General features: G+C 48.2%; 2 protein-coding genes across 2 annotated transcripts in view; one reads left to right on the top strand and one right to left on the bottom strand.

Annotated features, from left to right (window-relative positions):
* The first annotated feature begins 16,894 nt into the window (after window positions 1-16,894).
* Window positions 16,895-56,097, top strand: ALX4 (ALX homeobox 4). The gene is made up of 4 exons (XM_027642565.1): window positions 16,895-17,291; window positions 44,281-44,591; window positions 52,400-52,528; window positions 54,589-56,097. The coding sequence occupies exons 1-4, from the start codon at window positions 16,895-16,897 to the stop codon at window positions 54,910-54,912; spliced, it is 1,161 nt and encodes a 386-aa protein (XP_027498366.1). The 3' UTR covers window positions 54,913-56,097.
* A 9,066-nt stretch (window positions 56,098-65,163) lies between these two features.
* Window positions 65,164-71,166, bottom strand: part of EXT2 (exostosin glycosyltransferase 2) — a 75,262-nt gene continuing 69,259 nt past the window's right edge. Inside the window, exon 14 of the mRNA XM_027642219.1 lies at window positions 65,164-67,752. Coding sequence (XP_027498020.1) covers window positions 67,614-67,752 — 139 coding nt within the window. The 3' untranslated portion in view covers window positions 65,164-67,613. The remainder of the gene's footprint in view (window positions 67,753-71,166) is intronic.

The following is a 71,166-nucleotide window of genomic DNA, read 5'->3' on the forward strand; positions in this document are numbered from 1 at the left end:
CAGAACCATCTCATCTGCATGTCCACCCCAGCCCCAGGTCCTCTCCCCAAGTGCCTGGTAACAGAAAGGCACACCTACACTCCTGTGGGCCACAGATTTTTGCTGGCTCTCATTTCAGTGCCTCAGCCTCACTGGACAGATGCAGAGAGGAAAAGGGTGTTCCAAGGGTTCTCCTCATGCTGCCACAGGCTATTCAGGAAGACAGAGAGGGCTGAGCCTAGCAAAGTGTTTTTGCCCCTGGAGAGTGTGCAGGGGTGACCTGAGCAGAGCGCTCTGAGTCCACAGGGCAAAGCATCCCATCATCCTTGCACACGGAGTGAGTTGAAGAGAGGGGGAAGCAAGGTGATGACTGTGTCTGAGTGAATAGATTGTTATTTTAACCCCCAAATGGGTTTAATTACTACGGTTTGGGTTTTCTTCCTATTCCAAGGGGCAGGTAACGGTTTCTTAGTTTTTTTAGAATAGGCTTTCCTGATCATGTCACCAATAAATGAAATTAAGAGTCTCTCTCTCCCCACTCCCAACCCCCACATCTTCCTGCCAGATCCCTTTGGTGGGGAAGGGGAGTTAGCAATATTCATAGATCCCAGTCATTAGGCCTTTCCTGAGTAATTTCTAAAATGCACTAAGGGAAAAGCAGGGGGGGGCAGGGGGGACAAAGAAAAACTTCTTTATTGTGCTGAGGCTCATAAATTCTCTGCAGGATGATTTATAGCAGCAGAGCGTAGCACCTAGCTCGAGTCAATGCAAGAGGTTAATATGAAAGGTTAAGAAACTCGGTTCTGGCTGATTTATGGTTGGGCTGTCGGCTTTTATCCTGACCACAGCTCTGCAACTGTAGCTTGGGACTCTACAAAGCACAAGAGGGGGTGATGGTGTTAAAAAAATATGTGTATTTAGACATTATCCCTGCCTATAAAATAAAGACCCCAAAATACCTAAATGACCAAGGAACTTTTATCACAAAATGCCACTGCAAAAGCAAAGCACCTCCACCCTTCTATTCCCAGACCAGAGGGAATTGCTGTGATCATCTTGTTTGCTTCCTGTATTACACATGCAATAGGTGTTTCCCAGAAGCTGGGTTAAAGCATGTCTTTCTGAAAGCTGCCCAAGCTTAAAACTCTAAAGCACCAAGAAACTACTCTGTCCCCAGGACAGGCAGAAATGCCTTTGGTGACAATGAAATTATACTTTGCTCCAAGGCTGAACTTGTTTGACTCCAGCATCCAGCCATTGCATCTTATAAAGCATTTTTTTTGGTGAATGGAAAGGTCCCATGTATGTGGATATTTCTATTTGCAAGTGTGCACAGTCAGTGATATCCCAGCCTTTTCTCCCCAATAACATGACTGAATCATGCTCTACACAGCCTCCTGCTATATAATTTATTTGATTTTCTTGCCAAAAATCTTTTCAAATTCCTCCACCACTTGTCCATCCAGAGGAGAGCAGAACTGGGTGCAACATTTGAGTAGCAGTCTTACAAAGTGTCTTACAATGTTTGCTCCCAGAAATATGCAGTGTTACTGCTGGTGTCACATGGGTACTATTTTCGTTAAAATCCATAAACAAATTTGCTTTCGCTTTATAAATTTCCATCTTAATTCCACATCCTAGAATATTTTAATCTGGTAGTATTAAGACAGGCATCCTCCAGAAATATGAGTAGGTAGATTTAATGTGAGTTGACTTTACCAAGCAGGCTGTATTCCTATTTGAAAAGGACAAACAGTTTCTCTCACAAGACTCATTCCTGTGAAGCAGTATATTGGCAGAATACTTCTGTCCTTGCTGTTTACCTTAACCATTGCACTTTTAGTCCATGACTGACATCAGACTACTCTGTCTATACCTCCCTGAATCATCTTTTGGTCCCAGACTTTGCATTGTTCATTCTCAAAGTCTTGTGGATTTGCCCTAGGTTTATTTACCTGGGTGTAAATGAGAGCCCAGTCTGGGCAACTGGGAGCAGTTCCGTTCAACCATCCATGCTCGTAAAGGGACATAGTGAGGATACTTTCACAGTAATATTTTGCAGCAATGATCCAAACTCACAAGAAATTCCTGTGCCTGTAAGTTTGTTACTTTGTTAGAGAAAATTGCATTTTTCCTTTGACTTTTTTATATAAGAGTATATGTCTTTCAAATATTCGGGAAGCTGGGCTGCGTTAAGGCTCCAGCCTAGAACTGGCCATGAAGTTTTCCTGCTCAGGAGGAAGGAGGGAAGGACCAGGAGCCAGAGGCAACCCTCAGGCACTCGGTCTTCCTTTTTTTGCTGCACAGGGCAGGATGTTACTCAGCTGCCCCAATCAGGACACAGTGTCCTTCAGTGTCTGCCAGAGCTCTTGGCCATCCTGGTCTTTGACCATAATATGCAAAAATCCCAGCCCCACAATCACCCCTCCCAAGATGCTTTTCCAGCAGCTACCTCCCAGCATGGCACAGAAAAAATGTTCATGTACCAGCTGGGCAGCAGCATAGAGGGGACAGTGTCACTGTCTGTTTGCAAATGCTCCCTGCACCAAGGATACACTCCTGGTCAAAAATAGCCTTTGAGTTTACATGTATTGGCTAAACAAATCACAAAGCTTTTAACTCCACTTGAAACCTGAATCTCCTGAGGATTTCTAATCAGTGAGACAGAAATGTACCCTTATGTGTTCAGGAAAGATATTATTTGTTTCTTATCTGTGTAACTAAGCTTTTTGTTCTCACTTCATTTTCTTTTCAGTCAATTATGGTTGAATGAGCTCAAATTTTAATATTCGCATGTTCGTACTACTAGTCACTGTTACTGCTGCTTCTAGAAAATAGAGGATATTGGTTTATGGCCCATATGAGGCAAAGAGAGAGACAGAGAGAGAGGATAAAGAAGTTAACTTTAACTTTAGACTCCTCTTTACCCAGTTTTTGAAAAACCACTCATGGGTCTTCCTGCTCTTGGCTCTTAAATGATTTGCATAATACTCAAAGTGCTTAAGATGTACAAGTACCTTTAAGAATTATTTTGCAAAGGTGAAGTACAGAATAACTTTGCTGAGTCATTGTAATCTGGGAAGGTAGACATTTGCATAAAGAACCATACACAACTGGTAAGATGCTTATATGGTATTTCAAGTAAAAAAAAATCATCTCTCCCACTCCTCTTGCTTTTCTTATCATCAGTTGACATCAATAGTTAAAAGCCTTGGCAGAAAATCTAAATCACAGATAAAGAAGTAATACAAACAGAAAGCCTAATTCTGCTGCCAACAAGTTGAACAGCAAAAATTTTATTGACGTTAGCACAAGCCAGATTGGGCCCAGGCACAGAGAAATTGGGACAAGTTGCTATCTAGATCGTATGAGCCAACATATTGCAGTCTCAGGAGGTTAGGGAGATTTCCCTTTGAAAACTCCTCCACCCAAATGCTTGAAATGCTGGAGTTTCATATGACGAAGAGAAGGAGACAGTTCCCGAAACTCAACTTCCCTCACAGACCCAGATATATGCTTCCTGGACAGCTCCAAAAAATATGTATATTTCTCTTTTTAGCAGATAGGAAAACAAAGTTTAAGTGCCTCTACTAGTTGAACATATGTGTATGGGTACTTTTTCTGGAATGATGGGCTGCAGAAATTAGGATTTTTAACACTTTTTAGAACTGTTGCATATCCCTTCACCCTTCAAGCTCAGACATCTCTTTACAGGTCACTGTGAGTAGTCACACCTCTAGGGAGGCCACTCAACTCTATGTGGTCCTTCATATTCTTACCAGAGAAATCTCTCTAGAGATTGAAATATCGGTACAATGACCCTGAGTTGTTCTCTGCTTCTGTAAGGAGACTATGCAAGAGGTGTATCATCAGCAGACCTGAACAGCAACATCACTGCACTGAGCTTTACTGGAGGTTTTTTCCTCCAGTGGATTAATTTAATTTCCAAATAAATTCAGTTCCCCATGACCATATTTGCAGCTCAAAGGACAAGGACATAATCTCTCAGACCTAGTCTTAACCACACCACTTTTCCTGCTATAGTTATTTAGGGATTTCAAAGGAGGGCAGTCCAGAAGGATCAGCTTGGCAAACTCAAACTAGTTTCTAATAGCAAACCAAGACAGTGCTTGGCAGTTTGTCACATGCTGGTATGAAACAGAGGTCAGGGTCAAGCATCCAAGAGGACACCACCAGATCCTCCCCACTGTCTCTTGCAACAGGTTTCCTGGGCAGTTGCCAAAGCCAGGGCTTGCACCCAGGGTAACATAGAAATTATGCCCTGGGGAGGAGAAACTGGACACAAGGCAATGGATGGAGTTCCATTTCATCCTCAGCCATGCAAGTAACCAGACTCTTGTTTCTGTGGTATCTGTGAGGTCTCTCTTCATCTGCACAGTTCAGTGATCTCATCCTTGCTGCCTGTCCCAAGGCAAAATAAATTTCTGGATTTAAGGTGACTGAAGGTTTTTAAAACAAATCTCTTCTTGTCCCCCAAGGAACCTAAAAAAAAAAATCATATTTCAGCTTTCCGTTTTGTTTAAATGGCATCACACAACTCCATTGCCCTCCCAGAAATATCACCAAAGAACTGCCTCAAATTTGACCTGCGAGAGTGCTGATGCAGTTGAAGCAAATTGTGCCGGTCATCCAGAGTGAACTGTTATTCCCATTTTCCTTATAAAAAGAATATTAACCTAAAAAAAAAAGCTGAGTTTCTTGGAACTAGCTATTAGTCCACTGGGTCAATTTAAGGTTTTTTTAGTGCATATATTGCGTATATTTCCTTCATGGTGCTTGAGGTCTTGAAGAGGAACTACTATACTTCTTCCAAAATTTTCTAGTGTCATGTGTTGTATAAACAAAAAGATGTCAGACAGACACATCCCTGGACTCTCTCCTCCTGTCCAGGTTGGCTGAAAGTTTTGCTGATTCTGACTGTTGGAACACAATCAACTCAAACCCAAGCAGCCCTCCTTTTGAACAGCATTATTCTTTTTAAGCATCGTTAGATTTCTCCTTTTTTTTTTAATTGACAAAAGTATTGAGGAGTCAAATGCCTTGTGTGAATCACCGTGATGTCATCAGAGCCATGCCAATTTCTGTGAGGTGAAAAACCAGCCTGGGTATTCAATACACTAAGGCTGCTGCAGACAATTCTGCTGGGAAGGAAGATGGGAAAATATAACAGGTAAAAAGATGTGTCTTAACCCCTTTAGTAACAGCAGGTTCATATTTCAGACCCGTGGGGTCACAGTCTGATGTGTTTCTTAAAAAGAGTCAAAGAGTCACAAATACTGTTCACTAAGCAGATGTTCTCCAGGTAATAGCAAGGACAGGTTTGGTTGATACTGTTTTGCCAGCATATTTAACAGCCTTGCCCTACAGAGCTGTAAGTTGCTCAATTAAATTTCTGTTCAAAAGAAGAGTGAAAAGGAAGCAAAGGACCAGCTCCTAGGTGTAAAACCAGTGCTATCCTCATTGAAACCATTCATCAGCACTGAAGCCAATAGAAAAAATAACTTTAAGTAAGGAAAAATCTGGCATTTTCTAGCTATGTTCTGGCTGCAAATATGGTTTTGACAATCATTGGTAAGGAGCTGAGAGCTGTTCCCATTCCTGTCAGCAGAGAGTTTGGTGGTGGGCAACTTATCATTGCCATAAGCCTATTGTTTCCAGTAGACTTGAGTTCACACATGCCTTGCACACATGAAACATGTGTAACTAGGAATAATTCAAATAGAAATAATCATATTAGCTCGAAAATGGAGATCAGAAAGCCTTATTGACTTTACAGGCAGTGACACCTTCACTCCGATCAGTGTGCTCAGGACCAAGTCTTGATGCTCGTTTCATACCACTGAAAAAAACAGAGGCCCATTGCAAGACACCACAGGCCTGAGTAATAAATTTTGGCCCTCTGTGATCTGGGGGTTTTTTTGCCTTTGATGGTTTGATATGACAGAATTCAGTGCAGAGGTTCACTCAGATGGTATGGAAATTTCAGAATCACAGATAGTATGGAGTTCCTTTTAGGAGAAGCTGGGTATTGTGAACACTTACAAATCTATCATTTATGTCAAAATATATCAATTAATGTGAGATGATAGGTCCCTCCTCATATGTAAGTCATGACCATAATATTTAATTTATTAAATACCATTTGCCCAATAAACCTAATGTCTTAAATCAAACAATAGAGAGTTATATTTTGTGCGTAGGAACATCAGTGTTGGATGAGAACTCAAGAGTGAGGTTGGCCTGATTTCAAGAAGGGATTGAAATCATTCCTGTGCCACCATAGCAGAATTGTTTGGTGCATTCAGTGCCCTTGACCTGGGGCAGTGAATATTTCTGATTTCACTACTGAAAAGTGGGGAGAAGTGAATACCGTATAAAAGTATTCAGAGACTAGAGAAACCCCATGGAAAAGGGAGTTGCTTGTGCCTTCATGAACCAAAGAAATTTGTCCTAAAAGAGTGTGTGATTCAGTGAAACATCATGGTAGCAATATGGTCAGCCTCTGAATCTACTTGGGGTCTAGAGTGATCTGAGGAGAGAAGGAGATCTGGAAAATTCAGGTCTGGACACAACTGGATTAATACACACCAAGACAGAGACACAGCCACACCAGCATGTGCCTGGGCTACTGGACAGGGAATGCAAGGTGAACTGTGCCTTGGAGAATGGGCAACCCAAAAGATTTTGCAACGTTTAAATCTAGTAATTCCTTAAATCCACTGGTTTTTCCTAATCTGATGCAGAAAGATGGGTTTCACGTGCTCTGTATGTGCAGTTCTCCACATGCGTACTTCACACACACATGTTCACTGTGGCCTTGAGCAACATCCCTCATTAGTTAGCAACCCAGTTATGTAGTTCTGCTGCTCTCAGCACGTTTTTGTCAACCACATCTGAATCAGGTTGAATTGAAGGGTTACTACTTCTGGGTAAGTAATCAGAAGTTTAAACTGCATCTGGGTAAATATTCACCACTGTATGAGAGTTTAAGCTCAACAGTCAGGGATCATCAAGGAAATGCCCATGGCTTGTCTGGGTGTACTGCCATCTGTCTGCAAGGTTTTGTCCTTTTTCAGTGGCAAATGTGGGCTTAGTGCCGGTGCACGTGAAGGACTGGTGGCTTCACAGAGAAGCAGGTGTTTTGAAAGCTTTAAATAGCTCTGTCACATACTTCAAACATGACTGGCAGTGCTCCTAGTATTCTGCCCTGCATTACTTGGCCAAGAAGCCTCCGTCTTTAACTTCCAGACTTGGCCATTTCAACCTCGAGCCTCCATATGTCTCAGTCCTTCAGAGCATCCCACCATTGAGTCTTGCTTAACATAAGGTACAGCTTCCTGGGGTGCTGTTCAAGCATGCCAGTGGAGGAGGACATAATGAGAACCCATGGCAGGGCATCTGTAATTTAAGCCAGGATTTGAACCCAGGCCTTGGCAGATGTCTAGGAGAATTTTGCCCAAGTGTGCTTGTTTTCCTCCTTTCTTTTTCCAAGTGTTTGTATCCCACTTTGCACTAAGTTTTATTGAAAACATCAGGCTAATAGCAATGGGGAGAGTGGTTGAGTAGGTTTTGCCTCTTTTTTCCCTTTTCTTTCTGGAATGCAGCCATCAAAATAAACATTAAATGCAAAATGCTGGGGCTTGAGTTATTACTTGTGAGGGTGCTGGGAGGGAAATTTATAGCAACATTACTGTGTTTTGCTAGAAATCTCTTAATGCACCAAAGTGGAGAGGTGTGTGTGTTTTTTATTAAAATGTTACACTCTATAAATCTGAGCAGCAGGGAGGACACAGGTGGCCCTGGTGCTCAGCTGACTGGACTGTCATTTTAAACTTGGGGAAGGTTTGTCTGACTGTCCTCTCGCCCCATCCCAGCATCAGCACAGCCACAGGCTGTGTGCCTCACAGACTGCAATAGCTGTGGAGGCTCTGCATTTGTTTCATTATAGGAGCTCCAGTACCTAAAGGGGACCTACAAGAAAGATGGAGAGGGACTTTTTACAAGAACACATAGTGATAGGACAAGGGAGAGTTGCTTTAAACTGAAAGAAGGCAGGTTTAGATTAGACATTAGGAAGAAATTCTTCACTATGAGCATGGTGAGGCACTGGAACAGGTTGTCCAGAGAAGCTGTGAGTGCCCAGTTCCTGGAAGTGTTCAAGACAGACTGGATGGGACTTTGAGCAACCTCTCTAGTGGAAAGTGTCTCTGCCTATGGCAGAGGGGTTGGAACATGGTGATCTTTAAGGTCTTTTCCAATTCAAACAAGTCTGTGATTCTATGATTCATTGTTGTTATCATTGTTGCTGTTCAGTTTACTCCCTCTTTTTGTCCTGACCTTTAAGCCACCAAAGATGACAAGTCACACTGCTCCTACTTTGATAGTGAACTTCCTAATGACTTCTTTTCGGGCTTTCTCGGTGACTTTCTCTTGTGCCCTGGCTGTAGTGTGTCCTTACGAGAAGGTTTTGAGAGTGGATGACCCCTAAAAGCTGAGGGTGGCTACTGGGCAGAGGTCTGTTGCTGTGTCTGAGCAAGATTGTTGGCCGTGAAATTTGGAGACTTGGGTGCACTTCACCAAGATTGATCAGTAGTCTAAATCACAGTGGCCTCATTTCTGTGCGACCTGCTGCAGCTCTCTCAGGCTCCAGGGAGAGCTGAGGAAGCTCAGGACGCAGAGAAATCCCACTCACTGGTGTCCCTGTGTCTGTCAGTATATAAGGTACCTTCTTCTGAAACTTGGGGGCTGGCTGAGCTGCTCACTGGAGGGAAGTGTGGAGACCTGAAGGACTCCTAGACTCTTTCCCAGCTCCCAGTAGAGAGCAGATATTGTGGCTTAGTGTGAGTTAGGGCAATCACTTTGTTTGAGACTCATTTTCTCTACCTTAAAACAAGGCTGCTTCCCTCAGTGTGAGACTTTACAGTAAGTATGTGGCATCCTCATGGAACGTACATCCAGGCATCCCCTCAGCCCATTTCACTGCTTGCAGAATTTCTTGGATCCTTTTTATAAAATCAACCCCTGAGCCATCCTGTGGAGGGAATCTGTGAACCCTGTGAAGTGATTCTCCCTTAATTAGGCATGGCTCTGACACAATAAGCCTTGATAGGATTTTTTTGCGAGAGTTTAAAAAAAAAGTAAGGAATAGCAGCGTTCCTGGAAGGCTTAAAAAAATAAACAAGCAAACGAATAACAGCAAAGAAAAGGTCACAGATATGGTCCAGGAGACTCGAAGAGCAGCATTAAGCCCCTGCTAGGAATCACATCTGCTCGGAGATCCCGTCGCTGCGGCTGTGAGACCCGGCCGCAGTGGAAAGTAGAGCTCACGGGGAGCCGCGGTGGAGCCGGGCAGCCCTCGGGCCGGGGGGTGTGTGCCCGCGGCCGCCGAGGGCGGCAGGTCAGCAGGCGGGCAGCGGAGTGTGCCGAGAGAACATGCTGTACGAAGAAGCCGATCACGTTATTTGCAAATCTCCCTTGTCCTGCTGCCCTCTCTTTTCGGGACAGGACTTTTCCACGGCTTGCCTGAGCTCCCCACAGAGTACGTTCCCCTTCCTGAACCTCTCCCCGAATGAACCTGCTGAAGAAAGGGGAGTTTTCCTCTGGATCCAGTGCCTTAAACACCGGCTCTCCGAGCAGCGGGATGGGGGAAAGCCGCTGCCTTGGCCTCGGAGCACGAGATGGGTTTGCAGGGCGGACACTCCCCGCCCGGGCCAGGAACTCCGTGGCGCACTGCAGCCATAGCCCGGAGCGCCTAAATCTTGCTGGTGCAGCAGATTTTGGCGCAAATCACACGGAAGAAATTTGTGCGGGGTGCACTGACCGCCTAACATTACTCTGTGATATCTGTAATTGGGACGCGATTATAAACAGAAAAAAAAAAAACCATCACGGTTATAATTCTAGCAGTGAGTCTGGAGTTGCTTTGTTTGGGGAGATCTGTTCTTGTTTGGTTTAAAGATGGGTTGAGAAAGCTGCCTGGAAATTGCAATGAGAAAGGTGGATTTTTTTACAAACCACCCGGGGTGGAAATATCTGTCAGAGTGTAAGATAAGTAGAGGAATAAGCGAAATTCAAGGGTCGGGCGGTACCGAGGATGGGGCTAAGCCGGCCTCCCCATCGAGGCAGCCTGAGAGCTCGGAGGTGCCGAGCAGAGCACGGCGGAGCGCGGGAAAAGACGCAGGTCTGCCGCCCCTCTACAGACCTGAGGTCACCTGGCCCTGAGTGCTTCATATTTGTAATTAAAAGTATCCACGCTTCCCTAGGAGAGCTTTTCATCTTCACTCGGCAGCAGGCACCAGCTGCTCTTCGCCGGGGGATGGTGGAGGTGGGTCGCCGGGCTGGGCCAGAGGCGTCCCCAGGACCCGAGCGGCTGGGCCGGGTCTCAGCACCAGGCGTGACAGTCCCGGGAAGAGCTCAGTTTCGCTCGGCCTCCCCGTCTGCCTCAGAGTGCCTCCGTCCCGTCTCCCTCGTCTCCGCCGCTGCGGGCTGGCTCAGCTCTGCCCTGCTCATAAAGGTCAGGGAGAGCCGCTCTCGCCGCGCTGACAGGTGCACCAACTGCCTGCGGCTCGGAGCCCCCTTGTCCCCAACTATTTCGTTTCTAGCTCAGGGCAAGCAGGACATTCCCAGGTCGGCACACCCCACGGGGAAAAGCCTATCCCGCGGCGCATCGCGGCCGTGGCCCCGAAAGGTCACCAGAGCCGGGTGCTGGGCACTTGAGGCGGTGGCTCCTCCCGATCCCGTAGCACAGTTCCAGGACAGCCGGGTGGTACCCAGAGCGCGGCGCCGCATCCCCAGGGTTCCGCTGCTTCGCCAAGTGGCCCGGCCGGACCCCTCCCTCTGCTCCCACGGGCTCTGCCGTGCACCGTCCCGGGGAGCCCTCGGCAGAAGGGCTGCCAGCCAGCCGTACCGCCCGGAGGGCCCCCGCCTTCCCTGAAGCTGCTCTACACCCGGACTTCTGACTCAATCGAAAAATAGCGCCTGACTTTAGAGCCAGTGCTGGCAAGGTCACACGCAAAAGGAAAATATCGAGCAAACTAATAGCAAGTGTATTTTCCCCTCATGAAGGAAATTACAGACAGTCACTAAAAATTTCAGGCCTGGGATGGCATATTAGATACAGACACTCCCGCATCCCAGATCGCGTTCGGGAGTGCTTGGAAGCGAGGTGAAGTGCGCAGAACGGCTTTAACTCAGCCCGGCATTACTGCCTAAGTCCGGGCTGGGGTCCGAGGGAGGCCGCCGGCCAGAGCCTCCCCCGCCTGGCTCAGCCCGGCCCGGGACGCTGTGCCGGCGGGGTGCGCTCCGAGATGGAGCGGGGCGCGGAGCGAGGCGCGGGGGTCGTGGGGGCCGCCCCTGCTCCTTCTTCCCATTGGTTCTCACGCAGTGGCGTCACCCGGGGCCCCGCGAGCGCGATGCCAAAAGCAGTGATTTTCCATATTTTTCTGGGACGGTGGGGGAGGACGAGACCGAGGGGTTTGTGCTGCTCCGGAGCCCCCGGGCTCCACTGCCCACCCGGACTCCAGTGCAGGGCACAGCCTTCGGCCACTGGAGAGGGCCCAGCCGCCCTTCTCCGGCCGCGGCAGCCTCGGGGTCTGCGTGCAGGACCGGGTGCATAAATGCCCTTCCCTGCCACATCTTGACGCGAGCACGGCATTGCCTGAAAAAGAAAACAAACAAACAAAAAATTAAAAACAAACAACAACAACAAAAAAGAACCACCAGAAATAAGAGAACAAAAAAGCTCTGCTGGAAAGCCCTTCCGGCCCGGAGCAGTGCCCTGCGGCACCTTACGAAGCCCGAGGCCGTGAGAGAGGAGTAGGCCTTGGTCGCTCTGGCCTCCTCCTGCCTCCGTCCCTTGTGCCCCGCACGGAATGGGCGGGAGACCTCCGTCTGGTTCCCTCCACCCAGAGTGGGCACTGGGGCCCCACCATGAGCCGCTCAGTCCGATGACCGGCAACGGAGGGCATCCTGGGTCCCTCGGGTCCCGCACCCACCGTCCCTCGGTGACCGCTTTGGTGACACCATCCAGGTACAGGGGCAGGTGGCCATGCACACCTGTGGATCCGCACGGAACACACCGTCCCCGGAGCAGTAAGGCGGGCCAGGCTGCGGAGCGAGGCCGGGGGGAGCCACGGGCAGCGCGGTTGCGGGTCCACAGCCGAAAGCCACAAGGGCTGAGGGATGAGAGCCTGCGGGAAGCGGAGCAGGCACTGCCGCCTTACTGAGGTGGCGGTAAGAGGCAGCAGGGGGCAGTTCGGAGGAGGTGGATAGAAAAGCTTTGCCCGCACAAGCCCGGGGAGGTAGGGGCCAACCTGTCCCGTCCCGGAGCCTGCTCCTTCGCTTTCCCCGGGAAGAGAAGAGCTGGTCAGCTCCAGTTCTCTGCAAGCACCTTCTTGACACGAGGAACGTATTTTGGTAACAACAAACATTTATCGACATTTATCCCTGAAGAAAGGCTCAAAAGGCAGGACAGCAAAGCCCCCACCAAGCGCTGCTCAGGCCCCAGACGGTGCCCGGCGGGAGGCAGGAGCCAAGAGCGCAAGGCGGCAGGTACTGTCGGGATGGTCGCTAGCCAAACTCCACGCCCGAAATAAAGATGCAGTCTTCGTCCCGCTGGAAAAAAAAAAAAAAGTTAGGGGAGATTAGCGCGAATACTTTTTGAATACTTTTCCCCTCTCTCCCCCCTTGCAGAGGTGTTATAAATAGGTCGCCTTCAGATCTCGGTTCAGTACAAAAGGAGTTCGCAGCTCTGAAGTGACCACACAAACCAACCCTTTGGGGAAACAAACTCGAGGCAGTTTCCAAGAGCAGGGCTCTACCAAAGTGCCGAGAGAAAACGGTGTGAAAGATCCCCCCTCTCTCCATTCCCCTCTCCGGTGAAATGACCTCGCTCCCTTAACCGAGGCATTTACTCTCCCACCTCTCTGAGGGAGAGAGCAGGACCGGGGGTTCTGGAGCCCGCGCCCCAGAGTCCTGCCGGGACTCTCCTCAGCCATCCTGTCTCTGCTCCGGCTGCAGCCACCGGGAGTGTCGGGAGGACGGTGGAGGCTTGAGGGGGCACGGCGGGTTTCCCTCGGCCGTGGCTGGGAAAGCGGGGAAGAGCATTCCTGCCTCCTCCCCTCGGCCTCCTGCGAGAGCGGGGCTCGTCCCAGAAGCCCTCCCGGCTCCCGCTTCCCGCAGCCCTGCGCTGTCGCACCCAGTGTGCAGAAACCTCTGCCTTTCCCCTGGTCTTGACACAAGCCTGACTGTTTAAATCGCACGGGAATAAAGATTTGTTTTTCTTTCAGAGATCAAGATGTAGGATCCGCCTGCTATCGTCTGCGCCTCGCACCGGGTTCTCACCCGGGAGCGACGCCCACCCTTGCCTCTGCAGAAAGGAAACGGCTCCTCGAAAACAAGCCAGGCAGGGCTGTCCTGAGTTGTCCCTGTTCCCTGGGGTGTCGCCGGCAGGCGACACCTGGATAGCCCGGCGCTGGAGATTTCCGACAATTCCCCCAGCTATTACTCGCTCGGTGTGAGCTGCCGTCCATACATTAGGGACCGGTTGGCTCTCGTATGGGCTCCCGCAGCTCTGTGTGAGAAGGGACCCTCGGGAGTGACCCCTTCCAAAACTAAAAGCAACCATACCTGAAAACGGTCTCAATATAAAGCATACATACACACGGAATTGGCAACGGGTTTCTGCGGAGCGCAGACCTTTCGACTGCCCTTTCGCCCTTCCCTTTTGGACGCATTTGATGCAGGGACAGGGCAGGTTTGAGATCACTCTGAAAAAAATGGTGATATCGTGCCTCAAGTGTTGCTCGTCCCTTTGTGTCCCTGCTCTGCGGATCCTCGGTCCCGCAGGCGGGAATGCGGCGGGCTGGCAGAGCCCCGCGGCCGGAGGGACACGGCCGTGCCGGCAGCGCCTCGACAAGGAGCCCCATCGCCTCGTTTAACGGGAGGGGGCTACAGGCTCCCTGTTTGCTTCTGTATTCTCAAGGCTCCGCTCCCGGCTAACGGGGGCTGCTGGAATCCCCCATCACACTCGCTGAGAGAACAGCACGCAAAACCCAATCCATCTAAACGAAAACCGTCAAGAAAAGTGATTACCCCGTTTTTCCCTCCCACCCCCGCTAGATCGCCAGGTATTTGCGCGCACCCTTTCTCCCGGTAACGATTCCCAAATTAACCTCCCGCTTCCAGGGACGGAAAATTGGCCATTAGAGAGAGGGTTTTATTGCAGTCCTTTCCAAGGGCTGCGGATTAGCTGTGATATGAAATTAATGGACTTTTCGTTATAGTCTAATGCAAGGAGGGGCTGGCAGACTGCTCTGACCGAAGGGAACCTGGGCAGCCCTCCTTCGGTTCGGCCACGCCGCACTGCCTCTGCGAGCCACTGCATCGCAACACTTCCGAATAAAAATTTTTTATATATATATATGTGTGTGTATTTATATATTTGTATATATATATATATATATATATATAAAATCTCCTTCCCGATCCCCAAATCTCTGCCTTTAGATTTTGCTCTTGCTGTTATTTAACTTTGCCAAAGAGAAATCCCGAGGCCGAGTATAAAGCCGTAGCATCGAGAATTGCCCTCACAGAATTTCTTTCGTTCCCCGAAATAATCGTGGGGGAAAGAACTGGAAAACAAGTATTTAACGTGCCCCTCCTCCGTGAGAGAGGCTGCGAGTCCGATGTGCCGGAGCCGAGTATGCGGGAGCTGGAGTGCTGCCGGTACCCAGAGCAGCTGCCCTTCGGCGGAGCCGCTCGAAGGCTGCCGGTACCGACAATGCCCCGGCCCCCTTGGCCGCCCCGAAGTGGTTTTTAGAAAGACTCTTATGCGTTGAGTTGGTTTGCTTTTCATTATGTGGCGGACAAGGGAAGGAGAGGGGGCTGCAGTGGGTTGGGGGAGTTTGGGAAGGGAGAGAGAAAATACGAGAAAAGAATTAAGTAAGGTAATAAAGAGAATAAGGAAGGCAAATCCGCTGAAAGCTTTCTTGGACAAGAAAACTGAGCGAGCCCAGCGCTGCTCTGAGGGAGACTTGCAAAATGGTTTGAAATCTCGTAAATGAAACCATCTCTGGCTGTTTTTAACGACGACGTCGCTAGAAATCTCTTCTGCATACTGGTGCGAGGGGTGGGCGCCTAGTGTCACATCTGAGATAATGAAAACGGCGGTGCTGGCCTTGCTCTTGGAGCAAAGGCCTGGAGGCTGGCGGTGTCCACGGGCCCCTCCCGAGCAGTCGTCTTGGGGGTCGCATCCCCATTCTGCCACCCCGCTTTCCCCCGAGCCGTAGCCTGCTCCCCCCCACTCACACAGATACACACACACAGATGAAAGCCACGAGTCCCCCCGACTCTGCACGGGGTGGAGGAAGCTGCGCGGGAGAAGGGAGGACACATGGGCCGGACCCCGCGGGGAGCCCGCTGGGAGCCCAGAGCAGCCGACGGTGCCCCAGCTCCCCGCCCGCAGCCGGCTTCGTCACGGCCCGCGCTCCCGAAGGGGTTAAGGGTCTTCTTTTCTTCCCTTTCCGTTTCTATTTTCTGTTTTATTTACTTAATTTTCTCTTCTTTTATTTCACTTTTTCTTTTCTTTTTTTTTCTTCTTGACCGAAGAACTGCGCATTTAGTTTGCGTAATATCTTTATTACTGAAAACTTCAAGGTAAGTGAGCAATAGAAACCAGATGTGGGGATGGGAGGAAGGCAGGGTACGAGTAAGTGGAAGGGGTAGTAGGAGTTAATTGAGGGAGGAGGGGAATCAGGTTGAATGGCGGGGGGGCGGGGGGAGATGGACGACGAAAGGTGAGTATTGATTTATTTTAAGCCCTTTTTGGTTTGCAATTGACCCCTCAAACCAAAAAGGGTCCCCGTCCTTTTACAAGTCACCTCTGGCAATCCCAGAAGCCTGGTGCAATTCTGTATGCTTGGTGACACTGTTAAAATCCCTCCCTGCTGCCCTCCCGTTTGGATGCAGTTGTTTTACACCTGAAGAGAGCACGTTTTTAGAGGTAAATAAATCACGACCATCATAAACGTGCGCCGAGGCGCGATGGAGAGCTCGTCCGGCGATGTGCGGGGCGACTGTGGCACCGCCTCACTGCAGCGGTGGGAGATCTGTCGTCCCTGAAGGGGTTAATGCGATGAGGGGTGGGGGTGAGGCTTAAAGACATATAGCTGCGAGGGAAATCCGTATTGGCTTTAATACAGAGGAGGGGGTCGCGGCGGCGAGGGTCCCCGCAGCTGGGGCAGTGAGCAGGGGAGAGGGCCGGAGCAAACAGAGCGTGTCACGACCATTAAATCGTCCCTGGCGCTTCCGCCGGCGCGGATCCCGCACCCATTCCTTCGTGGCGTTCATGTCATCCGCTTGATTTTCTGTTTTTTAATCATAAAAACTTTTGGGGCTGGTTTTGTTTTGTTTAGTTGGCTTATTTTTTAAACTTTTTTTAACGCAAAAGATATGACCTCCACCCCCCCTCTGCTTCCACACACCCCCATAAACACACACACTCACACACACCCCTTCCTGGGCCCCCTCCCCTCCACTGTCATCATCTACATACTAATTGGGGGAGAGGTCTCTCTCTTTTTTTTTTTTTTTCCTTTCCTATTGTGGGGGGAAAGTGCGGAGAAGAGCCTCTTTAAAGTGTAGTTTAGAGGGAGAGACGGAGGGCAAGCGTGTGTGTGTGAGAGAGAGAGGGAGGGAGGGAAAGAAAAAGACCCCTTTTACTGTGCGAGATCTTAAGGGGGTTTGGAGTTCTGGTCAGCTTTCACCAACATCTGAATTCTCTTAGAGCTCCCCAGCCCAGCTGTGAGTGTGTGTCTATGCGAGAGGGAGAGAGAAAGAGTGGTTCCTGGTGCCCCTCCAAGCGCATTAAGGACACTCGGGCCTTTTAATTTTAGGAATGAATGCTGATACTTGTGTTTCTTATTGTGATCCGGCTGCCATGGATTCCTACTACAACGCAGCCTCCCAGGACACAGAAGGCTCCTCGCCTTTTAGGGCATTTCAAGCAAGTGACAAGTTCAGCCCTACTTTCCTGGCCAGCAAAGGACAAGGCTTTGGTGACAGCAGCACTAAGTGCCGGAGCCGCTACAGCCAGCAGGAATGTCAGTCCCTGGATGGCAGTGTGCAGGCTGCCGGCTCTGCCGGGGCTCCAGCCTCCTTTAACAAATACCCTCCGCAGCAACAGCCGCCGCACCTCTACATGCAGCGAGGCCCCTGCAAAACCCCCCCGGACAGCAACATCAAGCTGCAAGAAAGCAGCAGCCACAACGGAACTCTGCAGGTCTCCTGTTACGGTGAGTCCCTGGCGTGCCGCGGGGGAAACACTGGAGGCGAAAACGGAGAGATACTCCCGGGCCTGGAAAGGGCCTCCCGGGGATGTGGGGGGTGGTTGCCCGGCAGAACAAACCCTACCAGGGTCAAGGAGACCTTGCCCGGCTCCGGCGCGTAGCCCCCTCCCGCCGCAGCGGGTGCCGCCGTGCCCCACGAGTATCTTCATTCTCAGACGGGTCTGGAGCCTCCGACGCCCGCGGGAAGCCGCCTTTCCCGCAGTGTCCAGCTTTGCGGTGATCATAATCGTAATTTCGGAACGGGGCCGCTGCGCTCCCGCAAAGCGCTAGTTCTTGAGCAGTGCGGGGAGGTCCGCAGAAACCGGGAGAGAAAGAAAGAGCGGAGCGCCGGGCTGCACAGTGTACTCTCAGCGGGGACACTTTTCCACACGAAGAATTTCTGGAAAACTTCACCGAAATCTTCACTTTTCACTGTAACGGTCTCTCCTGTCTCTCACTTTCTCTCCTAATTGCCACTTCTCTAATTGATTTCTGCCCGGCTGCAGATAACTCCCTCGCATCCTCTCTGCGGGTCATTAGCGGCAATTAAGACACTCCCTCGCGCTGGCGCTCACAGGACAGCCGGGAACGGGGGCGCTCCTCGTGTCGTTTCCGAGCGTGGCTTTAAAAGGCTTCTTCGGGAGGTCTCCGCTGTAGCTGGGGGGTTAGGAAAAAAGGAAAACAAACAAACAACACCCCCTAAAAACAAACAAAAATTCAACAACGAAACAAATAAATTCCCCTAATCAGTTTTCCCATAAAGAGAAAGTGGAAATGAAATCCCTCTTCCTCACCGCGATTTCTGTGTGGGTGAAGAGAGACTGCCCCGGCCTAGATTGAGCGCGTCGCCTCTGAGGTGGTCCCTATCCTGGGATGAGTCAGTCCACCGTTTCCCCAACGGGCAGGGACAGCGATAGGACCGTGTCTCCAGGGAGACCCTAAAACGGACGGTGCCTACGGAATGAGGGCGCAGGGTAGCCAGAAGAGGTCCGGATCAGGCCGGCAATCCCACTTCTATACTCTCGTCGTCATTTGAGCACTCTTTTCCCTCTTTACTTACCTTTTTCCCCCCATCTCTAGACTTAAAAGGGGGCAGAGGCGCCATGCCTCTATCCATCTCCGCTGCGTGCCGGCTCGCGTTCAGGCTCCGTCCATCGCCCCCTACTTCCATCTGAGGTGTCCCCGGATCCAGGTCCACAGCCCCAGTTCCTCCCCGCACAGGTGACTTCCCTTCACTGGGAAAGAGCAGTAAGTCCTCGCCATACAGGCGTGCTCGGGAGCGCAGGCACAGCCTGGCTACGGTGCGCCCGGACGGACAGGGGTCGATCCCGTCCGCCCTCCCCCGGCTGCGCTCTGCTCCTTGCCCTGGCCCTCACAGGTCCTTGCCCGAAACCCTCCTCCCACGGGTATCTCCCCACTAAACCGCGCAGTGGCATGAGGGCTCTGTTTAAGGGCTGCTTTCACGTTTGTTCTGGCCATGATTGGAGCTTTTTCCTTCTTCCACGTTCCCTCTCTTCCACTGTCCTTTCCCTGTTGGCGGACAACTCTCACCGGCGCCAAGGCCTCATCCGCGAAGGCCTTCTTGGGCCAGGTGGGGCTTCACGGGGAAGGACACGATGGGACCGGGGAGCCCCGCGAGGCTGCGGCCCGTGGGGGACATTCCCGGTCTTCGCTTCCTCCGGGAGTGGGAGTGCAGGAGAGCCCTCGTGCCTTCCCTACCGTCCTGCCATTCTCTCTCTGAAAACCGGCTCTCTTGTTTTTGTAGGTTGCAAAGCCCAGGGCGCCGGCATAGCCTGTGATGCCACATTACAGTTCCCAGTAGAATCACAAGAGTTTATTACCCTCCTTAACACCGCCGGGGTTCCCCTGATTTATTTTCAAGCGGGCCTCCGCGCCCTCCTTCAGTGGGAGCCCCGCAGCGGCGGCGAGCGGCCCGGACCGGCCCAGACCGCGCTCTTTGCGAGCCCCTTGTGATGTGGCTAGGGACGGTGGGCTGTAATGAGAGACACATGGTTCGGCGAGGATAATTAATAGCAATAGTGATAATAATAGTGCTTAATGGTTGAAGAGAGAGACTTGCTAATAACAGCTAGAGCGAGGTTTCGCAGAGCGGCTGCAAGACCCGTAGGCGCCCCTCTGCCTTTTCCCAGACGGCGAAACACACCGCGCCGGGCACAGGGGCTGTGCCCCGGGAATCACGCGGCGGGCTATAGGGACCGGGAAACCTCCGAGTGCGGGTAAATAACCTCGGCGTGAGTGAGCGCGCGGGAAGAGAAAGCCGCCCTCGTTGTCTGCAGCGGGCACAAGCGTGGGCAGCCGGAGCGCCGGGGAGTGAGGAGAGCTACCGGAGGGGTTTCCTCGGGAAGCCGGGGAGCAGCCGTCGAGACCCCGCGGCAGCTTCAGTGCTGGTACTGCCCTGGGCATTGTGCAGAGGGAAAGGAGCGCGGCGGCTGCGGCGGGGACTACTGGCTCCCAGCGTTCCCCGTTGTCCGAGCCTGAGCAGGATGCTGGAGTGGTGGCATGCCGAGACCGTAAATCCCTCAATTTGAAAAACAACAAAATCTCAAAAGAAGGGGAAAAAAACCCCTAAACAAACAAAATGCAAACCGAGGCCGATCAACAGGCAGGCTTTCCCGCCGGGCGATGCTCAGACGGCCGGCTTTCCCCACTCCCGGCGCTGCGGCAGGCCCGTGGCCCGGGCCGGTCTCCGCATTCCCGGGGTGCGCTGCACTTCGCAGTGCGGCCCCGCAACTCTCGCCTATGCCTTTCCCTTCGGCGCTGGTAGAGGCCTCGGGCGAGCCCGGAGCGGGGCGGCAGGGCACTGAGGCGGGGGCTGGTACGGCGGGCACGGCACGCACCTTCCGAGCCGGCCAGGCAGGGTGTCCACTCCTTTTTGTTGTTGTTGTTTAATTTAATTTTAATTCTCTAATAAGCAAGTCTTTTTGAGTTATAAAAAGCCGGAGCCTGCCACCTATTGCTCTCGGCTTCTATTTCTAGATCTAAGCCCTTCCACTGCATTGTACGGATAAATATAGGCAAAGGGCGAGCTGCGTCCGTAAATACACGAAGGACACGGACGGCAATCGTCGGAGCGCTTCCAGCCCGGCTGCTGGCAGGGACGGTGGCACCGGGCGGCCCTGGCTCTCGGCCGGGCTCCCCGTGTCCCTCTCGCAGCGGCGGCTGCCGGCCTGGCCCTATGGGGCACCAGGCAGGGCTCCTCACGCCCCTGCCAGAAGCCCCCCTGCCTGTGCTCTGCGGCGGGCCGGCGGCCTCGCACGTCTTCCCTCGCGTTCCCTGCCGCGAATAGGGGTACGGGTTATTCCGCAAACCGGCAAGGGTAATTAAAGCCGAATTCTTAAATAAAAGCCACAGAATCATAGAATTACCAAGGCTGGAAGAGACCTTCAAGATCATCTAGTCCTCAGAACAGGTTCTATATCTTGGCTTATGAGAGAAAAAAGCTTTCGAATGATTTATGTGCTGTAGTAATCTAACTTGCTATTTCTATTGCATGGAGCTGAAGTAAGTTATATGTCTTGAAACATATGTGTTCACATACCCATATACACACAGAAAGGTATACGTATATTGCTGTCTAGAAATACGGGCTGGAATAAAATCCTTTGTGGAGTGAAGGCGAATGTGATGGGGATATTTGCTCAAAGGAAACAGGAGAAAGGAAACGGGCTTTCTCTAACAGAGGAAATTCTTTAAGTGCCGCGTTATGCAAATAAGAACCGTTTCTTTTATTCAGCGAGCAAATAAAAAGTTCAGCCATAAGTGCACTTTTATTGTTAGAAGTGCAGAAAGCCACTGTTGTAGGAGTCGGAGGCTCGCTGCATGCTCTTTTAAATTGACGCTTTTAATGCATTTCTCCTCCTCCTCCCCTGATGTAATGTAAGCTGCAGGCACGGCAGGAACGAGCTCGCTGGCGGTCCCTCTGCGCCTCCCGCGAGGGACCGTTCGCTGCCAGGCGCTCGGGGCTCCCCGCCGCGCCGAGCCCCCGCCGACGTTCAAGGGCTCTGCGGCACCTGCCCCCTGCCCCGGCTCCCGCAGCAGCCCCGCGCCCTGGGCGGAACGGGGTTACGGGGTCCGTGTACTCTTCTTGGGACTCTTGTGGGGCTCTCCGCATGGGCCGATACCGAGCCCCCGCACCAGGATGAGGGCCGCCCGGCTGAGCATCTCCGCAGGAACCGCTCTACCGGGAGGGGACTGCGGTCGCTACCCCCCGCGACCCAGGGGAGCTGAGAACTTTGAGAAGGGCATCCCGAGCTGCCGTGGCCATTCGGTCCTGCCTCCCCTTCCCTATCCCCGCAGCTTTGGTGTCGGCTCCTTCCCCGCGGATAAGGGCGCGGGCTCCCCCTCTACCTCTCTCCACCGGGGTGTGGAGATGCTGGTGCCCTGATCCCCGCGGGGGGCAACAAGGGAGTATAAAGGGGAGAAGTGAGCGAGAGGGAGGCGCGAGTGGGGAAGCGGGGGAAGAGGGGAAGGAGGGACGGGACCTAAGCTGGCATCAGGGAGCAGAAGCCGGCAAGCGGAGCCAGGAGGGCGGGGAGGCAAGGCGAGCTTCGGGGAGCGAGGCGGCAGAGCCGACCCTTCCCTCCCGGTGCTGCGGGGCCGGCTGCCCGGCGGGACTCGGCCGCCGGCTCCGGGCGTGCCGCTGACGCCGCCCTGGCAATAGCCCTCTCTTTTCCACAATAGGGCCACCAGATCTGCCATTCAAGGGTTCCGGCACCCTCCCAGGGAGGGGAGGGAGCTCTCGCCAGGAGTTTGGCTAAGCCTCTGTTTGAACAGACACTCGGAGGTGCGGGATCTCCTCCGCGGAAACCTGCGGGATTTCCTCAGGGAGCCAGACGCGAAGGTAGGGCTGACGCTCCTTACCCCTGGGGCCGCGCAGGAAGGTTTATTCGCGGCTCTTTCCAAAAAGTGTTTTGCACTTCTCTTGACTTGGATGGTAGATCTGGCTGGAGGTTTTTATAGGATTCTTGACCTGAGCTGTTTATAACACTCATGTGTCAAAGGACTGGGAGCCTCCCTCTGCCTATATCCCTACCGCTTCCTCCTTGCAGGAAGATTTCTTTTCGTACTAGAGTCGTTTATTTTCGACTTGTGCTCTGCTAATTGGAATTAACTCCGCTTTGGCCCTACACTTCTGCAGCGCACGTCTCTGAACTCAGCAGGACGTTACCAGCAATAAGAAGGGTGCGGAGAGAGAGAACGGGTCTTAAAACTTTTGCCGGTCTTAATTGTTTTGAAAGCAACATAGAGTGGAGCAGATGAGAAAAATACTGATAGGGAGAGAGATTTGGAGATGCTTAATGAGTGCGTCTTTTCCTAAGGGTTTGGTGTAGGAGTCCTATTAACAATATATGCTGATGCCAGATAACGCAAATGAGCTATGTATGTGTTATCTGGAGCTGCAGGCTGTTTATTTTGTGCAGCCTTTTGAGTGTACATTCAGTGTGGCTGCATGACTAACTGGCTGAAGTGATTCACTGGCTGCTTTATGGGTGACTGCTCAAAACACGGTCTGAATCAAAAGAGATTTCTTTGGCTGTGGTTTCTAACCTCACAAGTTAAATGCACCCAAGGTTTAAGGGGAGCTAATGTGCAGACTTCAACCCCTCAGATCTTGAAGATTTATTAATTTTCCAAGCCCTGCGTTCAAAGCCATGATGAGTTTCCCTTGTAAGCGGGAGGTGGTGTCTGGGAGGCTCGGAGCCAAGGTCCGCTGCTAAAGGACATCTCCAGACTTGTCCACTCGGTCGCCCTAATTCTCTACTCTTTAGCCAGTTTCGCTCCCTGGAGTCCTTAAGCTGCTTTATTATTTGTCCAGGGCATTTCTGCAGCTGCAGCAATTCTCAGGTAAAAAGCATGATGCTTCCTGGGGCAGTAGGAGAATTTTCTTTTCATTTTGCAGTTGGAAAAACTGAAATTCGTAACATCTGAGTAGCTAATGCAAGGTGAAGCTGTGACCACTCAGTGGCATCAGTGTAACCTTCCCAGGGCAGTGGCTCCAGCAGAAAAAGGCACTCAACCGGCTGTAGAAGCAGCCACTGTTGGAGTCAGAAACTCAAGGAGTAGAGGTCCTGTGCTTGATTTTTGAAGGGATTTAACTTAGGTTTCTTGACAGCTCTGTCCTTATTCTGTGCAAGAAGCTGTAGCAACTGATGTGTTCTCATATGCTCAGGTCTCTCAGTATGTAAAGTAGGCTCAATCTGCCAATCCACTTTAATGGTCTAATCTTTTAAAAGAAACTCATTAGCGTGAGCAGCCTATATTGGCCAACACAAGATATGAGTTTTGCATTTCAGAAAATGCTGAGAAATCCCTGCCCCAAAAGTCATATGTTTCTGAGATATTCCTCCTACACATTTGAAAAAAAAACCCCAAAACTCCATCTCAGTTGTTAATTAGCTTGGAAAACGTAGGTCTAATATCTTCATGTAGATACATTTTCAAAAGGAAAAGAGATATAGTTCTGGATTTGCAGAAGTCTGAGTGGTAATGCAGCTAATATAGGACCCCTGTGACTTGAGAAACATTTACTAACAGATAGAGGGGAACATTTCACGTGAATAAAGTGTTAGAGTAATTTATCATAGTTACATGTCTCTCAGTTGCCTTAGCTTGTAAATGAAAGTTCATAAGCAAAAGAGGAAAGCTACTTAGATATATTAAATAAATGACCTCCACTTTATTTTCTGTGAAAGTTCAGCTGAGTCAATGTTATTGTACATAGTGGTGAATCTGCTTGGCCATTTATGCTTGCAAATCATCTTCATATTTTGACTGTCACAAAGGTAGACATAATGTGAAAGAGAAATTGATATCAGCACAATACTTCTAGGGCCATTTTTTGGACAAAGAGAGGGATCAGTGAGGAATAGGGGAGCAGGATGGAGAGGGAGGAACAGAGATCAATGAGAAGAGGCAGGGAAGAAGAAGAGAAGATACCTTGGATGGGTAATAAGCAGTGACAGACTCAGTGCTATTATGGAAGGTGGGCTGCAACTGATTTTATGTTATATATATTATATATTATATATAATATATAATATATTATATATTATATATTATATATTATATATTATATTATATTATATATAAATATGTATATATAGTATATGTATATGTAGTATATATAAGTATATATAACTAGTATAAAATTCTTTATATTGCATTGAGAATAGCTGTGATTCAACATTTAGTAGCTGCTGTCTTCAAGTCCCAGCAGGATTTAGTCATGACAAGCTGGTATGTCATGAGCCCCACACACTCATCTGCACTGACTGAAGACCATTGCATTGCCTAACTCAGCACTAAAAAAGTCTGTTCGCATGTGATAATTTTTTTCTTTTTCGTGAAGATGTAGCTTAAGTGTTTATCTTGTTACTGTTAATCTGCTTGCTGGAAACAGGTGGTTGAATCAGTTTTATTTCTAAATATGTTCCTTATTAGCAAGAACCATGTTCATTAGCTGTAAGGCAAGTGAGTAAGCTGGTGATGGAGCCTGAAAGGTAAGCTGGTTTACTCACTGACAGACATGCTGTATGCTGAGGCTGTGTGAAAACTGTGTGGGGCTTATGAAGACAACAACCGCCCTTCTTCAGTGGAAGCCTGAAAACGCTACAAAACCAAAGGGCAGGGATTCAACAGCATCTAGGCCCATCAGAGAAGTGCTATCAATGGGTACTGAGGAAATGGAGGAGGAGACAGAATAAATGTTTTGGTCAAATTTCTGTCTGGGGGAAATAAAATAAACTTGTAAGGGCTCAGTATAACTCCTATCTGACTGCTGTTGTTCCCTATCTGGGCTCTGTGTGCAAGCACTGCTGCTTAAAAGGAATATCTTGTGTCTCATCAGTTCCTCCCTGTAGTGGAAGCAGTCTCCCTGGGACTTTGGATATTGACTGACTGCTTCACTTAGGAGCTGTAACACTGTTTTTGGGGTAGGATGCAATTTCCAAAGAGGGAAACAGGGAACTGTATTCATTCTTTTGATGTAAGAGGGATCAGATAACAAAGGTTCTTGCAGATATCTAATCTATTCAGGATCAGTGGAAAGTGAAAGGAATTCACACCAGAATCAAATCAAAACAAACCAAAGCTGTACAGTGTGCGCAGGGAGAGGAGGCAATATCAGGAATTTTCCCAGAAAGGGTCAAAAACAATCAGAGAATAACTATGCTGGGACAGTGCCCAGAGAGATCTGAAGGCCCAGCTGCAAGACGACAACTCTGTGAGGTGCTGAGGAACATGTGTGACACAGGCCAGAAGTTGTTTTACAAAACAGGGGAAATAGGAAAACATTGCTCAGCCCAAAACTTGATAGGAAACCTGTGCCGCAGCAAGGTTTCTGAAAGAAAAGCAAAACATCTCAAAAATGACTCCAAAGGCTCACCAGGGTACCAGCCTGCTGGGCATGGAGCTGGTCTCATGCTGGGCATGGAGTTGGGTCTGTCAGGTGGGGATGGGTCACCTGTGAGACTGCCCGTTTCCAGTGTGTGTGCTCTGTAACACAAGCATAAGGAGACCCACAGCATCAGGTTTTTCCAGCCCCAGTGATGTCACTCAAGAAAGACTGCATGGGAGGCTGATGCATGTCCATTCTCAATGTATAACTGACTGGGAAGAAGAACTGGATGGAGGAGACCCTGAGGCCAAGTGCTGGGGCAGAGGTATGTTCTATAGCTCAGACTGTGGTGCTGGTCTCCAGGAGGCTGTGAGATCTTCTGGAGCACCATGTGGTTCTTTCCCTGGGATGGTGCATGCCCAAACCTTGTCCTGGAGTGGAGTCAGGAGCACAGCTGTGGCAAGGGCCCATAGCTGAGAGCTGAGAAACACTGCGTTATAGACATAACCTGGCTTATCAAGATTTGATCTGAAACTTCATAAGCAGATTGGAGCCAGATATCAGTCTGAGCTAGACAGGACATAGCCAAATGCTAGAAGGCAAGAGGAAGAATAGACCTACCTAAATTGGCAGAAGACCTGCAGACATTTTGTGTTCCTCATGTCTCCAGTGAGGACTTCCAAGATAAATAGCTGATGGACCAATTGCTAGACAGTTAGGCAGATGGTGCAGAAGGCCAGAAACACTCCATGAAGCTGTGGGATTTATGGCAGAGCTTAAATATTTCATTTCAGCTCTTGAACAGAAGTCAGAAAACTGCTACTGGAAGAGAGGGAAGCCAGTTGCTTTATATAGGTATGAGGTCCTGTGCTGGAGAAAAGAGTATTTCCATTCAGTTCATACCACTTCAAGCTATTAGAAGAATATTCTATTGCAGGATAGAAAGCAATGGGGTATTGGCTACAACATCAAACATGAGTGCAGTGGCTCATTTAACTCTGGCTCTGTTGGGGAGGGGAAATATCCACAGAGAATGTTGTTATAAATATATGGCTGGTAAGGACAGAGACCTATGAAAATCTACTGAAAGGCCCAAACTCAGCTCAGGAAACAGGAGGACCTCAAGGTGCATGTGCAAAGCTGGGTGATGCCAGTTTTAAATTAAAGTTGGAGCTATTGTAAGGCTTGTTTGTGGCCAGGGTTGGATATTAAGCTGGTGCCCAGAGAACCCCGCTCTTCCCTTGTAACCTGTAACTAGTTTGGTTTTGTGGCTGGTTGTGGCCAAGGCCCTTTTCCTTGGCCTTGGTGGTAAAAATTGGAGTTCTTTGTTGAACCACCTATTTTTGTCCATTTGTCAGCAGTCCACTTCAGAGGGAGGTCTATGGGAATAGTCAAGTAGTGAGAGAGGAGTTTATCACCTGTGTAATCTACAGACATTGCAGGTGCTTGTTCAGGTACTGGTCACTGAAACTAGACAGAAGAGGGAGATGATGGGGCTGTCCAAAATGTAGCCCCCACAGGGATCTGAGGGAAGGCAGGGATTGAGGAAAGTGTCCATGCTGTGGAAAAATGCATACAGTAGACTGGAGTGCTGGGATCCAGGAAGTTGCTCAGCATAGCCAAAGTGGGAGATGAACTAACACTCAGCATGTACAGCACTGTGGCTGGGACCTGGTTGGTCAGCACCAGGGTTTTCAGCCTGTGGTGTTTTCCTTCAAAGACATGGCTTATATGAAAGAAAGAGTTTTGGGCAATCTGTTTGTGGTGTCTGCCTCTGTGGGCAAGCCCTGAGTTGTTTCTTTGAGCTTGTAGCCAGTTTTTGGACCTCATCTGTTGTCCTTGCTAGAAAAGAAAGCCAGTAAGAACTTTGCTGTATAATACATTAATCAGAAGGGGCTTGTGCGTTACCATTACTAGGTGATATGTGGGATGTGCCTTACTAGGTTCGTTTTGGTTTCCATATATCTGGAGGTGAAAATGGCTTTCATGTTAACACAAGTCCATAAAATACTGTACTGTGGATCTCCCACCACCTGTGTACAGCAGCCCTCACTCAAGAGACCAACACAGCAGGTCAGCCACCCATTCCCTGTGGTACAGCTGAGGATATCCTGGCTGATGTCAAAACCATTGGACATCTTGAGGTTGTAAACCCCTTAGTCAAGCCATGAGACAACTGGTTTTGAGGAAAATGCAGACAGATGATGGAAAATTACTACAGGAAGTGTGATGCTTTTCTTGCATGTCTTTTATTCCAAAAGTGGGTCCCCAAAGATGGGGAGAAACCCTACTGAGCAGTGTCTCCTGGGGACCTTACTGCAATTCATTGCTGGTGATGTTACTGGGCCTCTGCCTGAGGTGGAATCTGCCAGACAATATTTGTTGGTAGCTATGGATTTCTTTAGAAAATGACCTAAAGTTTACCCAAAAAGGAACTAAGAGGCTGTGATAGCAACCAAACTTCTAAGTAATGAATTTTTCACCATATTTGGGGACCTAGACATGAAGAGCATGCAACAAGGCAGAGGTTTTGAGGCCAAAGTGTTCAGACAGGTTTGTTAGATACTAGTAAATGCAACAGGAGGTATCCAGCATCCTAAAGATGGTGGAGAGAGGAAGCTTGGCTGGTGCTAGGAGGAGGCATTGAGACAACTGCATGCCACCTGGCCTAAGATGCCCCCATTTACACTGCCTGGTCTCCCTGTGCTGCTCCTCAAGGCCTTGGTATCTGCCCACCCCATGTTGGCCTCTGAGAGACCTTAGTGTGTCTCCCACAGCACCAGAAACCTATGACTGGGCAACTGAATCACACTCCAGACACTTTACAAGAGTGACAAAAGAACCAGGACTGATCCAGCCCTTTGCTTATTTTGTTGATTTTAATGACTTTCAGTGTAAAGGGAAAGTGCTGTCTGACCCCAGTTTTCCTTTCCAGTTATTAACCAGGAAACATTGCACAGTCCCTGCAAGAAGTTCATAAATCTGGCCTATAATGGTCCGACCTACCTGGATTCTGCAAAAATCAGGTGGAATGACTCAGGTTTTCCTAAAGAAAATCTAATACAATTATTGCCTCAGGCAACATGAACATTCTCTGATGTTGGCTTATGTGTGGAAATCTGTGTGATTTCACGTCCCACAGAGATGGAGATATTAGGAGCCCAAAGCAGACAAAGCATGGTGTGTAGCAGTGATCACATAAAGTGCATTAACTTGTAAGAGTTATGGCCAAGGAGGAGTTATGAAGGTAACTGAGTGGGTCCTGAAAGCCAAGAATACAGCTAAGGATGTTGAGTCTGGTAGAAATTAGTTCCCCACTGGGGAAAAATAGGGAATGGCCTTATTTAGTCCACAAATTTCATTAAAACCAAAAACTTTGCTAAGAACTCCTTCTCAGAAGGAACTCCTTCTCCTTTCTTCAGAAGAAAAGGGAGCAGCAGCTGAAAGCCTGCAATAGCATCCCAGCGGGAGCAAAGTTGGTCCAAGCTAGCTCTTGAAAATGTCCCAACAGGAAAATGTGATACTAGTATGTAAAAGTCTAAATTGGTTGTTCTGACACTTCCTCCCTGTGTGGCTGAGATGAAGCAGCTCCATGGGTCTGGGTTCTTCCGGAAGCAGGCTGAGCAAGGTGTCATTTTGCAGGGATTCCTGGTGGTGATGAGCAAAGCAGTTTGATTTTGCTCAGCCCTGTGCCAGAAGTATTAACACAGTGAGTAGTGTGAGTGTGGGCACTGAGGACTGCTCAAGGCACATCCCAGAGCATGCTCAGACCAGGTGGCAGGGGTAAGCAGGGGCCCCGGCAGTATGGCAGTGATAGCAGTGTAGCACCACAGTTGAGGTGATCTGCTCCTCACCCTGTTGTGTCCCGCACAAAGTGATGTTATGCCAGACCATCCTTTCCTCTGCTCCACAGCCGCCAGCTCTCCTGGCAAAGTTTCTCCTGGAGCAAGAACCATTAAATAAAGAAATGGCACACTGGCTTCCAGACTGTCCCTGGCTGGTAATAATCTACGGAGCTTCTTACTGTAGCATCCAAACATCACAGTACATCAACCGACAGGAGATGAAGCACCAATGTTTTATTTTCTGTTTATATCAGATCATATTCTTGACAAAGTTACACACACACAGATTATTTACTCCACTATGTACTACAGTTTGAAGTAAATTGGACTCTATAGCAGCTGTGCTATCCCTGTTTATAAGCCTCAGCTTCATCAGCTGGAAAGAACAATGTGGTTTAAGCCAATTCAGGAAGCTGCATCTTTGCTTTGGAAAACATAGGATATGAGCAGCAAATACTCAGAGGTTCCTAATTTCAGGCAAACCTGTATTTACTAGCAGGCACAGCCTGCTCTTGGAAGGCCTCTCGGACCCCATCTTTGGGATGGAGAGCTTCCACAGTTTCCTTTAGCACTAAAACCTTGGCTCTAAAACCCTGGCTTCTTGGAAGCTCAGCCTCATAAGTGTGTTCACTGAAGGAGTTTTGGACTTTGAAGTCGCATTATTTACATCTGACTGTATATCTTCCTCCTGGGAGCGCTATGAACAAGATGAATTGCAGAAGAAATCACACATTCCCACGCAAGCATGTTTGCCTCTCATGAAGTATGAAAAACTATGACCCAAATGTACTGTGAGATAGTAAATCTCAGGAGACAGCAAGTCTGAGATGAGAAGGAAGGAGAAAGCAACACACTGAAGCTCCCAGCAGCATTCCTTGAAAGCACTCTGAGTCCAGGAGCTGGAAATGCTTTGGGAAAGAGAGGGATAGCTGGTGGGTAGTGGCCCCATTAATGCCAGGAGCCCTCAGATATTTGAAACTGAAGTGTTTATCTGTTCTTCCCAAATTTCATTCTTTCAAGACCCTATGTTGTAGATAGACTCATTTTTAAAGAACACAGGGAGACAGCTGTTGAAAACGGGGCTTGCTTACTCTTGTCTAGGAAACTCTGAAACAGTACATACCTTTCAGACTGGTGCTTTCGATGTGTATTGATTCCAGCCCATGTTTTCTGATTGTGTATTTTATTCTCCCCTCTAGGCCATCCTTCCTGCAGCCACTCTTACCACCTGCTTTTAAAGCCTCCTGTTGCTTCCCACCCAGCTAGAATAGGCAACTTTCAAACACCGAAGGTCTTCTTGTGGCATTGGCATCACAATGTCTTTAGGCAGGGACCTTCTGAGGTGGGGCCTATGTCAGCACACAGACATCCACATGCAGATCAACTTTCTTCCAAAACAAGGGCTCCCCTAAGGGAGCATTTTGGGAGACAAGAGAGCAGGAAGAATGGATATGTGTTATATATGCAAATTGTTAGCAAGGTATGATTTTTTGAGGTCTGTCTGGGAGCCAGGATTGTTGTTGGGATGATGTTTGTGAGTAATGTTTGGTCAGCAGATTATGTGTGTGTGTCAAGTGGTGCAAGGAGTAGGCAGCTGAAAGTGGAACTGTGGTGGTGAGTAGAAGGTAGGTAAAGGGTGGACATAAGAGATGAGTATTTGTTCCCCAATTGTATGAGCACCTCTGGTAGAAGTAGGTTTCTGGGAAAAATCCTCTTTTTCACAAGTTCCTAAAGATGATCTCTGCAAATGTTTGATAATATTTACTTGACATTTGTTGTCATTCATGTCAATATGATCCTGTCCTGGAATGTTAACTGGAAGCAAACACAAAAGTGGGCATGAACTCAGCTGATGTGGATACAGTTTTTAATTTAGGCTGATTTTCATGGTCATCATCTTTCGCATAGTCATCCAGTTCATCTGAGAGTGAGTGGTGCTCCAGGAGTTCTTCTCTTTCCAAGAGTCATAATCTTTTTGTTCTCTCTTAGAAAAGCGTGTTACCAGAGTCACTGTTGTTTGTGTCTATTGCCTGACACTTCCTACCACAATTCTGCATCCAGTTGCTTCTAACTTAATCAAAACTTAACAATCTTGCCTAAAAGCAGTTGTTTGCCTCCAGCTGTTTTCATAATCCTATTTTTTTAAAGTTCATCTAAATCAATTAAGCTGTTTCCAAGAATGTAACTAAAACTAAGCACATTTTTGTTTTCTTCATGTCAGGAAAAAATCTGATGATGACTCTTTTCGTAAGTTCTGTGCTGTGGAAAAAATCATCAGACTTGCAGTAGAGCTGGGCTTTGGGTAGGAAATGTGCCCTGTGCCTTTCCTTTGAAAGATTATCTAACAACAAGCTATAAGGAGCTGTGGTTTGAACTCTCCCAGTAGTGGCAGTTTTCATTTTCACACCTAAACATACTGCAGATTTCTCATGTTCTGGGAGTATTTCCAACTAGGTCTGAACTTACTCTTCTTTCAGTGGCCCCCAGTAGTTGGTCCAGCCTTTCTTGGATCCAGGAAAATGATGCCATGCAACCAGGGAGCATTCCCAGCCAGCAGAGGCAGTCCATCAGTGCCAGTGGAGTCACACTGCTCTGGGCACCATCGGCAGAAACTACACCACCATCTTCTCCCTAGAAAAATTTGATCCCAGAGTGGCTTTATAAGGGAATTTAGTGATGCAGGTGATGATCATCGTGGCCTGGCCTTGTCACTACCAAGTACAGAGAGTGACCAGAGCCCGGTAACTTTGGCAGTCAGGGTCAAGTGGCTGGAAGGCATGTGCAGGATGGGCAGACACTGCGGGAGTGTGGCTCAGCAGGCACAGGCAGTCTGGGCAAAGAAGTGAACCATGGAGGGGGAGAAGAAAGTAAAGGTCAAATACTCTTGGCTCATGCAAACCTACTTCTGTTTTTTTGTTTGAGTTTTTTATTCATTTGTTAGTTAGTTTGTTTGGTTTTTTTCCCTAGTGACAATTACATGTGTTGTAAGGTGAAGTAGTTCTCAAGCAAAATAAATCCCTTTCTCTAAGCTTGGAGTGCATAGCACTCTGAATTACTTGACAAGTACGGTTTACCCTTTCAGCAATTCATGACTCCATTTTCACAAGTAAGAGTACACTTTTGTGGATATTTTCCCTGATCAGTACTACCTAATGGATTTTTTTTTCTTAATAGCTGTCATTTCACCTGCATCTTGCTATTCCCAGCTCAAATTAAAAATGTAAGTTGCTGACTGTGAATACTATGTGTTATTCATTTACTAGAGGAATCTTAGGCACATTCATTCCATTTCCTCTTAGTGCCTCATTATCAACAAACCTTTGCCTCACTTTACTGCTTATGTAAATCATTTTCATCCCTTTCATTTGAGAACCATGTGTTTGGGCTCTTGCACAAATGTCTCATGAGAGTAATAGGCCAAGTCATGTAGTATCATTTTTACTCCTTGATAAGCTGTCAAAACTTCATTAAGAAGGGATTATTGAACAACACATAAGTATTTTTTTGGATGAAGAAAGCATTGCTCTTAAACCATGAAGCAAGCAGAGTTTTGCAGTATTTTACCAAGCTGGCTTCTGTCAGCTATTGGTATAATTCAAAAGACTTAAGATTAGCCTGTCTCCCACAGGCAACATATACCTTCTCTCTTCTGTGATATGAAGGATGTGGAGCTGACAATGCTCCAGAGGTGCCCTAAGAACTGAGGAGAAACGAGGGAGAATTTCAAACATTCTTTCCCTACTCCTCATAGCCCCAGAAGAAACAAATGCAAGGCACGAGAGTGTGGCACTCCTGACTCATGGTGGGCTCCCATTGGAGGCTGCAGTGGCATTGGCTGCTCATGGCAAATGCCAGTGGTGGACATAGACCCAGAGCTAGACTGAGGTGGGGGGAACTGTGTGCCACAGAGGCTGGAGGGATCCTACAGAGGCCAATAGTTTATTAAACCTCAGTTTAACTCGAGCTGAAATATGTGCCTCTAGTGCAGGGCAGCAGAGGTTAAAAGAGTCCTTTCTGCAGACATTTTTATGACACTCTTTGGGGATACATATAAGAAAGCTGGAGCGTTGTGAACAATTTAAAAAAATATTTGTTTAGATTGTGTCAGGGTCAATTGGAGTTTCCAAGTAAGTCAGTCCTAGATGGATTTTTCTTTCTTTGCTCTTTCTTCACAGCTACAGTGTAGACATGCTGTAGTTCATGACCAGGCCATGCAGCGCAGCTATGTCCCTTCAATACCTCAAAACAGCTCTTGAGATCAGTGAGACCTTGAGGTCACTATGCACCCCTGCACTGCATGTGGGCTCATGGAGACTAGGGATGACAGTCCCTGGCTAGCAGGGGTTGCTGCTGCCCTCAGACCTTGTCAGGAGTCCAGGCTTCCCCATCTCCACTGACACCAGCATTCCTCTGCAGGAAACTCCATGGGGCTGCAGCACTGGCCCCACCTCGTGACAAGGGTGTAGAGCTCAGGAGAACAACCTATTACTCTCAGGTTTGTTGTTAGTTATCGTGTCTGCCTTCTTGGTTGGAAAATTCCTAATTTGGTTGTGCTGGTTCTTGCTTCAGTTTGCAATTTTGCTGCCCTCTTACTCTCTGCCAATAAGAGATGATGCCAGTCTGTTGCCCAGGCTCAGTGACTGTGAATTAGTGGGTTTGGTAGCCAGAAACCTGATTTCTTCTTGGAATACTTCTAAAAGCCTACTGCTTGTAGGAGTTTTCCCAGATCTGGCTGGTCTTGAGTTTTGTGATGTGCAGTTGGAATGGAAATAAGTTATAGCTGTGCTTCCAAGAACAGTCAGTTTTGGGGAAGGCTGACAGTTTTTCTTCCCTCATCTGGGCCTTTCTTTACTAATCAAATGTATAAAACTGAAGAACAGCAGAACTACTTTGTTAAAAAATCTGGCCCAAACTTTGGCCCAACGTTTAAACTCAACTCTTTCTGTGGTTCAGTGATGTTCAGCCAACTTTGGGTGTTTTCTGCTTTTACTCCAGTTTTCCCATCACTTCTCCTTTCCAATTTTCAAGAGAAACTGATAGCACCCAAATCCCCCTGAGATGCCCTGTACTTGAGTATCATTGGGGCTGCCACATCATCTTATCCAGACTCAGAGTCCCCAGGTCTTCTCCACAGGGGCATCTGTGGGTCCAAACTGGGAAGCACGAGGAGCAGCACAGGAGCTGTGCTGGGAGGATTTGTTGGGGCTTGGCTGACTGCCCATCTGAGGTACATAACGCTGCACTTTAAGTGTAAGGGCAGTCCAGGGACACTCATATGCTGCTGTACCTTGCCGGATTAGGGCTGCAGGTTGGCTGCTTCAGCTGGGCAGGGTCTGCTTGGACACCTCTCTGGCCAGGGCCTCTCAAGCCTTCTGAAGTTTATCTATAACCAATTTAAATCAGGACTCCATAATGCAGAGGCAGTTGAGCTCTTGCACAGCTCATTACAAAATGGCCCTAATCTCCCTCCTCCTGCCCCTCTTCTTTGCTGGTGATTTCAGGTTGCAGCTCCAGCCCTGCTGCCAGCAGCACAAAACAGGCACCTGGAAGTCACCTCTGGGAGGCAGCTGAACTTCAGCAATGCATTGCTTCCTCTGCTGAGAAAAGTTTGCTTTTACAAAGCAGACAGACAGAAGAATGCAGAGAGACAGACTGACAGACCGACTGACCAACCAACCAACCAACAGCGTGAACAGTGTCCACACAGGCACAGACCCACAGGATGGGGTGAATCACTCTGCAAGCTGGCAGTAAGGAATTAAACTGTGCCATAGACAGACATCAGAGCAAGGCTCAACTTCCTTCAGGTAGTTTTGTCTCACCAGCCTTCCTGGAGGAAGTAGTGTCCCTCCACTCCCCTCTTTACTAGATGAGTGATTCATATCTTCTGTCACACATGAGGACTGATGGTGCCTTGCTTGCCGTGTGGTTAGTGTGGAACACACATTGAGATGTGGAGGGCTGCACCAGTGCCTTGTGCCTCTCTCTCACTGGGATGGAGCAGACATCCTGCTTAGCCAGCGCCCAGCCTTGGGTGGAAATTTTAGGAGAATGTCCAGGGCATTTTGTGGGGAAGAGGGAGGTGCTGACTGATTGCAGGGGAAAGCTCTGGAGGAGATGACAGCTTGCAGTGAAGAGTCCCCTTTTCTCTTGCACTGCTCAGGCAAGGGGTCTTTTCAGATCCTTGCAGTGGCAAAAGGGCACAGGTGAGGTTAAGATGAATACATAAGTCTGAATCTGATGAGAACACTTATGCTCTTTCTTTCTGAGAGAGCTTAGCTCTAAGCCCTGCCTCACCCTTATCTGTCACTCACAACTGAACAACCCTCAGTGCTACCACAGGCACTGAATGGCACTGTCTACTGTCAGCCTCAGAGCTCCCTAGGGCTTACCTTTCCCTGCTTTAAGTACAGAGCCTGGTTTCATAAGGCCTCAGTGCAAGGAGGGGGGTTGAATCGTGGCTACCTTAAACACTATCATCACGTAACTTGGCTGGAGATAGCAGGGGAGGAGCAACCTTGCTGTATCTACATTTTTCTAAAAGAAGCACAACACTGAGAGAACTGAATGATCCAAAAGTAAGACAGATAGGTGGATGGGGCAGTTTGCTCCAGATGCTGACAGTAGGGATATCCCAGTAGAGAAACTCAGCTCAGACAGGAGAGGAACAGAGCCCCCACATTGGGACCGAGCATCAGTATGTGCAAAACCCTACAGTGCCTGTTAGTGGAAAACAGAAGTTTCCAGCAAACAGCACTGGGGACCTCTCTGTTCTGCCTTTCACTTGGTCAAGGATCTGTGGACACTTTTGGACTGAAATCTCAACAAACAGCTACTGGCCTGTGTCTAAGTGAGATGATACCATTCAATACTTTGTCCAATATTAGTGATGCTGATTTTTTTCTTAATGAGATCACATATTTCGTCTATTCAGCATTGAGCCAAGTCTTCAGAGCAGTTAGGTGCTTACATCTGCTTCTGAGGAACTTGAGAAAAGCTGAGACCCTCAGGCAATGACTGCCATGGCAATGAAATGAAGGACTGCTTTGGAAGGAGGAGATTACTTATCCAAAAGGTATCAAAATCTGAGCCAAGAGGAAACTGAAAGCCCTTTCAAGACCCCTTCCCATCCTTGCCTGCCTTGTCCATCTTTCTTGACTGGCATACACTGGAGATGTACCAATTCAGAGGTACTACATGGCTTTTGGTTCACATGCACCATTTTAGGCAGAAACATAAGTAGGACACAGCAGAAACCCACAATTATTTCCCAGCTGTTTGTAACATGCCTACAGTGGGAAATAAAAAGACATTTTAAAATGCAGTAGCTGACCCATCTTGTCTGTCATACTTTCAAGCAGGGCCTTGAACATAGCCTGGTGTGCTGCAAACCTGTAGCTGAACACGCCTAGCTCTGCACCTGGGGCTGCCTGTGTGAGATATAAGGAGGCTTTGATGCCACTGAAGGGGCTGTCATCTCCCTCTACTGTCACTTAAAAAGTCATCTTGTGGTTGGTCCTGGCATATCCCCAAGGCAGGGGGTGTGTCACCCCCTGCAGACACTGAAAACCTTCAAATGTCAGAGAGGAGAGAACCAGATCACTAGGAAATTAATGGGCTCTTCAGAGAGAACTGAGATGCCCAGCTCCAGAATATTTGGCATAAACAATAATCTTCTTTTGCATTCAGTAGTGAGGAAACCATGATACACAACTGAGCAGTTTCATTTTCACAGAATCACATAATATGCTGAGTTGGAAGGGACCCACAAGGATTATCAAGTCCAACTCTTAGCCCTGCACAGTACCAGCCCCAAGAGTCATACCATGTGTTTCTCCCAGTGGAGGCAAGGGCAGCACATTTTCTTCCTCTTTCTCTTTCTTTATGTCATGTTCAGGGAGCCAGAAAGTCAGCTGCGATTACAGTAGGTTGCTAGAAGCATTTTTGTGCCTTCAAAATTTCCTAGTCAGCACTTTCCCTCTGTTCAAATGAATGTGCTACATGAAGAAGGACTTGGAGCGTAAATTGTACCTTTTACTCTAGTCACAGCTTCTATGCAGAGTTTTTAGAAAATATTTGTTTATGTAAAAGCCAGTTTTGTTAGCGTCCTTTAAATAACATGAAAAAGGAGCAAGCAGCACGTTTTGCGTTCGTACAGACAATGCTGAGTTCTCCCCAAGTAGCCACAGCATGTGTGAATCCAGCTAATCAGGCAATAAAGCAAAATGTGCCCTTAAAATCAGATGTTTGTACTGGGGGAAAAAAGCTAGTTCTGAAAAAAAGCAAGAGGAACAGCAACTTTCACAAAAAATAATATACATTTTCCCCAGGCTTTCTGTGATATAAACTTCTCAGCAGCACTAGAGTTAATGTTTATCAAGCTGTCTGTCCCAAACCCACAAAGTGATTTAATCCAGGAGAACTAGCCAGGAACAAGAGGGCTTAAGTGCAGGCAGGGCTGAGGTGGATTTGACTCCCATGGAAGCATCTCCCAGGCACACAGTGGAGATAGAGCCAGTGACTTAAGTTATACACTGGCTTCAGGACCACCAAAAGAAAGCTTATGGACTCACTGGTGCGATGTGGCACCTTTGGCACTGTCCCCAGACTGCTTTTCCTAACAGAAGGAGTTTTTGAGATCTTTCTACTCCAGGTCTCAGCATTATTCCTGCATTATACTCTGATGAGAAAAATAAGTCTCTTCTTGAAGAGAGGAGCCCTAGGTGTGGTCAGGAGGAGCACAGTAGAAAGAAATGCTGCTCTCCCCCTTTCATCCTACAAGTAGGGTTTTCTGTAAGAATTTGCTCTCTCTGTAATTAGCTCTCCAAGGTGGTCAGGTATTTCACATCTACTTTTAGCCTGTGAGTTCCACTATGTTCCCCTCTTTGCTGTAGAGCCTCAGGAGGTTGCAGGCAGCAGAGCAGCAGTGCCAGCAGCTTTGACAGGCTCAGCAGAGATGGATGGTGTCCATGTAGATGAGAACATTCATGCAGTGGTTTCCTGAGCACAATGGGTAGTCAATGAATCACAGAATCACAAAATATGCTTAGTTGGATGGGACCCACAAGGATCATCACATCTGACCCTTCCCCAAGAGTCACACCATGTGCATGAGAGTATTGTCCAAACACTTCTTGAACTCTGTCAGGCTTGGTGCTGTAACCACTTCCCTGGGGAGCCTGTTCCAGTGACCAACCACCCTCTGGGTGAAGAACATTTTTCTAAAATCCAACCTAAACTTCCGCTGACATGATTTCAGGCCATTCCCTCAGGTTCTGTCACTGGTCATGACAGAGAAGAGGTCGATGGCTCCCCCACCTGTTCCCCTCAGGAGGAACTTGTGGATTGCAATGGAATGCTGTACCATAAGCGCAGGAACAGCCTAGACTGTGTTCCAGCCTTCCTTTGGGTTCTGCAGGATCAACCAAATGAGGTCCCTGTCTGGGATAGATGGACAGGCAACGTGTTCATCCTTATCCAGAGCTGAAATGGAGATTCTCCAACCAGTTTCTGCTTAGCAGCAAAGGGTAACTGCAGCCTCCAAAATGAAGCCAATGGTTTGTGTCCTATGTAGACTTCTACAACTCACATTTAAGCGATGAATGCTGCCCAGTTTTACATTTCAATTGGGCCCAAGAGTGAAGGTATGATTAGGCATCTGATCATCAGTAAAAAAATCGGTGATGCCAAATACAGCTAAAAAAGTGTGGGTCTTCTCTCCATCCTTAAACCCTTATCTACATGTGCAGACTGCAAGATTACTGACTCCCTGAACAAAAATAAACCTAAATATTTGGGTCTTTATATGTTTAAAATCCAGCCACTCCATTTTATCCCATATAACCCTAGATGTGGATATTTTTTAAATGATAGTCTTGTGCTGACTTCTAGACTTCAGTGACAGACAGGAGGCAGAAGGCTGCAGCAGACAGCTTAAGAACAAGCATAATGGCTTCAGCATGTGTTAAGACAAGATCACAAAAACTGGATAAGGTTACTATGGCTGACCAAGTCCTTCAGGTGTGCTGGCTGGGCTGTGGTGCAAAACTGCCTTGGCAAAAAGTGTAGAGTACCCTGCCCAAACCCTATCTAGGTAAAATTTTAGCACTGATATTTATGCGAGAGTTCAGAGAATGACATTAAGAGCCAGAACTGGATTTAAAAAGTATTCTTAAACATCTGCACTTGAGGTTGTGATGTTCTGGGTTTTTTTTAATGCATCATTGCTATGAAGAGTCAGATCATGGCTATGCAGACAGGGAGAGGCACCATGAAATGGCCACAGAATCTGGGGATGAGTGAGGGGAACACCCCTGTGCCCACACCTGGGCAGGAAGGCAGAAGGCCCCTATGTCATTTAGTGTGGGAGCAGAGAGGCAGACTGGTGCAGCCCCACGCCACTTGTGCCATGTGCTTTGGACAGGGGTTGTCCACCAACAGGCAGCCTCTCTGAGCTGCCACATGATAGTAGGTCTTCTAGGTTATGCTTGAAGCTTCCCAAGACTGGGATAGCATAAACTCCTCACTGACAGTGTAATAGCTCGGACGAGATGCTGTCACAGCAGTATATTGGCAATACCAAGATCCAGGCTTTTTTGCCTGGAGCCCATGAGAAACTACCTTGTGCTGGTTGTGTCCCTGGGTTTTGTTGGCCATATAGCTGTCTTGCATCCTTATGGGCTGTGGGGCTACAGTCACAGAATCTATGTGAAGGAACCTATCATCAAGGAGCTGTGGCTTGTCATGCATGTGCTGTGCAAAGCAGACCTATCTTTTCAAGTTGGGCCCAAAGTTGTGTATTGGAAATGTCCCATCCTACATTGCCGTGTGGATGCACCAAGCTGACTTTGCTTTAAATTAAATTTCATAGATAAGATTGTACATACTGAAGATTTTACTTCATCATCCTCACAAAACAGAACACTTGAGGAACAAAACAGATACAAGCTGTGAATTCAAACATTCTGACAGCATGAGCAAAATGACCATTCCCTCAAGACAGTAGCAGCAGAGCAGCGTGATGCTTGGCTCCCTCACGGGCTTGCTTACCTCATGGCCATATATACCACATGGTCTTGTGTTTCCTGCACCCCCTTTCTCTTCTGTAGGGTTCCCAGGACAGACACGGTGAGATTGGAAAGGCGTAACCCCTCCAGGTGAACTGGGGAGGCAGGTATCCTGCCCAAAAGGAGCTGCAAGGTGTTTGGGGCTCACATGCCCAGACATCTTGGGCTGTCCCTGCCCATTGGCAACAGACACAGGGTGACTCAGGGAAGGTCTTGGCAGTGCTGATGGTCTAGCAGGCACCAAGGCACTGAGAAAGCAGCATATAATTGTGGGAAACCAGAAAATATCCTTCTACTGCTACAAGGGCAAGGATGGAGTCATAAGCAGTGAAAGAGGCATCAAGCGGTCCTGTTGGGCTTGTAAGGGTGCAATGGTGTTCACATTAACTCCTTGTCATGGAGATCTTCACAATATATAACTCAAGGTCTCTCTAGGTTTGATTAGAAACAGACACCCAAACTTTGCACTGAAACTTTGAGGCCATCTCCAGTTACAGGAAGTCTGGGCATATCCATATGCAGATGTATGCAATTTGTTTCACTTCAGCAGTTAGCGTGACTGTTTTGAGGTCAGAGATCCTGTTTCTAGGGAATGAGTTACTTCTTGGGATGCTCAGCCGAGGATGGATGCACGCCATCCCCTCCCTACACTGCTGTCCTGCCCTCCATCCCACAGTTGCTGCTCCTCTCATGGAGTCAGCTCATCCCTGCCAGGGCCCTCAGGGGCTAGAGGTCAAGAAGCCCATGTCTGCTGCAGTGCAGGATCATGACAGCAGCATGGCTGAGCTGGCAGGAGGGCTCTGGACTGGCAGCAGGCAGGCAGGGGAATACCCATTGTGTGCATAGCAGGGACAGTCGCTTGCTCCTTGGGGCTGATGGTTTGTGATGGAAGTAACTATCGCTGCTGAAAGTCCGATGCCCAGCTCCCAGATGCAGTTTGGGCTATGCAGTCAATGAAATTCAAACAGACTGAGAGCTTTTCTGTGTATATGTTTCTGCAGACCCTTTCCCAGCTAGCTGAGCTGCTCAAGCAGATAAGAAACAGCAGAGGAGTTCCCAAGGAAAGGCCTCAGGTGTTATGTTTGCTGCTGCTGCAGTTGCAGGGCACCTGGGAGTTAGGGAGGCAGCCAGCACAAAGCCGTGGGGAACTGGGCTTCCTGGTATCATAAATAATAAAAGAAAGAAAGACAAGAGAAAAAAAATTCCTGGAATACTTTCATATATTTATTGCTCTGTCTCTACTGACTCTCATAGGTGGTAGTCTATTGCTGCAGAGTTTCTGGAACTGTTTTATTTTCAGCTGTGAAATTTATAAATATCATGTCTGTATCATATGATTTACCTAGGCTGTGGGGCAGGGCCTCTTTTGGACAGGCCTGCCCACCTGCATCCCCCAGGAGTAGTGGAAGAGGTCAGCTGGTCAGAGAGGAGAGGTGCAAAGAGGAGGCAGTGTGTCAGTCCCTGGCCTAGACATTGGTCCTGGCACCCAGGGAGTATAAATATTGGCAAAATGTTCCTAAGGATCAAAAGCAAAAGACTGCTGAGACAGATAACATCAGAATTTGGAAAGCTTTACAGGGGCATCCTCAAAAGCCTGAGCGAACAGTATCAGAGAAAGCAGGAAATCCAAAATCATAGCAGGGAAGTAGTTGCAGATAGCTCCTGCAACTGTTACCTTTACCTGAGGTCTGCTTTCAACCTGTCTGTACCAACTGGGCAATTTTTTTCTCAAAACTCTTTCATAGCTCATCCTACCAGACTTAAATTTGGGCCTTCCTTGCCCTTGTGCCCGAGGGTGACAGCTATATTTCATCCTGGTTTTATCCCAATCACTTCAATGCAGTCTTTCAGCTGCAAGAGTGAGAAATGGGTGAGGACATGCACACCTTCTCACAAGCTCATTCATGGGTTTTGGCTGTGGAGACATGACAGCTGTTCACAGAAGGGCTAAACTCTAAATATACAGTGAATTAGTGGAAAGATGTAACAAGAGATAAGTGCTGGAAAAATGGAAATTGCCAAAGACACAGGCTAAGATGCCTGAGCTGGCATTAATGACTGTGGATGTGACACTGCTGGGGAAAAGCTCCCAGTGGGGACACCACTAGATGGTGGAGCTGTTTCCTAGAAAGACTGATCCTGGACTGGTAGCATTTAAAAATAAGCTAATGCGAAACTTAAAAAAAAGATCATCCAGCTGATGTACTCTTTTCTTGGTAAGGAGAGCATGAATAGGAAGTACCACTGTACCACTTCCCGGACATTTAGGAACTGAGAATAGTGGTTAAAATGTGCAGTAGGGCTACCATGTTTTTTGTCCAAAGATCCCAGCCAGAAATGCGGCCAGGTGTGACATGGAGCTGTGCAGCATGTGCAGGTGGGCTATTGTTCACACAGATCCCTCTTTTTCTGGTCTGGAGATGGCCCACAATGCAGAGCAGTGGCACCAGACAAGGGAGAGCCGTGGTCACTTGTCAGGACGTACCACAGGGTCCTGCTGGCATAGCAGCACTCTTGCTAATGAAGGAGTCACCACTTCCGCTGGAGGCAGAAGGTGGGCAGGAGAGGATGCTCCACCACAGCACATGGGCCTGAGGATACATATGCCCCATTATAGAAGCTCAAAGGTGGTTTTACTTGTAGCTGCTACACCTAGACAGGAACCAGCTTACTGGTTGAGTGGTTGAAATGTCCTCCTCCTGTATCACCATGCTGCTGTCATACCTCATGTCCCATTAATTATTAATTGTTGAGGATAGTCAGGCAGGAACACCTTCCCAAGCTGCTGTCAGACTCCTCACTTCCTTCTGCCCTGCACACAGGCTGGGCTGTTTCTGTTGGTGTCTCATGATGTCCTTTTCTGTGGCACTAAGCCTCATTTATAGCCTTCTTGCCAAAAGCAGTGCAAGTCCTCTCAGAAGGCTGTGGGGTGACTGTGGGGTTTCAGTCAGGAGCACCTCTGCTGACACACCACCCCTGCCAGGGGATGCAGGACAAGAAAGTAGACATAACCAAGCACCACGTGTGGCTGCTGGGTACTGGTTTTCTACTGTGTGCTATTCAGTAGGGCAGCACCAATGGGCTGGTGACAGGGGACCTACTTGATGTGGGGAGCAGATGGGTTCCTCTATCCTCAGAGACCTTTCCTGTGGCCAGGACCAAGGAATGTAATGCTCCACGGGGTTGAGTCCCAATGTGGGTGTTGGAGAAGGGTCTGACTAGGTTGTGTGCACATGAGTGCACAGGGCTCATCCTTCCACCTAGCTCTTGGAGAGGGAGGAGTAGCTGGCAGAGCTTGCCCCAACTTCCCCTTCCCCATCTGTGCTGGCCTCTGTGGCCTGTGATCAACCTTTCCGCCATAACAGCCACCTCCTCCCTTGGTTACAGCCTGTGCCACCCCAAAGCTGAGCTCCAATACCTTCTGAGGCCAAGGCTGGAAGCTTTTCTGCACCCACGGCAGCCCTCTGCCTTGTCTCACCTCCTTCCTCTCTCTCTGTCTCTGTCCAGGGTTGGTGCCAACCTCTCTGCCCACCTTTGGGAGCTGCTGCCCCCCTGCCAGGGTGCTACCTTTAACTGGTTGAACCAACTAATTGGTCAAAATATTTACATGTTTCCTTTTGTCTCTCCCCACCCCCTGCCTCTGCTGAAACCCGCCTTCCTCTCCCCTTCCTGCTCTCCCACCCAAATAGGTAAAGACAGTGCTTTGGGAGAGGCCGACTTGCAGCCGAGCTCTGACCCTTCGGGAATGGACAGCAGCTACCTCAGCGTGAAGGAGGCTGGGGTGAAAGTGCCCCAGGACAGGGCCAGCACAGACCTCCCCAGCCCCATGGACAAGGCCGACTCGGAGAGCAACAAGGGCAAAAAGCGGAGGAACCGCACCACCTTCACTAGTTACCAGCTGGAGGAGCTGGAGAAGGTCTTCCAGAAAACCCACTATCCTGATGTCTATGCCAGGGAGCAGCTAGCCATGAGGACAGACCTCACCGAGGCTCGTGTACAGGTATGGGGGAATGGCCTGGGGCTGGGTGAGGGGTGGGTGAGCTGCAAACAAGCCCCTTGAGGTCCCCTGCAGCCCCACCATAAACTGCAGGCAGCTGAGCCCTACCCAGGGCCTGTGCCACAGGCTAGCATGCCTCTCCAGCAGGGACAGGCCAGGAAGGTACATCCACATCTGACACTAGTGTCAGCTCCCTTATTTGGTCTGGTGTCCTGTTCTTCGGTGTTCACAGAGACACCTCTTGCCCTTGAGCTAATGGGACAGCAGGCAGGTAAACCTCATGGCCACCCACAACAAAGCTTTTACAAAACCCACTTTTTTCAGGAGACTCACAGGGGACACAGGTTCATTAGTCTGAGTGTGAGCAAGCTTTTCCACACGATGGGCTCTTTCTGGCAAGATGGGGACGCAGAGGTGACCAGGAGCTCAGCAGCAGAGAGCATGAGGTGATACAGGACAGGGAGCTTTTATTGCCTGCTTGGTTAAGTAGGTGCTAAGGATGCATGAGAGCTGGAGACCTGGAGACAAAAGGTGCACCCACCACCTTGGGAGGAGCAGGAGAGTGAAACAGCTACACTGTTGATAGACTTCCAACCACCTCCACCCACACAGGTGCCAGCTCCTATGAACTAGCTCCCCCAAACTAAACTGGGGGTCCAGTAGAGCCAAAATCCACATCAAAGGAGTTTAACAGAAGGCCTGGAAGGGCTCAGAAGCATATGCAAAGAGGAACATCATTGCGTGGAGCAGACATCCACAACTCATGCCTTGGTGGTCAGCTCTTTCTCCAGCCTAGCTAATCATGTAACTTCCATCTGCAGGCATTTGTCAACTCACCATCCCCAGAACCTGCATTAACATCAAGAATATTGGTTAAGGCATGGTGCTAAAAATCACAAGGTCACGGGTTCCATCGCCACATGGGCCATTCACTTAAGCATTGGACTCACTGATCCTTGTGGGTCCCTTCCAACTTGGAATATTGTGTGATTCTATGATTTACCTGAATAGTTGGCCTGTGGAGACATCTGGTTTTATGTCTTACACCAGGCAGACTCCTAGTTCCCAGGCAGCCCAGCTTCTCTCTGCTTTAACCTTTACAAGTAGTTGTTGCAGACAGTCGAAGCAGTCAAGCCAGCATCCATGCTTAAGTCCATTTTAGTCTGTACTTTCAATTCCAGATTCAATTGGAAGCAGGATTTTTCTTGTCTGCTTCCTAAATTGGTTTGCAGGGCTGGTTTGCTCTTCTTCCCTACAGCTGTTTCTCTTCAGGCTGGACACAGCTGCATTTCAGTAGGAAGCAGCATGATTCCCATTGGTCCCGAGTGTAGCATGCTGAGCACTGCAGGATGGGCAGAGGAAGGCAGTGCTACAAACATCAGCTCTTTACTTCTGTCACTGGATGAAGCCCTTGATTTCCCAGGAACACATCACAAGTGCCGATGGGGTCTCCTGGGAGGCCAAGCACAGCATCTGGTTACACACTGCACAGTGCATGAAATTCCTTTTGCTCAGGAATGAGAATGAGGTGCTGGAGGGTGGCAAGCTCCTCCTGCTTGCTTCTGAGCCAGTGTGTGCAGCTAGCGTGTCATCCGAGCCAGCACGCAGGGCTGCTAACAGAGCCAGGGCAGGTGAGGCACATGCAATCTACAAGTTCCTTGCATCTGACCTATGATCTTGGGGGGTTTCCCCCACTGGATAACACTAAAGCTGAGGGCAGAAGCACCTCACCAGGCAGATATCTGGCAGAAGGGGATATCACCTTTTCTTGAGATAAGTGCCCCAGTAGCCTGTTGCCATGGCTGCCAGTGCACACTCCTCACTTGGGGTGGCAATGACAGGGCTCGTGTAACGGAGCGGCTGAAGGACTTGTCCAAGTGGGCTGGCACTTGAGCGCTTACCCAGAGTTGAAAGGTGTCAGCACTTGCATTTCAGTCATTCCCCTGCTTTGACAGAAAGGGCCCAGTCCCCTGGGCTATGGTCTGGCACTCAGCCACCACCTCATGATGAAGGGCTGCCATGCTGTCGGTAGAAATGCAGACTGCCTGTCACTGGAGAACAAGAACCAGCAGGCCTGTGGGTGCTGGCTGGGCAGACTCAGGGTACTCTATGTGTTGGGTATCTCACATGTGTTCCCAGGGGGCTGGGGCTGCTGTCTAATGAACTGTTTAGCTTCATCGTGGTAGTGGCAGACCCTCAGGAGGCATGGAAGTGCAACTGGAGATGGCACAGGGTTCTTCTGCTGATGGCACAGGGCTGCAGTTCCCATGAAGGAAGCTTTTGGACTTAGAGCCTTAGTGAATCATGCCAGTGCCTGTCTCCAGCTCTGGGTTGTGTTATAGCTTGTTTAAATTTGACTTTGGTCTCCCACTCTTCTGGGCAGCTCTGGGGGTACCTTCCAGTGCCAACACTCTAACATTGAGGGCCATCAGCTCACAGCCAAGGAGTGGGTACAGGCATGGGCCAACAGCTCAGCAGACTGATGGCAAAGTAAATGCCTACGGCAAGGATGAAGAACCAAGGGCTAGAGGGTTGGAAATCATAAATTAGCCGTGAGCCCCTTACTACTTTACCCCTGCAAGCCAAATAGCCATTGTGTACTCAGACACCCTCTGCCAAGCTGGCAGAGGCTCCAGCTGCTGTGGGGTGTTGGGGTACACACCTGTGGCAGCCCCATGGGCTTTGAGGGAAGCTCAACAGTCCCTCTCCCAAGGAAAGTATGGTCATCTAAGGGATGCCAAATGTCCTGGAATAATTTCATGGAGGCCAGCTTCAGCTGAGTGCAAGGCTCAGCTGAGGAAAGGGGAGTGGCAGGAAGGTGAGGTACCCAGCAGGTCTGATGCTCTCTCCCAGAGCTGAGCCAGCTTTTGGCTGGAGGTCATCCCCTCTGGCCGAGCTCCCTGGGGAGCATAACCAGCCACATTGCAGGCAGGAGCAGATGTGAAGCCTAGAAAGGCAAGTGGCAGCTCTGATTTTTCCAACCCTTTCCCAAGCTCACGCTTCATTAGTGAAATAGCTGCCAGAGTTCTCGGTGCCTGGAAAAGAGCCCATGCCAGCAACATGCATGGGGTGGGCTGCACTGTCTATGAAGTGGTGGCATTCCACAGCCTGGCCCCTCTCCATTTCCCTGCCCGCCTCTGTTTCTAGCCATCTGTAGTGGTGTCTGACAATGTCAAAGCTAATTCCCCTTGTGATGCAGTGCAACATTTTCCCTTTCCGAACCTCACAACCTGGCCCCTTGTTTCCATGTACTATTAAGATACTGCACATCCCTGTTTTCCAAAGTGCGAGCCATGTGTAAGCCCTGTGCAGAGGCAGAGCTACACAACCAAGGACAGACTGCTGGGGCTCAGTCACAAGCCTGCACGGGCACACAGTGGGTGCTGAGTTCATGTAGGTCCTACACAAGGTGTATATTCCATTCCCTTATTCTCTTCTGTGTCTGGGGCTGCAGAGCTCCAGAAAGAGCTTCTGCTTGGTATTAGCAACTGCCTGATACAGCAACTGTCTGAGCTTCTTCCAGATCATCCAGGTCTGCAGCATATGTCTGAGGCAGTGGCACGAGAAAAACATGGTAGACACATGTATTCACACATGGCTCCTTCCCCTTGCATACACATCCCAGGCCCTGCCAGCCTGGCTGCTCATCTCTCTTGGGCTATGAGCATCTCTGCCTCCTGGACTGCTCTGTGGCAGAGGAGAAAGGGATGGGGCTGGAAGAAGTCTTTGCAGCCAGGGAATATAACTATAACCCCTCAGCTAGCCCCCCTCAGAGCCAGCCCTAAGATTGCTGGGACCATTAATGAAATGTTTTCGGCGGTAACCCTGTGATGCGGCAGGGGCTTGAAAGTGAGAGGGAAATGTCAAACTCTGCTGTAGCAAAATCACCGCCTCGGAAAAAAAAGAAAAGAAAAAAAGCAAAGCAAAGCAAGAAGTAATATATCTTGATCCCTTTTCCCCCATAAAACCCTGGGAGGCTCGTGGAAGGAGCGGAAAGACTGAGCTAAGCCTGCAGGAAATTAAACATGAAATGAAAACAAGCTCAAGTTATTCAATTCTCTCATCCCAGGCTCCAATTTCCCATTCCAGGCCACTGATAAAATGGTGTCCAGTTTCAGCTCTCAAGGATGAATTCTGGCTCTGTTTTTGCAGTCTGGAAAGCAAAGGGCTGGTGGCCATCTCTGGGAAGAGGGGAGATGCCTGGCCTTTCACAGAGGGATGGGGTCCTGGGCACAGACAGACGGAGGCTGAGCAGAGAGGGGAGGGCAGTAGGGCTGGAGGACAGGAATGGGAAGAATGGATACTGTGAGGCTGCCAGAGGAGAGCAGGAACACAAGAGACTTGAACATGGTGGGCAGCTGTTGTCTGCACCAGGGCAGTGATGCAATGAGGGTTGTCAACAGGGCATGAGTGCAACCTCATGGCTGCCAGCAGCCCACCACCACATGTGTGCAGAGATCAGCCTCACCTTCCACTGCTGCACTGGTGGGCATAGGAGACAGGGGAAAGCACCTTTTTCTTTTGCTTGGAGGAAGGACAAATGTAGTGATGCAGTCCCCAACTATCCAGATGTGGCCAGAGTGGCCTGAGTGAGATCCCAACTCAGCCCATCCACCTGTGCCCTGTGCAGGGCACTTGGGGCTTGGTGGCAGGGGCAGACTGGCAGTGCCAGGGTAGAGGCAGGAAGAGAGCAAGCAGTAGTCTCCTGCTTGCTTTCTTTGTCTCAGGCCATTCCTGGCCTCTCCTTCCCCAACAGCACATCAGCTGTGTATGCATATGGATTAAGGTACCAGCATATGGCTGAATGTTTATGGAGACATGAAACATTTTTTGTTCTGTAGATTTTTATAGGGCTTATTTGGTACATCATGGCTTATCAAAGCATTGTCTGCAGGAGTCAGATACATGACATTACCCTACACTCCCACTCTAAGTTAACACTGAGATTCAGCCCACAGTAACTGCTGGTCTCTGCACGAAGTACCCCATCCTAACCCTAGAGGACATGCTGCACCAGCCACTGCAACCTCCGCTGTAACATCCCCATCCCACAACAGTTTCTCTTGACAAAAAGTGACAGGCAATGAAAGGAAAATGGACTTCTGACTGGGTTTAGATTTACTTTTTAAAAGCAGACATCTTCTAAGATTGTGGAAATACTGAGGATCAGTTAGGGTTTTTGCTGACATCTTCGCATTGTCTTGCCTGTTTTGTTTTCCCTGGAGCACTGTGGAGGCCTGGAGAAACCCAACTGCAAAATACCAAGCAACCTATAAGTGTTTGGACCAGAGGAGAAAGGAGAACTTTGAAAAACAATCCAAACCTTGCTACAGGTGTTTTGGACTCATGGTTTACTGCCAGCCTTCTGAGTGTCTCCATTGCCCATAGCACCAACACTTGGACTGAAGTCACTCTTCTTTTTCAGCCTAATGCAATGATTTGCAACAGGCCTCCCAGCCCACCAGACACATGGGGATTGCAATTCGGGAACTGCCAGTTTAAACCATTTTGCTCTGCCAGAGCCAGTTCGATCCAATGCATAAATGTGGCAGAGCAAAGGCTGAGACCCCATTCTGCTTCAGCTGGCCCGAGGAAACCTCCCTGCGGTTCCATCAAGGCAGCTGCTGCGCTGTCCTGGGAAGCTGAGCACACAAACCCTGCATTGATGGCTTCAAAGGTCACACCACAGAGCCATTCAGCACTGGGGGGGGCCTGTGCTTGGCCATCCTGCTCCTGGGAGGAATGCTCAGGCGGGCTCCCCTGCATGGCAGCGCAGGTGTGCGGGCAAGGCTGCCGGTGCCTACACCAGGAACAGAACGGCCGCATATGCCTGGCATATGTTCATTCCGGCCTCACGCACAGTCAGCACTCTGCTCCCTACCTGTTCCCCACCCCTCTGTGCACAGCGGGGCCTCCTCCGCCTGAGGAGGAACCGGGTCACCACCGCTAACTTTGAATCTGCAGATCAAAGCAGCATGATCCTGGCCAGCCCTGAGACTGGCCTGCAGCTGGGCTGGAGTGGCTGTGCCAAGAAGAGGGAGAAGAAAAGCAGACAGATGCCTGGGGCATCAAACCTGCTCCAGTAGGATGCTCTTCGTGTACTGCGTGTGCTCAACTGGGATGATGTTAGGACCTTTCTGCTAGTGCTTTTTGAATCTGCTGAAAATACTCATAGGGTTTTTGATTTGAGGTGGGGGGATTAAGAGCAGCTGTTTTGGGTAAGGCTAGTCTGGCTAGCTTGTGGATGGCCCATGCCAGTGACATTACCATGGCCATGGAGCAGGGCAGTAAACCCTACACCATCTGCAGCCTGCATGGGAAGGACATGCCTGGGTGCTGCATCATCTGCACACTGCACCAAGCAGACCATAGCACGTGGCCAGACCCTCAGCTGCCCACTTGTACCATGGGACCGACAGCTGGGCCACAATGGGGAGCTGTGAAAGACCAGCGCAGGGCTGCCAATGGTGGGAAGGGGGAAACTGATGCAGCGGAGCCTGAAACAACTCTTCCAGCACAAACAAGAAGGTCAGCTCAGATGAGAAACCCCAGCCCCTTGTGTTTCTCTCTCCCTGTAGCAGCTTCTAGTTGCCGATGCAGGCTACAGGTGCCACTGCTGTCCTGCCCCCCTGAGAATTGGCCTGCCACCCCACCCTGTGCCAAGTGTCTGACTTGTCCTCCTCTTCTCCTAAGACATGAGTTTCCTACCTGGTGTCTGCTTTCCCCAGCTGCTTGCCAAGCAGCAAAGCTGTCCCATGGCCAGGTATGGGAAGGGCCAAGCTGTTTGTTACCGATGCCCCTGCTACCCCCCCAGCGAGTCACCGTGTAAAACTCGAAGCAGAGCCAAGAGGCTCTAGGACTGCTCCTTTCATGCACTGGCGTGACCTGCACAACCCAGCCCCTGGTGATCGCCCTCATCTCTCAGTGCCTTCAAAGAGGCTCTTGATTGATGTGTTTCCCTGACTCACGAGCTTCAAGAGGCTTTGAAGACACTGGGCCAAGCTCTGATCTCTCTTAGGCTGATGCAAATCAGGAGCAATGGTGCTGACAACAGTGCAATAATCCACACTGATGTCAAGCCAGTAAAAATAAGAGCCGAAAGAGAGTTTTGGTCTTTGCCTTGAAGGGATCTGAGCAGCACTGTGAAGTAGAGAGCTGCAAACTTTGTGAAGAAAACTCAGTGTAGAGCAAAGGACACTGTAGAAGGACACTTGCCCTTTTCTGCAGCTAAGGAGGGAAGGGGTGTTAGGCTTTTTCTCTCTCATCACAGTTAAGAAAAATGACAGTTAAAGCTTGGTGAGACATGGAAGCTTCAGCTAGCAGCATTGTCATAGCCAGAATTAGGCCTGGGGAAAGCCCCATCACTGCTGGTTTCGGCCAGGTAGCAGCACACATGGGTGTATTCACACTTCTTGTCTGAGACTGGCTGACAGGAGAGCTGTAGGCAGAGCCTGGGTAACAAAGATTTCAGGGTGAGAGGAAGAAGGGCTATCCCAGGGCAAATTAGGCTGTGGGAGGCAAGAGCTGTGAATGTTACCAGAGAGGCAGAGAATGTTACCAGATGGGCATCCCCTTTTGCCTTAGGTGTGCCCAGTCTAGCAGCAAAGGCTGGTCCCAGACCTCCAAGAGATGCAGGGCAGGACTGTCACTCTCCTGCAGAGCTTGTGTGTGGAGGAGCACCCATCTCCATGCCATGCAAAACCACTCACCTGGGGGGAGCCTGCCCACTGGCAGGCTCCTCAAGGCTGCCAGGCTCCCAGCTACTGCCAGCAGCAACCCTTGGTCACAGTCCCCCTTTTGCTCTCTCCCAGGTGTGGTTTCAGAACCGGAGAGCAAAATGGCGCAAGAGGGAGCGGTTCGGTCAGATGCAGCAGGTCCGGACCCACTTCTCCACTGCCTATGAGCTGCCTCTGCTGACCCGTGCTGAGAACTACGCCCAGGTGAGTGCATTCCCCTGCCCGGGCCCATCTGTCCCAGTGCCTGCTGGACACACTGCCTCTGGTCCCAGTCCTCTCCAAGTCATGTTTCCCTTCTCAGGTTCATCCACCTGCCCCCAGGCAAGGTCGCAAGAATGTTGGTACCAGGCAACAGTTGTCAAGCACTGAAGGGCTGGGAGTTTTTTAGTCAAGTATCCTGCCTAGCTCCCTTATGCCCTCACCAAGAGCAACCATCTTTAAAGCAGGTACCAAGCCCAGCCCTGTGTGCCATAGTGCAGCTCCCTTTGGGCACAGGTCACCCTGCTCAGCACATGCTATTACACTGCCCTTCTCCCATCATGTGTGCTGCTGCCCACTAACTTTGTTTCAGTTTGAAAAAGATCCAAAAGGCTAATTCATGCCTAAAGAACAGCAGTTTCCAGGAAGGTTTCCTGTTGCCATGTCTGGGTTTCCATGCCCCTGGGACATGGTGGTTGGACAAAAGTATTTTTTCCTGGCAAATTCTTACAGCCATCTCCCAGTGATGGGCTGTGGTACCTACAGTGCATTTGATGATATCTGAGGATGCTTCCCAATGGACTTGTAGGTTTATGCTCCAAAGGAAGTGGGGGGAGCAGCCTTGTTGGGGTACCTGAGGCTGCTTCTGGGTCCTGTTGAAACTCTTCCTGCCCTGACCCTGGCAGCAGATCACACAGCTGCCTCACCTCTTTAGCTTCCTGTCCTGGAAAACCTTTGACCAAAGTAACCTCTTAAGCATTGGGCCAGCCCCCATTTCACAACACTGCCTTCAGAGAATGCCAGACAGGCATTTGTTAGATCAAGGGCTAGGCTGTGCCCCTGCAAAGCACTCCCTCCATCCTGCACTCCTCTTCCCACCACCCAGAATTTGCTTGAGGGCAGAGTTCTGCAGGTGTGATGTTCTGAACCTGACTGTCCTCACTGATGTGCTGGGAGTCCTCCCTTCCTGACTCCCTGGCTGTCAGGTACCTCCCCAGCCAGTGCTGTACCAGTGCTACCCCACAGCCAAGCCAGGAGCATTTGACTTCTCTCCTGCTTGGCGTCTCCCCCAAACTGAACAAGAAACCTTAATGAAATAGCTGAGAGATGCCAAAGCAGCTTTTCAAGCAGGGGACACTCTCAGCAGCGTTTTCAGCACGCCCTTCTCTTGCCTTCATAACTTACACTCCCTCCGCACAGCTCTCTTCTCCCAGCACTAGAGATCAAAAGTTTGAAAAGCAATTTGCTGGAGGTAAGAGATCAGAGAGGGCCCAAGGTCCCATGGTGGAGAGGTGCAGTGGGATGAAGGGCCCTTTGCCCTCTTGCTCCAGCCAGCTGCTCATCTCCTCCCCACTTTCATCCTGCATCCCCATGTCCCTCCCTGCCACAGCACACCTATTCCCACTGCCAAATACTGAGCCCCCCTTTCTTCTTCTGCAATATCACTTCATGAGTGATACTGCAGGAGCCCAGATGGTCGCTTGAGGTGGCCCTCCAGGGCTCTGCTCTGCAGAAGGGTGGACAATGCTGCCTTGATGGGCTGGGGAGAGGGGCCAGGAAACTGCCTATGCTGGGGGCTGCAGGCAGCTCAGCTCCCACAGGCATGTCTGTGTGGTACAAAATAGCTCTTGCCTGGGCAAAGCTGCCCTGGGCTGGGGCAGGAGGGCTAGATCAGCAGCCTTGCAGCACCCCTTTCTGCCTGTTCCCTGTATGATGGGTGTGACCACAGAAACACCATGGATGACATAAGGTTTTCTGTGCTGAGGAAAGTGCTCATGGTGCAAATAAAATAAGAGAAATGCCTGGGAGGGGAACAGGTAAACAGAGAGATGCTATGGCAGAGGCTATGGCACAATCCTGCTCCCTTCAATTTAGCCTCCTGCAGTCCCTGCCCCTGTCTGGGGTGGCATACAGGTTTTGGAGTGGATCTACTGGCTCGCACTGGCTGCCCCTCATGCACAGGGCTGCCCTGCAGGGCTGGCGCTGGACACAATCCATCCCCCCAGGCCAGCTGCTGGACACATCCTGCTCAGGGCAGCCCTGATGCTTTTTTTCCCCATCCCCAGATCCAGAACCCCTCCTGGATTGGCAACAATGGAGCTGCCTCTCCTGTGCCTGCCTGTGTTGTCCCCTGCGAGACGGTGCCCTCCTGCATGTCCCCCCATGCCCACCCCCACGCGGCCGGCGGTGTCTCCGAGTTCCTCGGCGTCTCCGGCCCTGGCAGCCACGTGGGACAGACTCACATGGGTGGCCTCTTTGGCACGGCCGGGATGAGCCCCAGCCTCAATGGCTACGAGCTGAACAGCGAGCCGGACCGCAAGACCTCCAGCATCGCTGCCCTGAGGATGAAAGCAAAGGAGCACAGCGCCGCTATCTCCTGGGCGACATGACAGGGCTGCGGCCCAGTGCCCGTGACACGGAGAGAGCACATAGGGACAGCTGAACAAATCCATCCGCTTGGACGCCAGACAGCAGTTGCCTCCTCGGGGATCTGAATGCAGCACTTTTAGCTACCCTAGGCATATAAAGTACATATGTTAATGTAAGTGGAGTGTTTCCAGCATGAACATGGCAGCTCCTGGCTTCCTGGGATCAGGCAGGGAGAGGGAGGCTGTGGAGCAGCACTTCTTCCATCAAGATCTGGGATGAGATGCATCCCTCCTCACCACCACCTCCCCAGTAACCTGGGCATTTTTTCTCCCTGCTATTTTTTCTGACACCAGATCTGCCTTTCCAAAGAGCAAGAGCCCACTGGCTTTTCAGCAGCTTCTCCCATCCACCCACCCACCTACACACACATGCACATACTCTCTCTCACACACACATTTTCTGCCCTGGGCAGGGGACTGGATGGGAACTCTGGCACCAGCAAAGAGACACCTCTCGTGCTGCTTATGTCATTTTAGCGAGAGCTAAGACTTCCCACAGCTGAGCAGTAACAGGGCTGGGAAGATAGGAAGATAACTAAAGCTAGAAAGAAGGCAACATTAGCCCACCTCCTTCTATCCAGCTTTCTCTCCACCTTGTAGTCTGAGATGAAGTCCACGAAGGGGATACCCTTCTACCCAACATGGCACAGTGCTATCATGCTGAGAGTCTTTGCCAGCCCTCTGGTGACCCAGACAAAGATGCATCCCAGCAGACAGTATCTTCCCAAGCATGGCTCACTGCCTCAGGGAGCACCTGGGCTTTGCTTTGCCTGGCTATGGTTGATGATGGGGCTTATGCGCATGGTGGGGCAGCAAAAGGTTTCCTCCAGCTTTCACTGGGTTGGCAATAACTAACCTCAATTTAGAGACAGTAGCTAAAGCAGGGAAGCACAGTTGCTATGTAAATCTACAGGTCTCCGAAGAGACTGCTCTGAGAAACAGCTCAAGTGCTAGCACACAGCCACAGTGGCATGAGACCATCAAATTCCTCATATACCTTATCCTGGGGTCAGATACATGCAATGACAAGCCCTCCCTCAGCCCTCCACTCCAGTGCCTTGCTGCACACAACAGCTGCAGGCATCTCTGCACAAGGGATGGCACAGGGAACAGGCTGGGAAGGGATCCAAAGGTGGATGAGGTGATGCTGTCTAATCTCCAGCTACCTTGGACCCTCTTCACCTTGTTGAGGAAGGAGGAGACACCAGAACTTGCCTGGTTTGTCTGAGCCAATGTGCCTCCCCATTTTTCCCTCCCAGTGCTCTTACCTGCACAGCATTTTAAGTAAGATCTCCTTTGCAAGGCTGAACATTTTACAAGTTTTTCAATTATCTCATAGTGCTAGGAATAATTTTGGAACATCCTTTTACCCCACTGAAATACTACCAAAGAGAAGCTGAAAGTCAGCTGAGCAGGCTGGGCTTGAACTGGGGCAGCTGTCCTCAAGATTTGCAAGGGAACTATAGGATATTACTCACATAAAAATTTTTTTGTCACCCTGCCCTGTCTCCTCATGCATAGTGTTAGGGGATCTTGTAGTTCAAGGTCCAGGAATATCCAGTGGTCTTGGAAAAGGCTTCAAATAAGCTACAACCAAATGTCAGGTTTCAGGTTAACAAGCTATACAAGTATTTCCATAGTGTCTAGACTGTCATATACTACCTAAATGATACACCATTTCTCGGTCAAAAGTAATATATTTGTTGGAATATGAAAAGATCAGTAGTACTGTCTCTTTTCTCAGAAATGCTAAGAGATGCCTTCCCTGGTACACACGGGGAGCCAGCATGCATTTAACCACACCATCTGTATGACCAGGGTCTCTCCCATCCCAAGCAGCCAGGATTTACATCCTAGCCTAAACATTCAGCTGAGACATTGGGCCATGGTGGGTTAAATGCTAGAAGTGATGCCGATCACTGAACAGTCATGCTGACTAGTTGGAAGTGTACACCACCCCCAGTGGGTGCCTCAGAAGCCATTGAGGTTCCCAACCACCCAGGGACCAGTGGCAGGAGGCAATTTCTCCACTAGATTTTTTGCAGGCAGCTGAGCATGGTGCTGAGAGCACTTTCCCAGATACACCAATGAGCATGATGCTTCCCACAGTCAGCAGGCAATCTGTGAAGGGCCGCTGCCCAAACAGCCCAGTACCACTACTGACAAGGTAAATTAGCAACAGGGAGAGCTAAGGAGAGGGTGATGGGGCAGGCAGGCACATGGGAATGCGTCCTGCATGGCCTACAGGTACCAAAGGCAGCTCCAGTGGAGGACTGTAGTTACTCAAGAACTTAGATGCATTCCCTACTGAAGTTAAAGGGTAGCTTTTCCTCACAGACTTCCACAAGGCCAGGGTTTCATCCAAGCTGTTTAATAGCCCAGATGATTAAGTGCTGTATCCCTGTCTTGTTAGAGACTCCTGGCAGCCGACTTGGCATTTAGAGAGGCTTGGCCCCCACTTTCTCTCACCTTAAAATTCATGTGGAAAGCACATGTTGGACTCAGTCTAATTTAAATGCCACTGCACATGCCCAGCCCTCAGCCTGCCTGAAAGCATCATGAGGGGAGGGGGGATGTTGTTCCTTGGACCCCCCTACCACAGGGCTCCCTTTCTGCCCCCTGCCATGGGGAGCCCTGCTGCTCACCAGGCTCTGCTCCACCTCTCCGAGTGCTGCCGCTATTCTGGTGAGCTCCCTTGTGGTGGAAAGCGTGCCCCTCACAAATCTCCAAAAGCAGTTTATTCTGGCAGTTTTTAACCTATAGACATCTGTATTTACACACATTTTAAAAAATTATTTCAAAGTTTTTTTAAAACTAGCTGTTAAATTAACATGAAAAACTGTATATATATATATATACATACATACATATATATGTGTGTGTATCTTAACCTAGCAGGTCTGCAGCTACTGCATTTCTTAAGGGTCACAGGGTCAGTGCTGTTCTTGCAATTTCAACTTACCGTGATGATACCATTTTAATTATTATTATTGTTATTTTAATACCTTTCAATTCTATTTATGACTTTCTTCTCTATTTATTTCTTATTTAGTATTTTACTCCTGTCCATATATTGAGTCACGATACCCTGGTTTGGACTTGCCTTCAAAGCTGCAAGCTTTGTCCCCAGCCACCACCAAAATGTCTCACAAGCCCCAGCCGCTCTGACACCTGCCATCCCCATAATGGCATCCTCTGTGGATGCAGCCCAGCTAGTTGGACTCACCCATCCGCTCTCTCCAGCCTCATGACGGTAGCAAAGCATTTATCCCAAGCAGTCCTGGCCCTGCCTATGCAGCAGGTACCATACGTGGGGGCTGGCTTATGTTGCCCATGGTTAGAAACTACCAGAGATGTCCCAGAGCTTTGAGACCAGGAGGATGGATGTAAATAGTGAGAACAGGACGAGTTCCTGGCACTTGTTTAAAAGTGGTTGGGTACCACTCACTGCCAAATACTCAGAGGCACTTCTTGCCTACAAGCAGTAGTTAATGCTTTGGTAGCAATTGCAAACCAGTGGTGAACCAGGCTTGGGCTTGCTGGGCCCTGCAGGGTCTAGACTCTAAGGGTTGCTGTGCCTGAACAAGCTCACGGAGAGGAGTGAGACAGGGGCCAGGTCAGCCCTCAGGCATGTTGCCTGTTGCCAGCACTGCCACCCACCCGTGCTCCAAGTGGGCTCTCCAGCCAGTAGCCAGGCTCCAGCTGCCGCATCTTGAATATGCTACTCAGTTCAGGTCTCACCGCCCCAGCACCTGCTTGAGTAGAGCTTATGGGGAAGAGTACCAAGACAGCAAGACAAAAAGAGAACCAACTTTGTTCTCCTCTAGAGCCCATGGCAGAGTGTGAGTGAGTTTGCATCCCTGCCAGAACATGCATCCCTGATGGAACACATCTGGCCTGAGCCATGAGCTGGGCAGGGTGTTAGGGAAAGGCCATGTGTAGCAACAATGTGTCACACATGAGGTTGCAGAGCTGCAGCACACATGGCTCCACCCGCCCCATCAGCCACGGGCACGCAGCACAACCCAGGGCAGGTGTACCCGGTGTGCTGCAGAGCAGTGCTGCCTGCTGGTTTTCTCCAGTAATGGAGGTGTTTTGGGGTGGGGAGGTGCATTTCCCTGATTCCCAGAGCACACTAAGACCGAGCAGCACGTTGTAAAACACTTTCCAAACAAACAAAGGCAAAAAGGTAGTTTCCTGGAAAAGGATTGAAAAAATAATCAAGCAGAGGCAGAGCCCCGTGTTTATTTTGCTACTCTGACTGACACAGCAAAAAGCAAACAGACCGAGGGAGAAATTAAACCCAAATGGGAAGGGAGTGAAATCAGATGGAAAGTCATTCAGTCCTTTGCAGCTTCCCAAAGGGAGCTGGGAAGAGATGAGGGAGCGGCCTTGTACCCCCTTAACTCTTTGCTGGTAACACAGTTCCCCACTCCCCCCACATAGCTAGGTAGGTAGGTAGAGCTAGGACTTTTATACTACTGATTTTGAAGGACGGTTTTCAATGCATAATAATATATCGGTTTAGGTGTGCAGTGTTTGAAAGAGAGACTGGGAGAAAGAAAGAAAACAAACCTCAATCAATATTGTTGGTTTTTTGTTGTAAAATATTGTAACCTTGTATAAACGCAACCTTTTTTTTTTTTTTCCTCTTTAGCTTACTGGCCTGGGGTAGAACATACTAAAAAAATAAAGAAGTTTTTAAAAAGTTCAGGAAAAAAAAAGAATTAAAAAAATCATTAAAAATGTTGCCATGTGAGGTTTGTGCCATACAATGTTACTGCCTATGCAACCATGTATTACCTGTTCATTACAGTGGAATATTAAAAAAAAACAAACAGTCTTGCAGCTTGATTATTTTTAACTTTTTTGAAATAAGTTATTGCACTTGCAGGGTTTTTTTTCTTTTGGGGGGAAGGGGGGTGGAGGGCTGGAATTTCCAGTCACCAATTTTTATTTTTCTAGGTTTTGAAAGCAGTGACATCACTGGGAAGGACCCTGCTTCCCAGCCACCCTGGCCAAGGGGGAACAAACACTGTTGTTGTTGTTTTGGTTTGCAATAAACTCCTTCTCTTCTCTCCTCTCAACTGCAATCTGGCTGGTTTGTTCCTGACTCATGACAGATGAAATGTGATCAGAGGGGCCTCCAAAATCTCACGTTAATTGAAGTTGGCAAAAAATACTAACAGTGCCCTTTTGAACTGCTGACGCAGAGCAGAATGGATTAGCCGGGGGTAGATTAACAACAGGTGGCAGCTCACGGGCTGCTGCCTCTCCTCGTACAAAGAGATGGTTAACAGCCAGCAACCAGGCGCAGGAGTGTCCTGCCAGCCAGCTCCCAGCTAACGAGGGCCTCTCTGCCTCTGGGAGTGCATTTGGCATCACTCGGCATCCTTGCTAGACAGCAGAGAGTGCACCCTGGCCACAGGGGAGAGAAGGATGGTCTCCTGTGCTTACTGCTCAGGAGCTGCTGCTTCTAGAAGAGCTTAAGCCTCACAGGGCTCCTGCAGGTCTCTCAGCCCTTCTCATGCAGTCCTTAGTGAGGCAGCAGGTAATCACAGCTAACACGGGGAGAAGCTGACTTGGCAACAAGATGCCACAGAACTGGGGACCCTCAGCCACTCAGTTCCCTGTGCTATGGCACCACCCCTTTTACACAGCACAGTCACCCTTGGGGCACCACAGCACAGGGCAGCCTGAAGTCCAAAGAGGTGACACCTGGTGCTGGCAGTGGGGGACTTTCCCTCCAAAAGTGCTCCTTTTCCCCATATTCCTGCAGGTTGTCACACTCCCTCCTCTCCTAGATCCACTTTAGTAGGGGCATCCAGAGGCATCCAAGCCTTAGCCACCCTCTCCTCCACTGTGGCTATGATGAGTTCCCCAGAGGTGCCTGCCTGCAGACAGATGCTGCTCATTGGGCTGCAGGGCAGACTGAGCCCTCTAGGTTTCACTTCTCCCCATACCAAGGAGAGGGCTTGTCTCAGCCCCACCAGTTCCCAGGGCACATCTCTTGCCCTGCTGTGGAGAAAACTGGGTTCTGTGTGGGCCATTTATGCTGCTTTCACTCCATGAATAAATTCAGCTGCAAACCTGTTTCCTTCAGACTGCACAGACTCACCAGCACTGGGACCACCAAGAGCTCAAGTTCCTGGACCCAGATGCTGGGTGGACTGGAAAGTGCCCTTCTTGTTTAGACAGAGCTGAGAAGGTGCCCAGCAGCTGCCAGCAACCCACCAAGACCCAAAGAGCTCCTCTGGCCTTTCCATCAATTGGCTGGAAGCATCAGCTTGCCTTAGATGGTGCATGGCTGTTTTCTATCTTGATAAGAAATGGATAATGCAGGTGCTGTTGCAAGCTTATCCATTGCTCTCACTTGTAGGAGAAAAATTCCTTCCCTCCCCAAGCACTCCAGATTCTCCAGATGTTGGCAGAGTTCAGACTGTTGAGAGCCTAAAGCCAGTTTCAGTAACATCCTGCTTGTATGGGTTTACATCAGAAATTGCTCCTGACCTGAACATTGCCAAAGAGCTAAAAAGTCTCTCTATAAATTCTAGCTAGTGGCAGGACCCAGATTAGAAATGTGCATTCTTTTTTTGAAGCTGCACTTTCTTACTGGCATCACAGAAGTTGTTTAAAACACATGGAAAAATTTCTCTCTCTGGGAGATGTGGCTACAGCACCTAGGTTAATGTGTTCCTTCTCTGTTGGAGAATATGACTTTGAGGCAGGGCAAAGTTCAGGCACTTTAAATGAAAAACAATTTTTTTATTCCTGTAAACTAAACAGATTTGCCTTTTTCTCTTCCTCTTTGTAAAAGCAGGTTATTAACCTTTAAACAGATGCATGTACAAAAATCTTCTCATTGGCAAGGAAGGTAACAGCCATGCAAGGTGCATCTACTTATGGCCAGCTGGAGCCCACATGTAAAGGTGTTGCATTTAATCTGAGACAAACAAGTGTTTATTATTTGTGAAGGGATCTTCCACTTTCTCTTGCTTTTCAGTTCGTAACTTAGTCACAGGATAAAGACAGATGCTCTGAGTTAGCTGCAGTCTTGCTGAATTCCTGGATCTCATTTTACAGTCCTTTCTGCTTCGAACCTTTTCCCCTGCCTATTTGTATGAAGTGTGGCAAAGTGGTTATTGTTCCCATTAGTCCTCAGCTGAAGGCACCCAGGACTAACTGTGCCTAGCACCCAGCTGAGATCTGGCCCTTCCTATCAAAGAGAAGTTTCACAAAAGAAGGACCTGTAAGTTTGCAAACAGCCAGCAAAGCAGGTGAGAAACAGTGATTTGCTTGAGTGTATGTCACATGGAAAACCTCATGTAGGTCTGCATATCTCACGTTCTTCACACCTTCATTGGTCAAACGGTCCAGCTTTCACCTTTGTCCAGTCCCCTGCCAACTAAAACTCAGGTTAAAAATCCAGTAGATGTGACTTAATAATTCGGCTGGTATTTTCTTAGTCACAAAATCCACCTTGCATAGAGTCTGATACTGACCACTAATGCAAGTTCACAGACCTAATGAAATCATGGCCAAATTGCACTGATCTCTGTCCACAGTCACTGCAGAGTTGCCATCCTTGTCTGGAGCAGGAACACTTCCTGTTTATGTAAGTAAACAGTCATTTAGCATGACTAAAGGAAATTTGAAAGAGAATTACTGGATCCTTTTCCAGACAAATGAAGACAGCAAACAGGCAACCTTGCAGGAAGAACCTTTGAGCAGCACTGTTTTCAGTCGGAAAACTCCCTGCATGCTGCTAACTCCAAGCCAGTCCACTTAATTGCCTCAATTGTCCCTGTTATCCTTTAATGGGAAACATAACTCACTTTCAAAGCAACCACAAGAAGCTGCAGACAGGGGAATCCTGAAGATCAGCAGAGGTGGGACTGCATTACAGACATTTCCATCAGGCTGAAATTACACAGAGTGCACCAGGAATGTCACTAAATGGCTTCAAGCCAGGGCCTGCTGAAACATGCTGATACTTAAAGTCAAGGCTAACGGTTCTCTACCTTGGTAGTGAGCTACCCAAAAGTCCAAATAAACAACAGTTCAGACAAAAGTGTGGCTGTTCTGCTAAATCTCAGCTTTGGGATACTGATGTTCAGGCCTTGGGTATACGACAGCTTCTCTCCGTTTCCTTATCGGCAGTTACAGATAATACTCACACAGGAGGACCGTGAAGTTCAATTTCTTGCACTTGGATAAAGCAGTGGCAGGCATCATAAAAAGAGCTTGCACCATCCTACATACACACCCAATAGCATGAGATAAAACTTAAGGACCCATGACTCAGTGGTAACCAACATAAACTCTAGCTGATTTTTCTGCTAAGCAAATGCTATCTCTGTCACATACCAATGTTAGAAAGAGGTTTGAAATGACCACCTACACATGGGATAACTTCCAGATCCTACAGAGTATTGTGTTCAGAGTTTTCTGGCAGTTTTCGACAAAAATTAATTTTTTTCCAGCCTAGGAATTAAAATGAAAAGACAATATAGGTGGAGTACTTGCCTAGGATTTGTTCTGCTCTTCCCAGCTCTTCAGGATCAGACCGAAGTTAGCAATTGGACCAACTGGATGCTCATTTTCTAGCATAAATTTAATCTAATACAAGTTTGCAGAATGCTTTTTTCTTAGTTCAAGTACATGGACAAGATTATCCATGACTACAAGAAGTACCCATAATTTACATTTCAGTTTACAAAAGAACTTGTTTTGCAGCAGTCCTTGTAAAATTTAAGTATGCAAGTCTTCAAAAAGAAAAAAAGAAAAATTCATACTCGCTGTCTAGCCTCTGGCCAGGGCATTTAAAAGTCCATTTTCTCATCAGCACTATCAATTTTATTTTTTCTCCCCTATATCATGCTTTGACCCTGTTAAGACAGCAGCTTTCACGTAAAAGGGCCGGACACAAGATTTATGCAGTACCTGCTAACCATTCTGAGATCCTTCCCTACTCTCTACCTGTGAGAAGTACCCAAGGTATAAGACATTCATTATGGAGGGAATTCATGCCAAATCTTGGAAGTATCTTTAACATTACAATTGCCCACCATTTTCATGTGTCTCAGTATAGCATTTTTCTAGTGCTCAACACTCAACAACACAGCCTAAAAGTAAAATGAGTCAGAAGTACTAGGCATCTCTTAAATCCCTCTTCACAATTATTTTGATATCTATGTCTCCAGGGCCTTGAGTTTAAAATGTCCTTGAAGTGATAATTAACAGGGGTGAGCTTGTTGCCAAAGTAAAGCATATTTGAACCACACTGGTGGAAGCATGATGGATGGCAGGAGGTTCAAGATCAGGATCTGGAGATGGCAGGAGAGAGTAATTCAGAACATTGGGGCCTGAATTGACACATCCTCTAATAAGATAGTGATGCTGTGAGGAAGGAAAGATTCAATGCATTGTAGGGAGAGTTGGTAATGCTAAAAATGTATCCTTAAGACTTACCATGAGTGGCAGGGAAGTACTGCAGCACATCTCCCCCTTGCTATGCTCAAGTAGCAAGGTGTGCCATGCACGCACACTGTCCTTTTCCAGCATACTCCACAGGGACAGTGCTGCAGGCTTCTGGAAACAAAGAGCTGCCACCGCACTGGATTCCCCAATCTCAAAGAGTCAGACAAAGCTTTCTTTTCAAAAGCACAATTCTTTAACATCTGCTGCATCTCCTTGCAAAAAAAGAAAGGATCTGTTCCCTGTTTCTCCAAGATAAATGATATTGTCAGATCTCAGCAGAAAATTAGGGTAACATCTACTCTCCCAAAAAAGGTGACTGGGATGAATTCATGCAGAGCAAACTTCTGCTTCAAAGACAACCATCATGCTCCAGTTACGTGAAAGATAAAATATTGACAGATCTTGACAAAGTGCATTGTGGATATTCAAGTTTAACACAAATTTATGTAGTAAAACAGCCTGTCGCTGCAATTCTCCCTTCTAAATTCATTCATGTTTCCTTGTGCCACTCCAGAAGAGAAATACAACAAACACTCCTTGGATTTACTTTTTAATAGACAATTATTAAGCTTTTTTGATATCATATATACAATGAAAAGTTAAAAATTATCTTAATTTAAAGACTGACAACAAACCCATTCCAAATCAGACATACAGGTACATCTTACCTTTACAGATTTTCCGTCGAGAACATCACAGTCATAAATGCAGAGGTGAAGTAGGTAATTTTACTTTTTTTTTTTTTACAGTCAATTACCCAGTTTTCTCCCTGGCACAAAATAGAGATGAATTGCCATGTAAATGATCTAGCCCTATAAAAGGCCAAAGGACAAAACATGATTGTTAGGGGTCACTGGACATTTTGTGCAAGGGGAAACCACTCAGATGCTTTTGGATGCAGACACAAGGACCTGGTGCCTTTTTACTGACCTAAGACTATAGATCAGTTTAGCAGGGCTGGTTTGGCTGTCCACATCTAAAAATATTGAACCATCTATTTCAAATCCTCTGTGTCTTTTAAGACTGTGCAAAACATAAACTTTTTACTCGCTTACTGAGAAAGTCTCAAGAAATCACAGCAGCTTCACAACTCTGTAAGGAAGATGTTATAACTCAGTTAAACTGCTAAGGCCTGCCAAGCTGAGATCAGCCCCAATAAGACAGCCAAAACTGACTACTGCACTGTCACAGCTACTCTTTTAAAATAAACTTCTCAAGGGAAATATGCTGATATCTCATGATACTCAAACATCAGGACATAAATCAATAGGTAGATTCAGTAAGAAAGTTCACGTGAATGAACCTGAGAGGCTGCAAAGGAGAAATAATGAGCAACAAACCTTCCTCTATCTTGTAATACCCACTGTGCAGACAGCAGTTGTCACTGCAACAGTTATCCCTCTGAGCTCCCCAATACCCTCTCCCATAGCAACTCAGGAATGAAACAAAGACTGCAGCGAAAAACATTTACTAGTAATTAAACGTTCCCAGAGAGTCAGACAATACAGTTTACAGGCACATCCCAGGGAAGTTATGAAGTGAAGCATCCCCTCAGAGCTATTGTTCCAATATGATTTTCATTCACAGCACATCCACTGCATTGGGCAATAAGATAAGTCTTAGTGGGGGTGAGACAAATAGGAGCAGATGTTTCCTGTTTCTAGCCTGACTTTCATTTGGTTTCTGTCACTGCTGCGTATCCAGCTTAAGAGAGGGGGTGAACCGTGATGTCTAACACTTGTCCTATTGTTTGGGGTTTGGCAAATTGAAGGAATAAGGTTGCTTGCAGTGTAACAGAAAAACAGCCCATCCAGTAGGATGTGTCTGTAACCAGCAGCAATGGAGGTTTCAAAAGACAGTGAAATCACCCTTATCTAGTAACAAACATTATATCAGTGGAGGTAGAAAAGAGATTTCTTTCTCAGCCAAACTTGGGATCCTATTTATTATCCAAGGGCAAGAGTAGCAGTCCAGGCAACTTTCTAATTTTGTTGCATTTAATTTTCACATTCAGGTTAACTTCGGTATTGAGAAACAATTCAAATGCTCCTAAGAAATGTAAATCTTCTCCAAAAGCCTTCCTAAGCTACGTTTCAGTGGCAGCCTGTGGCAATAGGTTCTTTAAATTACAAGTAAAGACACAACAGTTTTTCCAACAAAACTAATTTACAGGAGTTTGTAAGTGTGCATTAATAGTGTCTCATACATACCTATATACCTGAACATTGAAGATGTACCTGGGAATTTCTGTAAATTTAGGTGTTTTACAAATCAGTACAACACACTGCTTGCTGAAGAGGATTCAGATGTGAAAAACTTACTTCATACTTCATCCCTGTGGGTGGCTAAAATGTAAAACTGTATCCTGATAATGAAAATATAAAAATTAAGAAGACTAAAGATACACTTCTTTTTTTTATAATACAACTAGTTTTGACAAAGAGTCAGTGTCTTGCATGGATGCAGCAGAAAACCTGAGATTCACGCAGGAGGCGCAGCAATTGCAGTTATGTCCTGCAGGTCTCTGCTTTGAAGGAGACTGTCCTCCCACCTACTGTGTGTCTCAATGTCCATAAAAATAATTTAATTAACACAGAACGTTTCATCCTTTAAGCCATATGACCACAGACAAATTTTTGCTGGTGATGTTGTAAAAAAATAAACATTGGTCTCACAATGCAAAAGAAAATGTTTGTTACACAGTTACTCAAGCCAACAGTTAAAGCTAAAAAGGCAGAGGCCCACCAGCCCACAGGCAATAAGCTCCTCCCAAAAGAGAGCGGCTCTACATTGTAGACAGTTGCTTTGAATGGATGGATGCTTGCTAACCAGAGAGCTGCAACACATTTGATAGAAGAGGTGAATCATGCCAGTGAGACCATAGAGAGCAAGATTCTGTTTTATTCTTCCAGGTGCGTATCCTCCTTTGGACAAAAGTACGTGTCTGACATTTTTGAGAGAACCCATGAATAGACTCAATCCTCTGTGAGCAACAGAGAGCAGTTGTTCAGCTTTCCATTATACCTTTGTGCAAAGTAAGGGAAAGACAACATACCAGAATACAACATTAATTCCCATTTCCCTTCCCACTTTCTAGCGATTCGTCTCTTCGGGGCCTTATATTCCATATAGCACCTTTTCAGCCGTCATATTCATCACTCAGGTTTGTCTCACAGCTGCCTCTACAAGCTGCCGATATTGGGAAAGCTCTTCAGCTTCTCAGGAAAGTCATCTTTGTACAGGACGGGGTCAGCACGGTGCTCCACCACTTTTAGAGGCATGGTCCCAAAGACAGAGGCAAACTTATTGATGCATTCAGATCTGGTGAAAGGGAAAGCAATATAATTAAGAACCCCAACAACTGGGCTGGCTACCAGATCCCACACCAAAATAACTAGTAGAAACCTTCCCTCTTGTGCTTGGAAGTATTTAATCCATGCTGGCTACTAATAAATAAAAAGAGAGCCTCACTGCAGAGAGAACTGAGAAGAAGCTGGTGTTTTTTGATTTATCCATTTAATCACAGAGACGAGCAAGGGGATGCTGGCAGCAGCACATGTGCACTTGGAGGTCAAAGCTTCCCTTCTCCCTCCCCCTAGAATTCCAGTCATTCTTAAAGCAATGTACATGCTGTAAACCAGAACAGATTAACTGCCAACATGTCTCTTAAAGGGCCACTGTTGGGTCTATTTGGTTTCTAACAAAGGTTTTGCAAAAACCGAGGCTTTGTGAAAACTGAGGTCTTAAAAAAAAAATTTAAGCCTGGTTTTTTTCAGGCTTCTTCAGAAGCTCTATCTTTTCCCGCAAAATAAACACGCCTCAGAGAATAGGCAGAGTTGATTGTACTGTAACTTAAAGGTGAAGCTCAGTCTTAATAATCTCAGGTGTCAGTAATGTGGAAGGGAACAGCCATGTACTTCAAAAAACAATCAAGCAGATGTTTAACCTTACATTGCTCCTTTAACTCTTTCACTGAAAGGCACAGTACCTGTGGAAGCACGGCAGAGAAAACTTGGTTCATCTCACCCCAGCTAATGCTCCTCCAGCATTAGCTGCCTACTATATAAACCAGCTTTTAAGAACTTCAGATACTAAGAATCTGAAGTTCCCTACACATAACCGAGATAGGTACAAGAAAACAGGTCACATTTCTTTTGCCATTCAAAAGTGAAAACAAAAAAGAAATGAGTACTTTGACTCAGCTACAGAGACTGACATGCTGCAGGCGCTCCCAGAGCAGGTCTCTTGCTCTCCAACCACTGCACCCTCTCTCGACCCCTTCGGAGGGTTAGGGGGTCACTGTGGCTCCAGGATAATTTTCCTCATCAGACCTGGTCAATCACAGCAACTGAGTGTGACAGTTTTGTGATGGGGACTGCTCAACACTGCCCCAAACACTCTTTTGAAGTAGATGGGACAGCAAAACTGGTTTTCAAAATTAATTTCTCAGTCTACATAGCTGCTTCAAGCTATAATGGTTATACTTGAGGCCATTTTCTGGCCTGAGAAAAATGTCCAAAAACTACTTCATATGGGATGATACTTGAATATACAGGTAAAGGCAGATGCATCACTTTCTGCTACCTTCCCATCCTCTCATACCTCTTGCTATCTCATACCTTCCTACCTTGAGATTCAAATCATTGGGACCAGAAACAAAAGAAACAAAACAAAAGGAATTCAGAGTGTAAGAGGAAACTCTGTACAGTAGGAAGTAACCTCTACACCTGTCATAAGCACTGTTTGCTCCAGGCTAGCACAGACCTGAAAGAGCAAAGGATCCATCAGTGAGGACTGAAGTGAAGACCCAAGTTCAACGTCCGCAATAACAAGGAGAACAGTTGAGAGAGATTTGGGCTCTGGACACTGAGAGGTTACAGTAACATGGAGAGCAGGAACTGAGTGTTTTCTCCAGAAACATTAAGCAGTTTCTATTGCCTCCAGGAGATGCCCAACACCAGATACCTTAGACAAATCTGATTTTTAGGTAAGGTTAGACTTTCAAATCATCTGTTACTTCTGAGACGTGGCTAACTAATCCATGATGTGTGTATTGGAGAAGTCTCATGGCAAAAAACCCACAAACTTCACAGGCAAGGAGGTAGATGCACTGGGAGATGTGCATGTGAGAAGTTTGCACAGCTGCTGGCCCTCACTGGTTTCTGGAATACAAGAATACTTCTAGTCTACTGGTTCAAATCCTGCCTTTGCCAGTAATGACTGAAAGACATTGTAATGTAACAGCTGCTTGGTGGCCGGTGTGAAATGAATTAGTTATCTCAGCCTGTTGCCTGGTAGGCAGGTGTCCACATCAGACCAGCCATTGTCACAACCGGAACTAAGCAGCACCCTCAGAGCAAAAGACAAAACTAAATGGATAGCAGAGACAAAATTGACCTCTTCCCTCCAGAGGTTATACTCCCAAATCAAAGATGAGGTTTTAGAAAATATCAAGATGGAATCCTTCCACAGCCAAACTTGTTCTCATGGCAAATCCATTCAAGCATAGCAGTACAGTATCTTTAACGACCAAGAAACCATTTCATTGATAAAGAAATGGAAAAAAATGAAAAATGGAAAAATTAGTATGTTCTAAACACTCTGGCTGAAACAGAAAAGTTAGTCCTCAGGAAATCAACGTCAAATTCAAAGATCAGAAACAGGATATTTTCAAGGAAAGAAATGTCATACACAAGTCACAAAATGTGTTTGAAAGAAAGTCACCTCTTTCCAAAAATTTCATCTCCAGCACTGAACTAAATCACTTGAATTCTGAAGCCTTTGCCACTTTTGGAAAATATAAACCAGAAAGGATATCAAGAACATTAAATGTTGAAAGCTAGGCAGCAAAGTGAATGTAATGTGTCATCTTAATATGGAGGGAAGGTGTTTTTCTTGGCTCTGTCAATAGTTTTGCAAATTCATACTAACAGAGGCATGTTCACTTCCAAGAATTATTCTTTTTGTTTTTCCCTGCTCTGCTGACACCATGCAGTTGTGCTCAGCTCAACAAGAAAATAAGATTATGTGAACTCAGAAATTGAGAGCCCTACTGCTCCTGGATGACTGGATGAACTTGGTGTTTGTTCAGGTCTCTCATAATCAGTTTCCTCACTGTTATAATTCCAATAACTTTTTGGCAGGGTAACTGTACCTGCAGCCTTTGGCCAACTGTTACCTGGTTAGTTTGCCTCTTAAAGGAATGGCTTCCTATTTTGACTATAACAAACATTTACATGTCCTAAATAAAACATTGCTGTTAATGTTGCTGCAGAAGCAGCTCAGCCCTTTGCTGTATCTACTGCACAGACAGTTGCCCTCCAGACTGCATTTTACAGAGTTCTCCATTTTTGAGAACCAGATGCAAAGATGCTGAAGGCAGAAAGCTCGTTGCTACTTAAATAATACCTGTAAATACAGGGATTATGAGATCTTCCTAAAGTTTATTTTGTGACCTGATGTAAAAGCTAACCTAGGCCAAGAAGGGGATTCTTGGTTCAAAGCTTTCTTCAATTAATGTATTTTAATGATGGCGTTTGATAACCTTGGGGATTAAAGTCTTTTATTTATCTGAGATAAATTACACAGCAGGAAGAATAGCAGTGTTGGCTTTCCCATGTTGCACTGTATTGCTAAAAAAAAAAAATCTCTTAATAAGAGAAAAGAGTTCAACTGTACCATCTTTCCTTTGTCTCTACTGAATGTGTCAAAAGGCCCAACAGAACTGGTTAGTTA

Source organism: Corapipo altera, unplaced genomic scaffold (genome assembly GCF_003945725.1).
Source record: "Corapipo altera isolate COAL_440 unplaced genomic scaffold, ASM394572v1 23b, whole genome shotgun sequence".
NCBI lineage: Eukaryota > Metazoa > Chordata > Aves > Passeriformes > Pipridae > Corapipo > Corapipo altera.

What these genes read in the sequence shown, in the direction of transcription:
- ALX4 (XM_027642565.1), top strand. Translation starts at nt 16,895, where the DNA reads ATGAATGCTGATACTTGTGTTTCTTATTGTGATCCGGCTGCCATGGAT. An exon ending in TCTGCAGGTCTCCTGTTACG is followed by an intron (nt 17,292 to 44,280) that starts GTGAGTCCCTGG and finishes CCACCCAAATAG; the next exon opens with GTAAAGACAGTGCTTTGGGA. An exon ending in TCACCGAGGCTCGTGTACAG is followed by an intron (nt 44,592 to 52,399) that starts GTATGGGGGAAT and finishes GCTCTCTCCCAG; the next exon opens with GTGTGGTTTCAGAACCGGAG.